Source organism: Rutidosis leptorrhynchoides, chromosome 11 (genome assembly GCF_046630445.1).
Source record: "Rutidosis leptorrhynchoides isolate AG116_Rl617_1_P2 chromosome 11, CSIRO_AGI_Rlap_v1, whole genome shotgun sequence".
Lineage (NCBI taxonomy): Eukaryota > Viridiplantae > Streptophyta > Magnoliopsida > Asterales > Asteraceae > Rutidosis > Rutidosis leptorrhynchoides.
The window spans coordinates 173,050,122-173,122,210 of NC_092343.1; the positions used below are offsets into that span (position 1 = coordinate 173,050,122).

Consider the following 72,089-nt stretch of genomic DNA (forward strand, 5'->3'; position numbering starts at 1 on the left):
TCATTCCGGGACACCCTTTGGATATAATATAAATTTCGAAGTACAAAACAGAAAAATTATAGGTTTATAGTCGGAAATTTAAGTTACATGTCAATTACTAAAGCGGTAGTCATTTCCGTCGAAAGAACGACATCTTGATGACTATTTTGAAAAACATACTTTCACTTTGAGTTTAACCAAGATTTTTGGATATAGTTTCATGTTCATATGAAAAATCATTTTCCCAGAAGAACAACTTTTAAATCAAAGTTTATCATAGTTTTTAATTATCCAAACCAAAACAGCCCCCGGTTTCACTACGACGGCGTATATCCGATTTTATGGTGTTCATCGTGTTTCCAGGTTTTAAATCATTAAGTTATCATATCATATAGATATAGAACATGTGTTTAGTTGATTTTAAAAGTCAAGTTAGAAGGATTAACTTTTGTTTGCGAACAAGTTTAGAATTAACTAAACTATGTTCTAGTGATTACAAGTTTAAACCTTCGAATAAGATAGCTTTATATGTATGAATCGAATGATGTTATGACCATCATTACTACCTCAAGTTTTCTGGATAAAACTACTGGAAATGAGAAAAATGGATCTAGCTTCAAAGGATCCTTGGATGGCTTGAAATTCTTGAAACATAATCATGACACGAAAACAGTTCAAGTAAGATTTTCACTAGAAATAGGATTGTTATAGTTGTAGAAATTGAATCAAAGTTTGAATATGAATATTAACTTGAATTAGTAAGATAAACTACTATAAATAACAAAGGTTCCTTGATCTTAGATGATTACTTGGAATGGATTAGAAAGCTTTGAAGTAGACTTGCAAACTTGGAAGTATTCTTGATTTTTATGAAACTATACTTATGGAATTTATGAAGAACACTTAGAACTTGAAGATGGAACTTGAGAGAGATCAATTAGATGAAGAAAATTGAAGAATGAAAGTGATTGAAGGTGGTTTTGGTCGTTGGTATATGGATTAGATATAAAGGATATGTAATTTTGTTTTCATGTAAATAAGTCATGAATGATTACTAATATTTTTGTAATTTTATGAGATATTTCATGCTAGTTGCCAAATGATGGTTCCTACATATGTCAGGTGACTCACATGGGATGCTAAGAGCTGATCATTGGAGTGTATATACCAATAGTACATACATCTAAAGCTGTGTATTGTACGAGTACGAATACGGGTGCATACGAGTAGAATTGTTGATGAAACTGAACGAGGATGTAATTGTAAGCATTTTTATTAAGTAGAAGTACTTTGATATGTGTCTTGAAGTCTATCAAAAGTGTAAGAATACATATCAAAACAAAACATGTATATACATTCTAATGGAGTCGTTAAGTCTTCGTTAGTCGTTACATGTAAGTGTTGTTTTGAAACCTTTAAGTTAACGATCTCAATTAATGTTGTTAACCCAATGTTTATTATATCAAATGAGATGTTAAATTATTATATTATCATGATATTATTATGTATGAATATCTTTTAATATGATATATACATTAAAATATCGTTACAACGATAATCGTTACATATAAGTCTCGTTTCGTAATTCTTGAGTTAGTAGTCTTGTTTTTACATATGTAGTTCATTGTTAACACACTTAATGATATATTTAAATATCATTTTATCATGTTAAATATAGTGTATCAATATCTTAATATGATACATATGTATTTAGTAGACGTTATCATAACGATAATCGTTATATATATCATTTCGAGTTTCTTAACTTAGTAATCTCATTTCTTATGTATATCACACATTGTTAATATACTTAGTGAGATACTTACTCATCATAATCTCATGTCAACCATATATATATGTCTATATATACCACAACATGTAGTTTTTACAATTTTGTAACGTTCGTGAATCGCCGGTCAACTTGGGTGATCAATTGTCTATATGAAACTCATTTCAATTAAACAAGTCTTAACAAGTTTGATTGCTTAACATGTTGGAAACATTTAATCATGTAAATACATTTTTCATTTAATATATAATCATTGAAAAGTTCGGGTCACTACAGTACCTACCCGTTAAATAAATTTCGTCCCGAAATTTTAAGCGGTTGAAGGTGTTGACGCATCTTCTGGAAATAAGTGCGGGTATTTCTTCTTTATCTGGTCTTCACATTCCCAGGTGAACTCGGGTCCTCTACGAGCATTCCATCGAACCTTAACAATTAGTATCTTGTTTTGCTTAAGCCTTTTAACCTCACGATCCATTATTTCGATGGGTTCTTCGATGAATTGAAGTTTTTCAATGATTTGGATTTCGTCTAGCAGAATAGTGAGATCTTCTTTAGCAAAACATTTCTTCAAATTCGAGACGTGGAAAGTGTTATGTACAGCCACGAGTTGTTGAGGTAACTCAAGTCGGTAAGCTACTGGTCCGACATAATATATAATCTTGAATGGCCCGATGTATCTTGGATTTAGTTTCCCCCATTTACCAAATCGAACAACACCTTTCCAAGGTGAAACCTTAAGCATGACCATCTCTCCAATTTTAAATTATATATCTTTTCTTTTAATGTCCGCGTAGCTCTTTTGTCGACTTTGGGCGGTTTTTAACCGTTGTTGAATTTGAATGATCTTCTCGGTAGTTTCTTGAATTATATCCAGACTCGTAATTTTTCTATCCCCAACTTCACTTCAACAAATTGGAGAACTGCACTTTCTACCATAAAGTGCCTCAAACGGTGCCATCTCAATACTCGTGTGGTAACTGTTGTTATAGGAAAACTCTGCTAACGGTAGGTGTCGATCCAACTGTTTCCAAAATCAATAACACATGCTCGTAGCATGTCTTCAAGTGTTTGTATCGTCCTTTCGCTCTGCCCATTAGTCTGTGGATGATAGGTAGTACTCATGTCTAGACGAGTTCCTAATGCTTGCTGTAATGTCTGCCAAAACCTTAAAACAAATCTGCCATCCCTATCAGAGATAATAGAGATTGGTATTCCATGTCTGGAGACATATCGACACATTAGCCTCTACCGATGAAATCATCGATCAATCAATGAATGAAGAAGTAAGGGTGACAAATTGGTACCTTTATTACCCAATTGGGTGAAATTCGAGGTGTCAATATCTATTACATATTTAATATTATATTACAAATACTAATTTTGTTGTATGTAAGTATGTATATATAAGAAATGTTAATATGTCATATATATAGTTATATAGATTATTAATATAATTTTAGTATAAATTTTAATCATTCTAAATATACAAAATAAATATATATAATATATGATTTAAGATATAATATAAGTACATATTTTTGAATGGAATTTAATATAAATTATAAATATACTACAAACACATAAATAATATATAACTAATAAAGGAAACTATGTGATTTTTATGATATATTTTAACATATATACAAATGATATAGGTTCGTGAATCCGAGGCCAACCCTGCATTGTTCAGTTGTTTAATGTCGTCATATGTATTTTTACTACAAAATACATTAGGTGAGTTTCATTTGCTCCCTTTTACTCTTTACATTTTTGGGCTGAGAATACATGCAAATGCTTTATTAACTGTTTTACAATATTTATATACGTGAGTTTCATTTGATTCCCTTTTACTCATTACATTTTTGGGCTGAGAATACATGCACTATTTTAATAACTGTTTTACAATATTTATATGCGTGAGTTTCATTTGCTCCCTTTTTAAATGCTTTTGCAATATATATATTTTTGGGACTGAGAATACATGCGCTGCTTTTATAACTGTTTTACGATATAGACACAAGTAATCGAAACTACATTCTATGGTTGAATTATTGAAATCGAATATGCCCCTTTTTATTAAGACTGGTAATCTAAGAATTAGGGAACAGACACCCTAATTGATGTGAATCCTAAAGATAGATCTATCGGGCCCAACAAGCCCCATCCAAAGTACTGGATGCTTTAGTACTTCGAAATTTATATCATGTCCGAAGGAGGATCCCGGAATGATGGGGATATTCTTATATGCAAATTGTGAATGTCGGTTACCAGGTGTTCAATCCATATGAATGATATTTTCGTCTCTATGCACGGGACGTATGTTTATGAGAAATGCAAATCTTGTGGTCTATTAAAATGATGGAAATGATTATTTATGTTAAACTAATGAACTCACCAACCTTTTGGTTGACACTTTAAAGCATGTTTATTCTCAGGTACGAAAGAAATCTTCCGCTGTGCAATTACTCATTTTAAAGATATTATTTGGAGTCATTCATGACATATTTCAAAAGACGTTGCATTCGAGTCGTTGAATTCATTAAGATTATTGTTAAGTCGATTATAGTTAGATATATTATGAAATGGTATGCATGCCATCAACTTTCGATGTAATGAAAGATTGACTTTTTAAAAACGAATGCAATGTTTGTAAAAATGTATCATATAGAGGTCAAGTGCCTCGCGATGTAATCAACTGTTGTGAATCGTTTATAATCAATATGGACTTTGTCTGAATAGATTAGGACGGGTCCTTTCAGTCGCAAAACGCAAAGTACAAGATATTAAATCATACGAAAGGACGTTCGAAAATCTGAAACCGAGACATGAACCAGCTTTCAATGTACGACGCAACGGACCGAAAGACAACTAGCCGATAGATCAATAAAATATCCTAGAGGGATAACGCCAACTTCTCCATTTTGTCATCTTCTCTCATTGGCAGAAAATGTGCTGATTTGGTGAGACGATCGACTATTACCCAAATAGTATCATAACCACTTGCAGTCCTTGGCAATTTAGTAATGAAATCCATGGTAATGTTTTCCCATTTCCATTCTGGGATTTCAGGTTGCTGATGTAGACCTAATGGTTTCTGATGTTCAGCTTTGACCTTAGAACACGTCAAACATTCTCCTACGTATTTAGCAATATCGGCTTTCATACCCAGCCACCAAAAGTGTTTCTTGAGATCTTCGTACATCTTCCCCGCTCCGGTATGTATTGAATATCTGGTTTTATATGCTTCCTTAAGTACCATTTCTCTCACATCCCCAAACTTTGGCACCCAAATTCTTTCAGCTCTATATTAGGTTCCGTCTTCCAGAATATTAAGGTGTTTCTCCGATCCTTTGGGTATTTCATTCTTCAAATTCCCTTCTCTTACAACTCCCTGCTGCGCCTCCTTTATTTGAGTAGTAAGGTTAGTACAAATAATAATATTCATAGCTTTTACCCGCATAGGTTCTCTGTCCTTTCTACTCAAAGCGTTGGCTACCACATTCGCCTTCCCCGGATGGTAACAAATCCCGAAATTGTAATCATTCAATAACTCAATCCACCTACGCTGCCTCATGTTTAGTTGTTTCTTATTAAATATGTGTTGGAGACTTTTGTGATCGATATATATAATACTTTTGACCCCATATAAGTAGTGCCTCCAAGTCTTTAATGCAAAAACAATCGCGCCTAATTCCAAATCATACGTCGTATAATTCTGCTCGTGAATCTTCAATTGTGTAGATGTATAAGCAATTACCTTTGTTCGTTGCATTAATACACAACCGAGGCCTTTCTTTGAGGTGTCACAATATATCACAAAATCATCATTCCCTTCAGGCAATAACAATATATGTGTCGTAGTTAACTTTTTCTTCAATAATTGAAACGCTTTCTCCTGCTCATCCTTCCATTCAAATTTCTTCCCTTTATGCGTTAATGCGGTCAAGGGTTTTGTTATTTTGGAAAAATCTTGGATGAATCTTCTGTAGTAACCAGCCAATCCTAAAAATTGACGTATATGCTTAGGAGTTTTCGGGGTTTCCCACTTTTCAACGGTTTCTATCTTTTCCAGATCCACCTGAATACCTTCTTTGTTCACTATGTGGCTGAGGAATTGAACTTCTTCCAACTAAAATGCATATTTTGAAAATTTAGCGTACAGTTTTTCTTTCCTCAACAACTCTAGCACTTTTCTCAAATGTTCTTCGTGCTCTTGATCATTCCTTGAGTAAATAAGTATGTCATCGATGAAAACAATGACAAACTTGTCAAGGTGTGGTCCACACACTCGGTTCATGAGGTCCATGAACAGAGCTGGTGCGTTAGTCAGCCCAAACGGCATAACCATAAACTCGTAATGACTGTAACGCGTTCTGAAAGCAGTCTTCGGAATATCGTCCTCCTTCACCCGCATTTGATGATACCCAGAATGTAAATCAATCTTCGAATAAACTGAAAAGCCTTGTAGTTGATCAAATAAGTCGTCGATTCTCGGTAGTGGATAACGGTTCTTGATGGTAAGTTTGTTCAACTCTCAGTAGTCGATACACAACCTGAATGTACCATCCTTCTTTTTGACAAACAAAACAGGAGCTCCCCATGGTGATGTACTTGGTCGTATAAAACCACGCTCTAAAAGTTCTTGTAGTTGGCTTTGGAGTTCCTTCATTTCGCTGGGTGCGAGTCTGTATGGAGCACGAGCTATTGGTGCAGCTCCTGGTACAAGATCTATTTGAAATTCAACGGATCGGTGTGGAGGTAGTCCCGGTAATTCTTTCATAAATACATCGGGAAATTCTTTTGAGATGGGAACATCATTGATGTTCTTTTCTTCAGTTTGTACTTTCTCGACATGTGCTAAAACAGCATAGCAACATTTTCTTATTAGCTTTTGCGCCTTCGAATTACTAATAAGATTTAGCTTCGCGTTGCTCTTTTCACCGTACACCATTAAGGGTTTTCCTTCTTCTCGTACAATGCGAATTTCATTTTTGTAACATACGATCTCTGCTCTCTCCTTTTTCAACCAGCCCATGCCAATTATCACATCAAAACTCCCTAACTCTACTGGTATCAAATCAATCTTAAACGTTTCGCTAACCAGTTTAATTTCTCGATTCCGACATATTTTATCTGCCGAAATTAATTTACCGTTTACTAATTCGTGTAAAAATTTATTATTCATAGGCATCAATGGACCACTTAATTTAGTACAAAAATATCTACTCATATAGCTTCTATCCGAACCCGAATCAAATAAAACATAAGCAGGTTTTTCATCAATACCCGTAACAAGCTCCGGGTCTTCTTGCGCTTTTTCCGTATTAATATTGAAAACTCTTTCGCGGCCCTGTCCATTAGTATTCCCCTGATTTGGGCATTCGTTTCTGATATGACCCGGCTTCCCACATCCATGACAAATAATGACAGTATTATTTGTTCCAACAGTATTTGTTCCTTTATTCTTGTTAGCCATTGGTCCGTAAACTTCACACTTCGTCGTACCATGACCCTTTCTATTACACTTAGTACACGATGTCGTACAAAGCCCAGTCGGATGGTATCCTTCACACCTCTGGCATGGTTTCTGCCTCTGGTTGTTATTGTTGGGATTGTTGTTGTTGCGGTTGTTATTATTGTTGGAACGGTTATTGTAGTTGTTGTAGTTGTTATTGGAATTGTTATTATTATTGCGATTAAAGTTGCGGTTGTGGTGGTAGTTATTGCGTTTGTAATTGCAATTATTGTTGTTGTTGTTGTTGTTGTTGTTGTTGTATTGGTGACTCTTGTCACTGTTTTCTTCCCACTTCCTCTTGACTTGTTTTGTGTTGGCTTCTTCGGTCGCTTGCTCTTTAATTCTTCCCTCAATCTGATTTATGAGTTTGTGAGCCATTCGACTTGCCTTTTGTATGGAGGCAGGCTCGTGTGAACTCACATCTTCTTGAATCCTTTCTGGTAACCCTTTTACAAATGCGTCGATTTTCTCTTCTTCATCTTCGAACGCTCCCGGACACAATAGTCACAACTCTGTGAATCGTCGTTCGTATGTGGTAATATCAAACCCTTGTGTTCGTAACCCTCTAAGCTCTACCTTGAGCTTATTGACCTCGTTTCTGGGACGATACTGCTCATTCATTAAGTGTTTGAATGCTGACCATGGTAGTGCGTAAGCAGCATCTTGTCCTACCTGTTCTAGATAAGTGTTCCACCATGTTAACGCCGTACCCGTGAAGTTATGCGTAGCGTACTTTACTTTGTCTTCTTCAGTGCACTTACTTATGGCAAACACCGATTCAACCTTCTCAGTCCACCGTTTTAATCCGATTGGACCCTCGCTTCATCGAATTCCAAAGGTTTACAGGCAGTGAATTCTTTGTAGGAGCATCCTACACGAGTTCTCGTGGCGTTAGTTCCATTGCTGGATTCAGAGTTATTGTTATTTTGCATCGCAGCCTGTACTGCAGCTATATTTGCTGCAAGGAAAGTACGGAAGTCTTCCTCGCTCATGTTCAAATTCTGACGAGTCGTCGGTGCCATTTCCTTCAAAAATAGCCCAAAAGAATTAAGTTAATCATATAGAATATTAAGAGTAGTCAATAATATTTCGTAGCATAATATGAACTCATTTATAAAAGCTTTTTCTTCATATTAGCATTTTATAGTTTTAATTCGGGTAGTACCTACCCGTTAAGTTCATACTTAGTAGCTAATATACCATTCAACTACTACAATTCTATATGAAAAACTAATTATAATAATATTTCGCGTTCAAACTTTTATACAATATTTTACAAACTTACAATACCACTATAATACATATAGCATGAAATATAGCACACAATAACTTTGATACAAAACAGTTGTGACAACAATCCTAGTTAATACGTAAGTCGTTCAGCAAAGGCAATAAAAACACGTAATTCATAAGTCTAGAAACAAGTCATGCATTCTGGTTTTATTAAGACTACTTCCCATCCTTGGTCTTGTGAAACATAACCGTTGTGGCCGTTGACAAGATAGCATGTTGTAACGTCGTCAAAGGGATGAGGGTTTCGTAATGCCCAACAGCCCCGTAATAATCTAAAAACCTTGTTTCTCACCCCAACTACTGAATCCGTCACTTGTGGGAAGGTTTTATTTAAAAGTTGTAATCCGATATTCTTTTTCTCACTTTGGTGAGAAGCGAACATCACTAACCTGTAAGCATAACATGCTTCTTTATGTTACATGTTAGAAGCTCTTTCTAACTCACGAAGTCCTACGTTAGGATATGTTGAGTCAAAATAGGTTTTTAACCCGTAGCGTAAAATTGCATTTGGGTTCCCTATATTTAACGCATTAAAGAAAACACGGCGTAACTTACGGTGTCCCCAATGTGATATACCCCATCTTTCAAATGAAAGCCTTTTATAAACTAAGGCATGCCTGGAACGTTCTTCAAATGTTCTACAAAATAATTTTGCCATAAATAATTGTGCCGACGAATTCTGACCGACTTTAGAAAAGATTTCATCAATCATGTCTCCTGGTAGGTCTTCTAAAATTTTTGGTTGTCTATCCTTAACGTCCATTGTGTTTTTATACTGTAAAATAGACGAGAATTAGATTCGTAAAAGATAATTATCAAATAATACAAGCAATTTTCACATACAACAAGAAAAGTACAAGCAGACTTATTTTACATATTTTACACCTCATGATTACAACTCTTTATTCCGACACACTAGTTTCTTCCTCTTCAGACCTGTTTCGTTTTGCTAATTTTCTAGGAATATATGATGTTCCTCTAATACGAGCCGTTGTTTTCACAAATGGGTTAGAAAAACCTGGTGGCTTAGAGGTTCTCGGGTGATGTGTGCAGCAGCGTATACGAAATAGTTATATTTTTATTACGAAATACTATTAAATACGATACAGTTTTACACAAGTTATTTATTTATTTACAGAGTGGATATACCTAAACTTTGCTACAACACTTATAGGCAGTGTACCTAATCGTACAGTAGTGTAGTTTTTAGTAAGTCCGGTTCGTTCCACAGGGATACAGTAAACAAGTTTAATGCTATAATTATTTTAACCTATATATAAGTAGTATTAATATTATAAAAGGGGGTTTTTACCGTTTAATGACCGGTTTGTCGATTTTAAAACTTTAGTCACAATTAAAATCTAATGTAAAATATTAAATATACAAATAACTTAATTTAAAGTGTAAAGTAAATAACGATAATAAAAGTGCGATAATTTAAAGTGCGATAAATAAAATGACGATAAATAAAATTGCGATAATTAAAAAGTACGATAATTAAAAGTGCGATAAGATATAAAATAAAGGAATTATGCTTATTTAAACTTCCGTAATCATGATGTTTGACGTGTTGATTTTAATTTATTACCATGGGTTAATTGTTCTTTGTCCTGGATTATTCAATATGTCCATACGGTTTTTGTCCATAACAGTCCATCAGTCATAAATATAAAGTGCGAGTGTCCTCGTCAAATTATCCTTATATCCGAAGTCAAATATTCTAACTAATTGGGGACTTAAACTGTAACAAGGTCTTAATACTTTGTTTAATAATTACACCAGGATATCGACTGCGTGTAACCCAAGGTTTTAATACTTTGTTAACAATTACGCCAAGTGTCCTTGTACATAATCCACCCCTGTTTTAATGAGTCTATTGACTATTAATCCATTCCCGTGTCCGGTTAAATGAACGATTATTAGTACTTATAAATATTCAGCCCATCGTGTCCGATTGAGTGTATATGGTTATTTATAGATACGTCAAATTGTAAATCTCTATATTAAATTAACGAACTATCATTCAGTTAAACAAATATAAAGCCCATTAATAGTCCATAGTCCAATTTCCACAAGTGTCGGCCTTTTGTCCAAACCCCAATTATGGTACAAAGCCCAATAACCCCGTCTTTAATATTTAGTCCAACATCACGATTACTTCGATTTAAATAAGCATAATAATAACTTAGCTACGAGACATTAATTTAAAAAGGTTGAACATAACTTACAATGAGTATTAATAGCGTAGCGTTACACGGACAGAATTTCGACTTACAAACTTACAACATTCGCCACTATAACATTATTATTATTAACTTAAATTAAAATTATAATTAAAATATAAATATAAATATAAATTGAGAGTGAGAGAGATTGAATTATATTGTGTATCATTCGTCCGAAAAATGCTTCAATTTATAGATGAGGCCAGCTACCTCCTGCCATGCGATCGCATGGATTTAACACTGCCTGGCCATGCGATCGCATGGCCCCCTGGGAAAGCTCACATTCGCTTGTTTGCTAGTTTGCCGACGGTTTTTAATATATAATATAATATATATATATATATATATATATAATTTTAAGAATTATTTATATATTATTTTATATTCATGTGCATAGTTGACTTGTCATTTTAGCTCCGTTGCGTCGCGCGTTGAGAGTTGACTCTGGTCCCGGTTCCGTATTTTTGAACGTCCTTTCGTACTATTTAATATCTTGTACTTTGCGTTTTGCGGCTCGTACTCTTGTAACTTTTAGACGTTTCTCATTAATAATTTGAACCACTTTGATTGTACTTTGTACTTTTTAGCGTTTTAGTCGTTTGCATCTTCAAATCGTCGAATCTGTCTTTTGTCTTCACCTTTTATTATTTAAACGAATATCACTTGTAAATGGAACAATTGCAACCAAAAGCTTGTCTTTCTTGAAGGATAATGCTATGAAATATATGTTCGTTTTTAGCATTATCACCGGGTTATTGTTACAACTTAAAAAATACGGGTGTTGACGATACATATAAAGTTCATCGGGGTTGGAATCAGGTTTCTCTATTTTGTTGCCCTTTCCCTTATCATTTTCTTTTGCTTTTTCAAATTGGGTCGAGGTAATTTCTATAACATCATCGAAATCCTCATCGGGATCCGATTCATCAGAAAATTGGTAATCTTCCCAATATTTTGCTTCCTCGGTGGAAACATCATTGACCATTCTTAATTTTGGTCCATTCGTTGAGGGTTTTCTTTTACTTATATGTTTTTCTGTGGTTCCTAATATTTCCTCCTCCGGAACCTCTTCTTCTTCCGGTTCCTCTTCTTTCGGTTCCTCTTCGAGAATTTGTGAATCTTCCCAATATATATTCGACTCTTCATTATTATTAGGTTAGTCGATGAGATTTGTACTAGAGGTAGACATCTATCACACAATATCAAACATGTTAAGAGATTAATATATCACATAATATTTACATGTTACAATTTGTAGTTTCCAACAAAAAAATATTAAGCAATCATTTTTAAAGAAAACACGGTCGAAGTCCAGATTCACTAATGCATCCTAACTAACTCGATAAGACACACTAATGCAAATTTTCTGGTTCTCTAAGACCAGCGCTCGGATACCAACTGAAATGTCCCGTTCATATTGATTATAAACGTTCCATATTAATTGATTTCGTCGCGGGGTTTTGACCTCTATATGAGACATTTTTCAAAAATTGCATTCATTTTTAAAACAACCATAACCTTTATTTTATCGATAAAGGTTTTAAAAAAAACATTACGTAGATTATCAAATAATGATAATCTAAAATATACCATTTACACACGACCATTACATAATGGTTTACAATAAAAATATATTACATCGCAATAAGTTTCTTGAATCAGTTTTTACACAATATCATACAATCATGGACTCCAAATCCTGTCCTTTTTTTAGTATGCAACAGCGAAAGCTCTTAATAATCACCTGAGAATAAACATGCTTAAAACGTCAACAAAAAATGTTGGTGAGTTATAGGTTTAACCTATATATTATCAAATTAATATAATAGACCACAAGATTTCATTTATTCAATAATCTTACACTCGCAAGTGTATAAAAATCATTCTATGATGAACACCTGGTAACCGACATTAACATAATGCATATAGAATATTCCCCGCATACTCGCAAGTATGTCATAAATTGGCAATCGCAATCACCATATAAATCGAAGTATTAAAGCATTCCAAATTTCAGAATGGGGTTTGTTAGGCCCATAGATCTATCTTTAGGATTCGCGTCAATTAGGGGCCATTTCCCTAATTCTTAGGCTACCAGACTTGAAGGGGCAATATTCGGTTTAATAATCTAACCATAGAATGTAGTTTCGCGTACTTGTATCTATTTTGTAAAACATTTATAAAGCTGCATGTATTCTCATCCCAAAAATATTAGATTTTAAAAGTGGGACTATAACTCACTTTCACAGATTTTTCCTTCGTTGGAAATAAGACTTGGCCACTGGTCGATTCACGAACCTATAACAAATATGTACATATATATCAAAGTATGATTTAAATATATTCACAACATTTTTTATTACGTTTTTATGATTTAAGTTTGTTAAGTTAGCAGTCCTCGTTAGTAACCTACAACTAGTTGTCCACAGTTAGTAAATCAATATATATTATCTCAAATCAATCCACGACCCAGTGTATACAAGTCTCAGGCTAGATCACAACTCAAAGTATATATATTATTTTGGAATCAACCTCAACCATGTATAGCTAACTCAAACATTACTGCATATAGAGTGTCTATGGTTGTTTCGAAATATATATATAGATGGGTCGATATGATATGTCAAAACATTTTATACATGTCTATGGTATCCCAAGATTACATAATATGTATAATATAATATAAATTAGTTAGGATATGTTTAGTCTAGATTTGTTACAAAATTTTCGTAGCTAAAACTAGCAAATTTATTCAATTTTGTTTTACCCGTCATTTCTTCGTTTCAAATCCGTTTTGAGTGATTCAAGTTGCTATGGTTTCATAATGAACTAAAATTTATGAAACTAAACAGAAAAAGTATAAGTTTATAGTTGAAAATACCGGTTACAAGTCATTTTTTAAAGAGGTAGTCATTTTCGTCGAAAGAACGACATCTTGATGACCATTTTGAAAAACATACTTCCACTTTGAGTTTAACCATGATTTTTCATGTTCATAAGAAAAATCATTTTCCCAGAAGAACAACTTTTAAATCAAAGTTTATCGTAGTCTTTAATTATCAAACACAAAACAGCCCGCGGTGTTACTACAACGGCGTATGTCCAGTTTTAGTTTTTCGTGTTTTCAGGTTTTAAATCATTAAGTTAGCATATCATATAGTTATAGAACATGTGTTTAGTTGATTTTAAAATTCAAGTTAGTAGGATTAACTTTATTTGCGAACAAGTTTAGAATTAACTAAACTATGTTCTAGTGTTTACATGTTCAAATCTTCGAATAAGATAGTTTTATATATATGAATCGAATGATGTTATGAACATCATTACTACCTCAAGTTTAGTAGGTAAACCTACTGGAAGTGACAAAAATTGATCTAGCTTCAAAGGATTCTTGGATGGCTTGAAAGTTCTTGAAGTAGAATCATGACACGGAAACAAGTTCAAGTAAGATTATCACTCGAAATAAGATTGTTATAGTTATAGAAATTGAACTAAAGTTTGAATATGAGTATTACCTTGAATTAGAAAGATATCTTACTATAAATAAGAAAGATTTCTTGAGATTGGATGATCACTTGAAATGGATTAGAAAGCTTGAAAGTAGACTTGTAAACTTGAGAGTATTCTTGATTTTATGAAACTAGAACTTATAGAATTTATGAAGAGCACTTAGAACTTGAAGATAGAACTTGAGAGAGATCAATTAGATGAAGAAAATTGAAGAATGAAAGTATTTGTAGGTATTTTTGGTCATTGGTATATGGACTAAATATAAAGGATGTGTAAGTTTGTTTTCATGTAAATAATTCATGAATGATTTATAATATTTTTTGTAATTTTGTGAGATATTTCATGCTAGTTACCAAATGATGGTTCCCACATGTTTAATGACTCAAATGGGCTACTAAGGAGCTGATCATTGAAGTGTATATACCAATAGTATATATTGGTATATACATCTAGAATCTGTGTATTATACGAGTACGAATACGGGTGCATACGAGTAGAATTGTTGATGAAAATGAATGAGGATGTAATTGTAAACATTTTTGTAAGTAGAAGTACTTTGATATGTGTCTTGAAGTCTTTCAAAAGTGTACAAATACATCTTAATACACTACATGTATATACATTTTAACTGAGTCGTTAAGTCATCGTTAGTCGTTACATGTAAGTGTTGTTTTGAAACCTTTAAGTTAACGATCTCATTTAATGTTGTTAACCCATTGTTTATTATATCTAATGAGATGTTAAATTATTACATTATAATGATATTATGATGTATGAATATATCTTAATATGATATATACATTAAAATGTCGTTACAACGATAATCGTTACATATATGTCTCGTTTCGAAATCCTTAAGTTAGTAGTCTTGTTTTTACATATGTAGTTCATTGTTAATACACTTAATGATATACTTAATTATCATTTTATCATGTTAAACATAGTGTATCTATATCTTAATATGATTCATATGTATTTAGTAAGACGTTGTTATAACGATAATCGTTATATATATCGTTTCGAGTTTCTTAATTCAATAATCTCATTTTTATGTATATCACTCATTATTAATACACTTAGTAAGATACTTACTTATCATAATCTCATGTTAACCATATATATATATATATATATATATATATATATATATATATATATATATATATCATCATGTAGTTTTTACAAGTTTTTAACGTTCGTGAATCGCCGGTCAACTTGGGTGGTCAATTGTCTACATGAAACTTATTTCAATTAAACAAGTCTTAACAAGTTTGATTGCTTAACATGTTGAAAATATTTAATCATGAAAATATAGTTTTCATTTAATAGATAATCATGGAAAAGTTCGGGTCACTACATTTAGAACTTATCATTTGTTATTTACATATGAATTTCATTATGTAAAACATTATTACATTTCCGTTGTAAATCAAATTTTGTTAAAACGTCTCATGTAGAGTCGTTCTTGCTTATATATACTTGAGTTGTGATATTGTGAAGTCATATTTACCCTGGTCCTATTTGGGGGTATGACAGAGTAGATTATATATGTATATGTATATGTATAATTATTGCATTCACTAAGCGCTTTGCTTACCCTCTCGTTGTTTACTCTTTTTAGGCTCCGACGTGGATAAAGTCAAGGGTATACGGTTGGATTAGCGAATTTCCCATTTGATTGTGCTAGAGGAATTATTTTTGAAGTTCGGCCTAGGTTTGGGTAGTTTAACCCCAAACACCATGCTCGGGTTTTTGTTTGGTATTTAAACTTGTCGGGTCGAAACTTGTATTTTGAATTGTAAATGGGCGAATGTGGCTCGGTTGTTAAATTACTTTGATTATGGGCGAAAACACGTAACTCTAATTTTATTATGATGCGGGAAGCCTTTGGAGTCAAAATATGTTTGGACCTGATCCGAGATGTAGTCGCGCCACGGGTGGCTTAACTGTGTCGCGGGAAACAGCGTATTTCGGTAACAGCTAATCGACAGGGGATTGACCATCTGCAAATCTTGCTAGACGCGTCGCGGCCAAGAAGGGTGCGCCGCGCGTAGGAGCTGATGGCCATGCCTTTTTTAAAAAACAATTTGTGTTAATTAACGGGTCGGGTCATTACAAGTGGTATCAGAGCATGGTCTAAGAGATTTAGGCGACTTGAGATAGGTGCCTAGACTTAGACTTTATTGTGTATGTGTTATATGCGAGGCTTGTAGGATACGGGTCGGACCGGGATTGGTTAGTGCCTTAGTGTAGGATAACTAACTATGTGGTAACTATATTGTATTGTGTTTGAAATCGTCAAGCAAGATAGTCATTGTACTAGCAAGTTGGTGTGACGTGATCGCGTAACAATGACTAGCTACCATTGTTACAGGTTCAAATCATGTCAAACGAGTGATGTACGACGAGTGTTGAGCAAGATGGAGCGGTGTGGTATATATTAAATATGCGTCGTTTTCATGTGTTTTGTTATTTAACCTATTCCGTTTTATAGCATGAAGACGAGAAACGGTCACGATAATGGAAGTACTAGTGAAGGGAGTGACTTCACTGCCAAAGTTGAGGCCATCTTGAAAAGTCACAACGCGGAATTTCTCGCGAACGTTAGGAAAGTCTTCCAAGAATCGGTTAATGAACAAGTGACCGATATGATTAAGGAACAAATGGGTGGTATCATCCAAGAGGAATTTGAGAAGAGGTTTCCCAAACCGCAAGGGGGTATGTTGAATACGATGCGGGTGATGTGGGAAGACAGGACTTCCTCTACAAGAACTTTAAGATTTTGCAACCTCCCACCTTCGATGGCGAAAGAGACCTACTCAAAAGTACTCATTGGATCTCCGATATGGAGGGGGATTTCCACACTAGTGAATGCCCTCTCGATAAAAAGACGAGGTATGGAAGTAGCATGTTCAGGGGTGATGCAAAGATGTGGTGGGACGCGAAAATTCGAGTCTATGGTGAGGAGCAAAGTATGAGTTTGACGTAGGATGAATTCAAGGCGGAATTTTTCAAGGAGTATTGAACTCCGACTGATCTATCAAGGTTTAAGGATTAGTTACGGGCCTTGAAGCAAGGGTCAATGGATTTGAACACTCTCAAGTCCGTTTTCTTATCGAAGACCCAAATTTGCCCGGAGTATACTGGTAATGATCTTATATTGATGGAAGACTTCTATCGAACCTTAAATTACAATTACCAAGAGAAGATTAGTAGGGGTTCGGTGAAATCTTTTGATGAGTTGTTTAATGTGGCTAAAGGGTTTGAGTCGCTTCCTCCGAAAAAGAGTGACTTCACTTTTAGCAAAAGAAAGTTTGAAGCTACTAGCCATTCCAACAAGAAGAGTAAGGGCGCAACCGAGAGTGTCAGTAGTGTGAAGAAGGGTACCTTCGGTGGTCACGTAGTCACATGCTATAATTGTGGGCAAAAGGGCCATATCTCTCGTGATTTCCCAAACCCTTCTAACAAAATCACGTGTTTTAATTGTCAAAAAGGACACCGAAAGTCGGAGTGTCCCGATTTGCGAAGTGATCAAGTTAAGAAGCTAGAGAAAGCGGCGGATACGACAAGGGGACGAAATTATTTGATGACTAATGATGAAGCCGAACATTCCAATGAAGTTGTCTCAGGTACTTTCATGGTTAACTCTAATCTAGCAAGGATACTATTTGATAGCGGTGCTAATTTATCATTTGTGTCTCCAAAGTTTGTGCCTAATCTTAATAAACTGCTAGCTAAGTTAAGTCATTCGGTAGAAGTCAAAATAGTAGATGGCAAGACGGTGCTAGGAGTTGATGTGTGTAAAAGTTGTGACGTTGTGTTTAGTGCCGAAACCTTTAAATCGATCTCATCCCGATGACTTTGGGTGAGTTTGATGTTGTTGTTGGTATGGATTTTCTCAACCGTTATAGAGCCGATATTGTATGCCATGAAAAGTTTATTCGCGTAAAGACCCCAAGGGGGGAGAGTTAATTATTCACGGTGAGAAGCGGAGGAGACTCGTACCCTTATGCACTTATGCACGGACATGTCGTTTCCTTAGTGTTAGTGGCATGGCTTTCCTTGCACACGTAGTTGATACGCGTGAAGAGCCTCCATCCATTCCTCATATTCCAGTGGTTAACGAATTCGAAGACGTTTTTTCGGAGGAGTTACCGGGTGTTCCGGCAGAAAGACAAGTCGAATTTCGCATTGAGTTCGTTCCAGGGGCTACTCCCATTGCTAAAACTCCTTATCATTTAGTGCCAACGAAAATGCAAGAGTTTTTGAATCAAACCCAAGAGTTACTTGAAAAGAGTTTTATCCGACTGAGTGCTTCTCCATGGGGTGCGCCAGTTTTGTTCGTGAAGAAGAAAGATGGTAGTATGCGGATGTGTATCGATTATCGGGAGTTGAAGAAAGTGACGATCAAGAACCGTTATCCATTACCTCGGATTGATGATTTGTTTGATCAACTCCAGGGCGCGACTTACTTTTCTAAAATTGACTTACGGTCCGGTTATCATCAAATGCGGGTCCATGAGGAAGATATTGAGAAGACGGAATTTCAAACTCGTTACGGGCATTTTGAATTTGTAGTGATGCCTTTTAGTCTTACGAATGCGCCAGCAGCATTCATGGACCTTATGAATCGAGTGTGCCAATCTATGTTAGACAAGTCGGTAATTGTGTTCATTGACGACATACTCGTTTATTCTAAGAGTATGAAGGAACATGAGCAACATTTGCGCGAGGTATTGAAGATGTTGCGAAAGGAAAAGCTGTATGCTAAATTCTCCAAGTGTGAATTTTGGCTAAGGGAAGTGCAATTCCTTGGCCATATTGTGAATGAAGAAGGTATTCAGGTAGATCCGGGGAAGATAGAGGCGGTAAAGGGTTGGGAACAACCGACTACACCGACGGAAGTTCAAACTTTTCTTGGATTGGCCGGTTATTATCGTCGGTTTATCCAAGAGTTTCTAAAATCTCTTCTCCGTTGACAAAGTTGATGAGGAAGAACGTGAGATTTCATTGGGAGAATGAGCAAGAAATTGTTTTTCAACTGTTGAAAGAGAAACTGTGTCAAGCTCCAGTGTTGGTGTTACCGGAAGGAATTGAAGATATGACGATTTATTGCGATGCCTCAATAAATGGGCTTGGGTGTGTTCTAATGCAATGGGGTAAATTCATCGCTTATGCCTCTAGGCAATTAAAGGAACACGAATAGAGATATCCGAATCATGATCTCGAATTGGCGGCGGTGGTTCATGCGTTAAAAATTTGGCGCCACTACTTGTATGGTGTCAAGTGCACGATTTATTCGGATCATAAGAGTTTGAAGCATCTTTTTGATCAACGAGATTTGAACAATCGTCAACGTAGATGGATCGATTTGTTGAAAGACTACGATTGCGAGATACTCTACCTTCCGGGTAAGGCGAACGTTGTTGCGGATACGTTGAGTAGAAAGAGTTAATATCTGGCAATACGAGTGGGATCGTTGCGTATGAGTATTACAAATGATTTCCTCGAAAATCTTAGTGAGATTCAAATTGAAGCTTTTATTAATCACAAACGTGACAAACGAATTATGGGGCAAACGGAGTCTATTACTTTAGGCCCACATAGTTTGTTGTCCTTTCAAGGTAGAATGTTGGTGCCTAAAATGGGTGATTACCGAAAAGTGCTACTTGATGAAGCACATAAGCCAAAGTATTCCATTCATCCGGGTGCGACAAAAATGTACCTTGACTTGAAGAAGGAGTATTGGTGGCCCGGGATGAAACGTGACGTGGTTAAGTATGATGAACAATGCATTACGTGTCTATAAGTTAAGGCCGAGCACCAAAATCCGTATGATATGTTGTAACCGTTAGAAATTCTGAAGTGGAAGTGGGAGCACATTACTATGGATTTCATTACCAAGTTAACAAAAATGGCGAGGACCCAATTTGATACGATTTGGGTGATAGTTGATAGGTTGACGAAAAGTGCATTGTTTCTTCCTATCCGGGAGACGATATCGTCGGAGACCTTATCAAAGTTGTTTATCAAGGAAGTGATATCGAGACATGGGATTCCTATATCTATTGTTTCAGATCGGGATACTCGTTTCACATCTCAATTTTAAAATAAGTTTCATGAAGATATGGGTACACGATTGAAGATGAGCACGGTGTATCATTCTCAAACGGATGGTCAAACCGAATGTACGAATCAAACGTTGGAGGATATGCTAAGGGCGTATGTCATTGATTTCGGTGGTAGTTGGGATGAGCATTTGCCTCTGGTGTAATTCTCGTACAACAATAGTTATCATGCTAGTATCGGGATGCCACCTTATGAGATGCTTTATGGGCGAAGGTGTCGAACTCCGGTTTGTTGGGGTGAAGTGGGACAAAAGAAAATCGGGAGTACCGATTTGATTTTAGAGACGAATAGTATGATTGAGATGATTCGGGATCGACTTACGGCAGCGTAAGATAGACAAAAATCTTATGCCGATAAACGACGACGACCGATCGAGTTCCAAGAAGGTGACAAGGTGATGCTTAAGGTTTCGCCGTGGAAGGGTATTATTCGGTTTAAAAATTGGGGAAAGTTAGCTCCTCGGTTTATTGGACCTTTCAAAATCTTGGCTTGTGTGGGTGAGGTGGCCTATAGACTAGAGTTACCCAAAGAGCTTGTTGGAATCCATAACACATTCCATGTTTCCCATCTCCGAAAGTGCCTTGCGGATGACTCGACGTGGGTACCGTTGGATGAGATTTCCTTGAACAACAAGTTAGGATATGTTGAGGAATCGATTGCCATCCTTGATGAAAGGCTCAAGATGTTGTGTAACAAAGAGGTGAGGACTTTCAAAGTCCAATGGCAACATCAAAAGGGTTATGAGTTCACGTGAGAATTCGGAGAGTTTGTTTTGGTGTATCTTCCTGTTCATCATGCAGCATGGATTGCTAGGACGCAATCCGATTCAAGTGGGGGAGAGTTGTAAGACCCGAAACTAAAATTGTATATAGTGTAAATTCATTTCTAATTGTGAGTGCTGGCTGAAATCAGTTTGGGCGTGGAGTCGCGACGCGACCTTTGGAGGCGCGGCGCGGCATCGTACAGATGTTGATTTCTTCTTTAAATTTAAAAACTAGCAAGGGTAAAATGGACTTTTCACATGTGGCAGAATTTAAGGCCAACCAAAGGCTGGTTGGGCTCATTACTCTCCATTCACCAACCTCATCTTCATCCTCTTCAAGTAGAGAGAGAAAGCTAGAGAGAGTGAAGATTTGTGAGAGTTTCAAGTGGGTTTCGCTAGATCGGGTTAAATCCTTAATGTTTCTACCTTCTAGCACTTCTCTAAGTGTTGTGGTAAGTCTTTAATTCGAGTTTTGTGAATTAATTGTGTTTAGGGTTCAAAATTGATACTTGCAAGTATGTAAACCCTACTTTATGTGAAATTGGGGGTTTATGGGTTGGGTGTAAGGGTAAGAAACCCGAAAATGGTAATTTTGAGTTAGTTGATGAAATTACTTGTATTATGTACAAATCTTGGATAAGGTTACTAACAAACTTGGTTAACTAGTGATTTGAGAGTGTAAGACTTTCAAGTTTGGTGTTTGACCCATTGTTAGGTCAAAATGGGTTTTTGGGTCAAAAGAACACTAGCACGAATTTAATGACCCAGTGATGTGTAGTTGAGTGATTTAAAGCCATGGTCACAAGTTCTAGTGATTATTGGTGGTTTAGGCCTAAGATTGGCATTGAGAGTGCAAATGGTAAACATTTGCACTAGGTATCTATTTGGGCGGGTGGGAAGCTCTATTTAGATGCTTGTTGATTTTATGTTAATGAAATAGGTGGATTACATTGACGGTTGAGGAGCTTATTGTTATTCTCACTTTTCGGTTAAAAGGTAAGTGGAATAATTATGCATGTATGTATGTAATGTATTTACCTTTGTTGGCATGTGATATGGGTTTAAAGTTCGGGCGTTCGATACCATATCATCATGTGTGTGTCCGGGCTTGAAGTGTGGGTTTAAAGTTCGGGCGTTCGATACCAAATTTCACGTGACGGGTGTGTTTTAATTTCGGGCTTGCGATACCACCCCGGGGTTAGTGATTAAGGTTTGTTGTACACTAATGGTTGTTGTGAACATCGATGGTCTTTCGCGAGCACCATTCCCTTGTACAAATGGTTAACCATGGTTATGTGTTTATTATTATCTAGCATATCATATTGTGTGGGTTATATGCTATTGATTGTGCTAGCTTGCGGTATTGGAGACTTTAGCGTTATAGTTTGTGATGGTATGCTAATTAAATTGCTAGAGTATATGCGGTATTTTTGTAAGTGTTTGCAAGTAAATAGATTATATATGTATATGTATAATTATTGCATTCACTAAGCGTTTTGCTTACCCTATCGTTGTTTACTCTTTTTAGGCTCCAGCGTGGATAAAGGCAAGGGTATACGGTAAGATTAGCGAATTTCCCATTTGATTGTGCTCGAGGAATTACTTTTGAAGTTCGACCTAGGTTTGTGTAGTTAACCCCAAACACCACGCTCGGGTTTTTGTTTAGTATTTAAACTTGTCGGGTCGAAACTTGTATTTTGAATTGTAAATGGGCAAATGTGGCTCGGTTGTTAACTTACTTTGATTATGGGCGAAAACACGTAACTCTAATTTTATGATGATGCGGGAAGCCTTTGGAGTCAAAATATGTTTGGAGTGCGTAAATTGGGAGGCTTATGCCTTGTGCTGAATTCAGGACATGATCCCATATGTAGCCGCGCCGCGGGAAACAACATATTTCGGTAACAACTAATCGACAGGGGATTGAGCATCTGCAAATCTTGCTAGTCGCTCCGCGGCCAAGAAGGAGCGTCGCGCCTAGGAGCTGATGGCCATGCCTTGTTTAAAAAAAAAAAAAAAAAAAAAATTTTGTGTTAATTAACGGGTGGGTCGTTACATTTAGTTTAGAATAATCCAAAGAACCCAGATCCATGGATGACCCTAACCCCATTTTTTGTATTATTTTCTTCTCCACTTTGTCTATTGAACTCCGCTTATAGTAACCCTCCACCTCTTTTAATATTGTGTACTCGTAGATCATCGAACTCGTACCCCGGATTTGAGAGTGTTGTACTTTCTCCAGAGACTTACTAGTACTAGTACTAGTACTCCAGGGATTTAATTTATCTGGTAGTCCTTTTATCAATTTGATACTTGAAATATGTCTAGCTTAGAGATATAAAATTTTAGGTAAGGTTTGAATAACTTGTGGTAAGCGAGTTATTATATTGTTGCCATCTATTATTAACCTTTCTAGTGAGACTAGATTACTCCAGTCCATTGAGACGTATGAATTTACCAAGGTTTTGGGATCAAATGGAGTTGAATCTCAGCATTGTAAACTTTTAAAATCTGCAAGGTTTGGGGTACTAGACATTTCAAGGGAAACCAGGGATGGAGGTAAGAGTGGAAATTTTCTTAGCTTTATACAAATAGTTATATCTAGCAACACGAGTTTATTGAGGGATTCAAGCGATTTATCAACCTTTCTTAACCTTTTACATCCTTTTAGGATTAATTTCTCCAGACCCGATAGTCCACTAAAATTTGGTGTTTTCATCATGTCTTCACAGTAGCTCAGATTTAAGATTTTTAGGGATTCAATAGACTGTGACATGAAAACCCACAAATATGTAAATAACCTTAATTAGGCATTCAAGTTAAAAAGGACGCGAGACGGAGTGAGACGACCCGTCAAGTACCCTTAACGGCTCCGTCACTTGGTCCCATAGGACCCATAGTTTGATCATAACTCTAAATGAATTTATTAAACAACATTGCATTCTTTATTTAAAAATGATTTTCTATAAAGGAAATCTAATAAAATATGTAGTTTAGAAAAACTCAACATATATAAAATAACCAAAGTTGACCCAAAAAAAAAAGTCAACCAAACACCCACAATGTAACAAACCAAAATAGAATGCAAAGTTTAATGTTTACCAAAAATCTGCCAACATGCATGCAGACTCTCTATCACAGCGGAAGCCAATAAATCAAGTACCTGAGAAAACATGCGAGTAAACTGTCAACAAAAATATTGAGTGAATTATAGGTTTTAAAATAACGAATAAACTTTATACCATTAGATTTCAAATGTTAGAAAACATAAAACTATTATTCCATTAATCCATGAGTCACCTGGTAACCACTTAACCATTTTCATACCCTTACTAAACAACAATATACACTGAACAGGTGCATCTTCAAAAATAACGAAGTACTAATACATTTCGATTATAAATTGCTAGCGCGACTAGCTCAAAATGAGGCTGTCAAGCCCGATAGATCTATCCATAGGATTCACGTTCACCAGCCGAAACCAGTGATTACAGTTACCAGACTAGAGAATATTTTCATTCAACTCATAATGAATAACTTAAATTTATTTCCACTTGTGCCTAAACGTAAAACAAAAAAGTATGTAATCTCATCCCAAAAATACTTTAAATAGCATGAAAAACGGGACTATAACTCTCCTTAACGTAAATGAAGCAACAACACAGTAATGCGAACAGCAAATGGTAAAGTGATCAAGAATGATCACAACGCCGACCTATAAATAAAGCAAGCCGATATAAATAACTAACTTAGGTCGAGTCTTAGTATGATAGCTATAGTACTTGTTGCAAATAAGCATAGAACAACACTCAGTATGTTCCGGTATGATTAGGACAACGTATAACACTTACTTTCTATTTTTAAAAGTTTCTATTTTTACCAGGTTTCCATTTTTGGAAAGTTTCTATTTTTGAAAAGTTTCTATTTTAGGAAAGTTTCTATTTTAGAAAAGTTTCTATTTTTGGAAAGTTTCTATTTTTGAAAAGTTTCTATTTTTAAAAGTTTTCTATTTTAGGAAAATTTCCTTAATTAGAAAAGTCAACAAAAGTCAACTGAAAGTCAAAGTCAACCGAAAGTCAACTCAAAAGTCAACCTTGGTCAAACTTAGTCAACATTGAAATTTAAAGTGTAAATTATATTAATAATATAAGTTATAATGTTATTTAAAGCCATACTTGTATAATTATGTCATATCATAAGTTTAATTAAATTAAATTAAATTATAAAGTTAACATAAGTTTAACGATATAATTAATATAACATAAGTTTTTAATTAATTAATTAAATATTAATCATAACATAAGAATTATTATTTAATAATAAATTTTTAGTCATATCATAAGTATTATTAATTAATAATGAATTATTAATCATATCATAAGTATTTTAATATAATTATTAAACCATAAGTATTTAATAATGAAATTATAATTAAATAATAACTAAGTCTTATAATAACTAAAATAATAATTAATTTTTATTATAAGTCTTGATATAATAATCTCTTAACATAAGTTTAATACTTATCATAAGTATTTTTTATTAATAATAAAAGTATTATTAATCATAAGTCTAATTATAAGAATAATTAAATCATAATATAATCATAAAATGATATAATAAATATATATCATAAGTCTTAATTAAAAATAATTACTCTTATATCATAAGTAATTTAATTATATTGCAAATCATTATTTATAACCTAAGTTCAAATTTTATAACCATAAGTTTAATTAAAAGTTCGCCGGGTCATAACTTGAGCCTCGAGTGTCGGTTTTCGACGAATTTTATATATATCCTCGTCTAACCAACCAACCCGACACATTAGTGCACTCAAGAACACCCAAAGACCTGTTCATAAGTCATGACATACAGCCATGAACCAAACATTGTTTTTAATCCGTTTCAAAAACTTGTTTTAGCCATTCCGGGTGATCCGTGGCTCGGATTTCGATGACTCAAACATGAATGTTCATCCAATCATCAATCCTAACCCAATGGTATACCCTAAAGGCTCCAAAAATGATCACAAAGTCGGACCCTATCTGATCATACAAGCTTTTACATTTTAATTTTAACAAAACCTTAAAACAAGCATAATTTATGATCCAAAACTCGAAACAACATGAATCCAAAGTCTAAAATTATTGTCTTGATTAGAGGAAATCATCTAAACACTTTATTTAACCAAAAACATCTGCTAAGTATACTGATTTTAATAAAAAAAATCTGCTGTCCACAATTGATCAAACCGAAAACATACATAAACGAGCATTTCTACGCATCAAATCATCAATACAATAATACTCAAGTACTATACTATAAAAATATGATCAAAAACAGTAAAAATAAACAGAAATGAAAAATTCTAGGGTTTGAGATTATACCCTAATCAAAGATTGAGAAGAAGGAGATTAAAGATCGCGAGACGGTGAATCCGATTATGTAGATGATCTTGATTGATGATGAACAATTGTATGCTAAATGATGATGGCCGAATTTGATGATGATGATGCTAAGAAAATAGGCAAAAATGAGGGAGGAGAAGGAAGAGAGAAAAGAAAAATAAATGTTTAGGTTAAAATGAAGAGTAGTGTGAATTTTAGGTTAAAGGGTAATCAAGTTTGCAAAATTGTCACACTACACCCTCCCCATTGAAGTTTTTGGCCGAAAATTGTAGGGTGGGCCCCCTTAGTGGGCCATCTTGATACAAATTCTAAAAGATTTTAGCCCGAACGTCCGAAAGAAGCCCAGAATGCGAAAACGCCGTTACGTGATTAAATCTTCGGAGGAATTACGCACACGCGAAAAATAAAATATATAAATACTATATATACTCATATGATATAAAAATATCATAATAAAAATAATTTGGATTCAAAAATCTCAAAAGTCTGACCGTTGGTTTGAAAACCGAAATGATTCGCCGGATAGAAATCCACGACACGTAGAAACGTAAAATTTTAAATACGAATACAAATATTCATATAACACATAATAAATAATAAATAATATATTATTACTAAAATAATAATATAATTCATAGAAATGACGTGGCACAATTATCAATTAACGGACGTTAAATACAAATGGTAAAAGATAACGGAAAAAGTAGGGTCGTGACACGGAGTCTAGACGGAGGTCAAGATAGACGTTGACTATATATGTATGTGTGTGTATATATATATATATATATATATATATATATATATATATATATATATATATATATATATATATATATATATATATAGATTTAATCAAGAGGGAAGCACATTTTTGGGGGGAAGTAATTTTTTTCATTTTTATTCAATTTTTTTCAGGCATCAAGATCAAAAGAAAATAAGAAAATTTAAAAAAGACACTTTGTGATGAATGTTCTTATTTTGGCGGTAAAACGTTCGAAGAAAAAAATGAAAACATTCAATGCATTGAATGTTTTGATTCTGAGTTTTTTTTAAGGGGTTAAAAATTAGGGTTTAGAAATTAGGGGGTTAAAAATTAGAGTTTAGCTATTAGGGTTTAGAAATTAGGGTTTTGGGTTTAGAAATTAGGGTTTAGGTGAAACAACCCAACCCGTATTCAACCGGATAAATTTTTTATTTTTTATTTATAGTAACGAACATTAACGTGCCATTGGAATGATATAAACCATTCCATACAACCCATTAAAACGTACAACAAGTTTAATGTTTACAAAAAGGCACTAAGGCCATTAATCAAATGTAATACAAGTTCGACCCATTTGAAATGATAGTTTTAATAAAAACTACACCTGAGCATGGTTTGGGGCTAAACTAACCAAAAGCATTAGGTCATCTTCCAAAAGCTTTAACTAGCACGCATCATGGGAATCTAATGCCCAATAACCCCTTTTCCTTTCTCCGTGTTCGCACCTAAAAATGTAAACAATGAGAGGGTAAGCTAAAACTTAGTTAGTGCAATAGTTATACATATACATATATAACCTACTTACTTGCAACCACTTACACAATATCGTATACAAACTTGTAACTCAATAGCATGTCATCATACTCATAATACTAACAAGTTGTACAATATCACAAAACCGCATTAGCATATACTCAACACAATCTATATATATAATATGCTAAACAATCAACAAACCCCCATATGGTTAACCATAAATGCTATGGTGCTACCGGCTCGATGGTTCACACCATACGCATTTGAGTCATACTCTTTTTATAGTGCTACCGGCTCATGGTTCACACTTTGTTTTATAGTGCTACCGGCTCGATGGTTCACACTTGATGCTACCGGCTCGATGGTTCACATCATGATTTTATAGTGCTACCGGCTCTTTGGTTCACACTTCGGCACTACCGGCTCGATGGTTCATGCCTTATTTTATAGTGCTACCGGCTCGATGGTTCACACTTTGACACTTGTCACATACATGTTATGGCACTACCGGCTCGATGGTTCATACCATAACATTCACAAATAAATACGTCATATACACATACGTATAATTACTCTACTCACCTTATAGACTAGGCGATGAATTAACAACTCTGCAAGCTTCAAAGTGAAATACCTAATACAATAAGTACAATTTCAATACACCAAACTAGTTGGACTTGACACCAACATTTATCACTTAAGCATTTAATGACCCATTTGCATTAAATGACCCATTCACTCCAAAACCGCCCATTAATGGCCAAGACTCATCATCAATCACTAAAAACTAGTGATTATAGTCCAATAACAATAACTACCACCTTTTAGGGTATTTTCATACTCATCTTTGCCCAACTAGGTCAACATTACCCCTTTTGACCCATTTTAACACTTAGACTCGCAAATTGGTCAAACACGAACCCATTATCAATCTTTCATCAATTTACAAGTGTATTAGTGACTAACAACACAATTTAACACTTACAAATCTCGATTTACATGACCAAACCCTAGATTATAATTACTAGGGTTTCCTTACATCAATATAACCCAAATTCACCCATTAAATTCCCAAATGGGTCTTACAAGCCTCAAATGACCCAAACCCTAGCCATAAATTAACTAAAACTTAAAACACGGAGTTAATACTTACCAACACTATCAAGTCGTAGCTAAGAACAAGGAGAAAAAATTTCCTATTTGCTCCAAAGATCGAATCACAAGTCTTCACCTTCGAATCTCACTTTTAGTCTAAAAGGTTTTGTATTTTGGAAGAGAAATTGGAAAGAAAAGGGAAATGAAAATGAATTAAATGAGATAAGTGGCTGAGACTTAAAGTCTCAATCAGATATACACTCAAAAAGACAAAAATACCCTTGGTTCACCCTTTTTAAAAGCTAAAACCGGAACCAGTTCACCCAGTGGGTCGCGGCGACCCCATATGTCGCGGTGCGACAATGCACATGATTTTCGACCTGCATATCGTGCCTCCTGACTTTGTTTTGAGTTCAATATCGCGGCACGGCAAGAGCCTTCGCGGCGCCGCGATAGCCTATAACTGACCATTTCGACTATTTTAAATCAACATTGATTTATTCGACTTATACACCTCGTTCATGCTTCCTATATTCGTTTGAACTTCGTCTTTAAATCTTACATGACTTAACACTATCAAAACCAATGCATATACTTATACATGCATCCAATCTCAAACGTAATATATAAATATATCTCGTATACATCAAGTTAACACTTTAAATCGTTTAATCACATAAACAAGCGAATTATAAATGTTCTAGCTATTAAATAAGTACCTTAAGACACGTATGAAGAAAACGGGATGTTACATTAGGGTTTATAAATTAGGGTTTAGATTGAATATTTTAACACAAACGGTTTAGAGTTTGAGGTTTAGGGACTAAACCCAAAACACTAAACCCTAAACTCTAAATTGGGCTAAATTTCGAAAAAAACACTTCACACAAGATGAAAACAAAACGATGCAAATAAAATTTAATTAAAACATTACTTGCGATGAATGTTATCATTTATTTCTTCGAGCGATTTACCGCCAAAATAATAATATTCGTCACAAAGTGTCTTTTTTAAATGTTCATATTTTTACCTAATTTTGATGTCTGAAACGTTTTTTTCGAAAAAAACTAAAATTTAAAAAAAAAAAATTACTTCCCCCAAAAAAGTGCTTCATATATATATATATATATATATATATATATATATATATATATATATATATATATATATATATATATATATATATATATATATATATATATATATATATATATGGGTAGGATCAATGGGGAGGTAACCAATCGGGGGGAAGCAAATTTTTTTTTTTTCATTTTTTTTTGGATTTTTTTCAGACATCAAGATCACAAGAAAATATGAACATTTAAAAAAGACACTTCGTGATAAATGTTATTATTTAGGCGGGAAAACGATCAACAAAAATAACATTCAAGATAATATTGATCGTGAAGAATGTTAACGGTTTTTTTTCATATTTTGTGAAGTAAAATTTAGCCCGATTTAGAGTTTAGGGTTTAGGGTTTAATCTAAATCCTAAATCTAAACCCTAAACCCTAAATTTCTAAACCCTAATATCTAAACCCTAATATCTAAAACCTCAACATACGCTTGAAAAAACAAGATAATTGTTATATATTACTTCTTCGAGCGTTTTTCCGCCAAAATAAAAACATTTAACACAAAGTGTCTTTATTAAATGTTCATATTTTCATCCAATCTGTAATGTTCGTGAACAAAGTTTTTTCAGAAAACAAAAAAAAAAGATTTTGTTTCCCCCCGCTTCCCCCTGATTGGTTACTTCCCCTTGATCCTACCACTATATATATATATATATATATATATATATATATATATATATATATATATATATATATATATATATATATATTGAGAGGATCCAGTGAGAATTATTTTAGTGTGAGAACTCTAGGAACTCAAAATACACTGAAATTAGAGCAAAAAAAATGGCGGGGAGCAAAAAAAAAAAAAGAAAATTCGAGCAAAAATAAAAACTAGGATGAACAAAAAAATCATAGTCCAGCAAAAAAAAAATTCGAATTTAAAAAATGTAGAACACATTTTTGTTCGACTATCATGTGTTTTACATTTTTTTTGTTCGAATTTCAAAAATGTAGAACACATTTTTGTTCGCCCGCCTTTTTTTTTGTGCGACTATTAATTTTTTGTTTGCCCTCATTTTTTTTGCTCAAATTTTAAAAATGTATAACACATTTTTGTTCGACTATCATGTGTTCTACTTTTTTTTGTTCGAATTCAAAAATGTAAAACACATTTTTGTTCCCCCGCATTTTTTTGTTCGATTATCAATTTTTTTCGACCGCCTTTTTTATTTGCTCGAATTTCCCCATTTTTGCTCGAATTCGTTTTTTTCGACCGCCTTTTTTATTTGCTCGAATTTCCCCATTTTTGCTCGAATTCGTTGTTTTTTGCTTGCCCGCCACGTTCTTTGTTCGAATTTCAGTGTATTTTTAAGTTCTCAAAGTTCTCACACAAAAAAAGTTCTCATTTAATCCTTTACTATATATATATATATATATATATATATATATATATATATATATATATATATATATATATATATATATATATATTTTTTTTTTTTTTTTTTTTTTTTTGAAAAGCAAAAAAATAAATCACCACGAGAAGGAACAACCTTGGGAGGACCTTACAACGACATGGAACTCCCAAACACGAAAACACGAAAACATGACGAAACAGACTAACTAAAAAGGAAAGGGGGTGCAAAGAAAATAACCCTTTACAAAACAAACTGACTCGAAATGGGGAAGTAACAAATCGGGGGGAAGCAAATTTTTTTATTTTTTGGAATTTTTTTTTGGAATTTGTTTTCAAGCATCAAAATCACACGAAAATATAAACATTTAAAAAAGACTCTTCGTGATGAATGATATTATTTAGGCGGAAAAACGATCGATAAAAATAACATTCAAGATAAAATTGATCGTGAAGAATGTTAACGTTTTTCTTTTTCATGTTTTGTGAAGTATAATTTAGCCCGATTTAGAGTTTAGGGTTTAGAGTTTGGTGTTTTGGGTTTAGTCCCTAAACCCAAAACCCCAAACTCCAAACCCTAAACCCTAAACTCTAAACCGCTAGTGTTAAAAACTCAATTTAAATCCTAAATCTAAACCCTAAACCCTAAATTTTTAAACCCTAATATCTAAACCCTATAAACCCTAATATCTAAAACCTCAACATACGCTCGAGAAACACGATAATTGTCATATATTAATTCTTCGAGCATTTTTCCGTCAAAATAAAAACAATTATCACAAAGTGTCTTTATTAAATGTTCATATTTTCATTCAATCTATAATGTTCGTGAACAAAAATTTTTCAAAAAGTGAAAAAAAAGTTTTTGTTTTCCCCCAGATTGGTTACTTCCCCTTGATCCTACCACTATATATATATATATATATATATATATATATATATATATATATATATATATATATATATTCTATTCTCTAATAAAGATACAAAATAGAGAGTATAATATAAATAAGGAATTTTCTAATAACACTCCTTTAAGATTGTCATTAAAAATTAATACATAAATGAATAAGTTGTACAGTAGAAACTCTATAAAATAATACACTTGGGATCACCAAAATTTATTAATTAAAAGAGTTATTAATTAATCGATAAATTAATAATTATTAATTCATATATTAATTTAGATTTTATTAATTTATAGTAGAATACTTAGTTTACAAACACCTTTCAACCTTCCACTTAATTATTGTATACAGTGCATTTATATCAAATGAACGGCCTAATTTGAAAGAAACATTCAATCTCCCACCTTATTATGCTTCTTGTGTTCAATGTATCACTTTATGGACATTAAAAATATTTTCTATATAATTACAAGATCAAAATAGGTTAACACAAACAAATCATACACACAACATGACTTCCCATCTTAAAGGTGTGAAAAAACAACAATGACAGACGAGATTCGAAGAGCATTATGCAAGCACAACAAGGATAATCCAAGTTCACTCAAAAGCAATTGTAAGAATGGGTTCATAGTAATTATGGTTTGCAGGTGAGTCCAAAAATTATTGCAAGAATGGGTTCATAGTAACTATCTCTTGATTGTGGATACTTGCTCTACTCATCCAAAAATTATTGAAGGATTACGAAATGTTGAATTGTTTTTTTTGCCACCAAACACAACTTCAAAAATTCAACCTTGTGGCGCGGGGATCAATCGAGCTTTTAAGATGCATTATCGTCGTCGATTTTATAAAAGCCTTTTGGAGGGTTATGAATTAGGGGTTCCAAATCCAGCAAAAATAAATGTATTAGATGCAATGAATCTTGCAATTTCAGCATGGACTATGGATGTTCATGCAAATACAATTGTGAACTGCTTTCGTCGTTGTAAACTTCGATCAACAGATAACATGACTTTTGAGAACTCAGATGAAGGTGGTGAAAGCACTCAAGAACTCCAGAATTTGATCAAAGAGTTGGGTTATCGCAATGCAATGGATGTCGAAGATGTTCTGACTCACCTAGAAGAAAATGTAGTTGCACAGTTGTTGACTGATGAAGAAATTATTGAAAGCGTTATTGGAAATAATAAAGATGATATCGATGAAGAAGATGATAAAATTCTACAATGGAGCCCCCTTCGCGAAACCAAGCTATTAAAGCGGCAATCACATTGAATAATTTCTTGTTGAGCTATGAGAAAACAACACCAGAAGTTCTTACCATGCTAAGGAAAATTAGAGACGAGATTCAAGGGGAAATTGATTTCAACAAAAAACAAAAGACAATTTCAAGGGGAAGTTGTGATGTGGTCCAGCGGTTGGTGGTCTGCCTCCTTTAGGGGAGGTCAGGAGTTCGACCCCCGTTGGCTACATATTAAAAACACAATTTCATCCCTGCCATGAAGTATCCACCCATGGCACCTTTCCCATATCGTTTGGGGGGTAAAGGGCATGAGGGGTTTTACTTGGCCGTGCCCTTCGATCGTTTTCAAAGTTTCCTCCCGGGCAGCGATGGGGACGTGGTTATAATCGCTGCATCGGCATAGTCGAAACGGGAGATGATCGCAACGGGTGGTTAAGTCCCCCTCGGGTGATCCCAATCGCTGTTAAAAAAAACAAAAAACAAAAGACAATTGAGTCATTTTTCAAGAAACCTTCATAAATCATTCATGTAATATGCTATATATACTGTATAAGGAATTATTAATTTATATTATATATGGGGTCTAAAGAAATTATCAAAATTGTATTATTTTATAATTTTAGCGAATTATTAATTTAGCACTCTATTTTCGAGTCGAAACCGACAAAAAATATTATCTTAAAGAGTTTATTAAATAATCGAGGATTAATTTATCGAGTTTCTAGTGTATACTAGTAAAATGACCCTTGAAATCACGAGTTTGTTTAAACGAAACAATTTAATGACATGTTTTAAGTATTAAGTGAATGTAAATGCTGAAGTCATTTATTTTAATGACCCGTTTGACCATAAAACTTGTCCTTGTTTTTACAAATATATAGAGACATGTATTTTCGCATACATATGTAACGTAATTAATTTCATAAAATGAATCCATATTTGAATATAAATAATATAATAATTATAATTATTATATTAAATGTAAATAATAATAATAAAATTCGCTCAAAGTTGAGTATTTATATTTTTAATAATAATAATTATTATTAGTAATAATAAATGCATTTTAATTTTTTTTAGAAAATTAATATTATAATTTAGGAGAGATTAGTATTTCCTTTTATAAAAGATTTCTTATTATTTTTTAATTAAATTAATATATAATTATGACATTATCATTATGAAAATCTATAGAATAATTAGCTTAGTGATGATACCATCATTTTAGAACTTTACATGACTATATATATTATGGATCCGTGAATAATATATAGGAAGTGATGTGCTCTAATGAAATCACTATATTTTGGTACAAATAAATCATACCGTAAATTTAAGGTCGGCAGTTGCAAAATTGAATAGACTGTTTAATGGAATAAGTATTACGAATTGATATGACATGATTTATTTGTTTACATTTGGACTATGTTCACAAATTGGTGTGGTATAATAAATTATTTCAATTTAAATCGGAAAGTGTTGCTAATTTCAAATTCCGAAGATTTGGGTATATCAATTATTCAATCTTTGTAAAACTAACAAATCAAATATGCATATGTAATCATATAAACAAATAGTTATTTTGTAAGAAAAATTTTTAGAGAAGAAAATAATTAGGGATTCGAGATAGCTGGAGTATTTATATAACTATTGGTCTATAACTTAGGCGTAATTTAATTTGTTTAATTTAGGAAATCATAATTATTTTTATTGTTAATTTTTTTTAAAATTAAATTAATTAATGTTAATGACATTATCAAGATGGTTTAGATTTTTTTCTTTTTCTTTTTAATTTTTTTAGTAAAGAAAAAAATTTATTTATGATATCATCTTTTTAGGAATTTAATTTAATAGAAACTATACATAGGTGGTTATTTACTTAAAGTGATTAAAAATTTTGAATGTACGCGAAGTTTTTTACATGTCCAAATGGGTTCATGACATAAAAATCCAATAAACAAACACAAAATATAAAACAAAAGAAGTCCCTCAAAAAATATCAACAAAAAAGAGAGGAGGGATCTCTCCCCTTCATGTAAACACACCAACCCTAATTTTCTCCGTCCAATTTCCCCTTTTCGATCTTCAAATCAATCCAATTTTTTTATTCAAATTTCTCAAATCGACGCTTAAATTAACCTCAATTCCTTTAATTACCACTAAATTAATCTCCGTTTTCCATAATTCATCATCTCAAATTCAAAAACCAGGTGACCTATAGATATAGATATAAACATATAGATACATGTACAGAGACCGCGGCGGCTCTTCTTCGAGGTCGGAGATGGTAGGAGGCGGTGGAATTGATCGGAAACGGATCAATGATGCGTTAGATAAACATTTAGAGAAAACATCATCTCCTTCAACTTCTAGGGTTTTGAATATTAATAATAATAAGGAAAAAGAGAAATTAACGATTCCTTCAACTTCTGCTGGTGCTGGTAAATCCTTCCAGCAGATCTCCTCCACCAAAAAAAAGGCCTCTGATGGTTTGTTTTATGTTTTAGGTTTTTTAATTTGAGTTGTATGAATTTGTGTATATGTTTGTTTTGGAATGAACTAATTTGATATTAATTGGAATTAGCTGTGATATTTTTGTATATAATTTAGTATAATTGTGGAAAAAAAAAAATTGTGTGATTGATTACATTTTGAAATTTGGATACAAAAAGAAGCTTTTTGAATGACTTATTGCTTTCATGATAGTATACTTTATAAATGTTTTTTTTTTTTTTAAGCGAGGAAACCCTCCTATGAACGAGGACTCTCACATAGAAGGTAAAACCTCGGGTAATCAAGCCCCCGGGCGCGAGACCTGGTACCGGGTGAATTGTGCATTATGCGCACCGTCTAGTCACACTCCCTTTTTGAACAATTTGGCATAGCCAGGAATTGAACCCGAGTGATGTGCTTCATTGGGCAACTCGGTGGCCACTCAGGCAAGCCTGCGTGGTTTACTTTATGAATGTTAATAAGTATGGAGATTATATGTTTGCATTTGGTGTAGTTGATGACATTCAGGAGTAGTTTAAGAACATCAACGTTTGGTATAATGAAGCTTTATGATGTTACGTAATTACGAAAGTGAAATGAATTGAATCGGTTGTGTGTAATTGGTTAAAGTTTGTGACGTTTTTTACTTATGGTTATGGTTTTTGGAATACATGTGAAGATGTGTTTATATGTTGCAGAGGAATCTGAAACAGATAGTGAGGAGTCTGATGTTAGCGGTTCTGATGAGGATGATACTTCTTGGATTTCATGGTTTTGCAACTTGAGAGGAAATGAGTTTTTCTGTGAAGTTGATGATGAGTATATTCAAGATGATTTTAACTTGTGTGGATTAAGCAGTCAAGTTCCTTACTTTGATTACGCGCTTGATCTTATTCTTGATGTGGAATCATCCCATGGTAAGATATGCACTTGAGGTGATGATAATAGTTCTTAATTTTGCATAGTGTGGTGACTATATGTTAATGTGGCCTATGTGGTGATATTTGTTGATTGATGACTTGATATTCTTAGTTGTCAATTGTGACTAGACAAATATTTGCAGCATCAGGTTTCAAAAAATCATTTAATGCACTTTGTTATAAAAAAATGAGTTGTCTGAGGTATCAGAAATGCACTAATTAGCAGTTATAGGGTAATAGTTCATTAACGAACATGCCACATTACTTGTTCTAATATATACAACTTGCACAGCTTGTTGCTGTTTCAAACTTTTATATGTTGTATAATCAACTATACTATACTTTATAATCTCATCTTGAATATACTATCAACTTGCTACTGAGATAGTTAAGCTTGAAGTGGTATCAGTTATGATTATTGTACCAATTAGAATCCATGTTTACCCTTCCTCATGCCAATAATGGTTTTTGTTTGTCTATTTTAAAAAGAAGATATGTTCACCGAAGAGCAGAATGAGCTTGTTGAATCAGCAGCAGAAATGTTGTACGGCTTGATACATGTTCGGTATATATTGACTACCAAGGGAATGTCCGCAATGGTATAATTATCTTTGTTCTTCTCTGTCTTAATTTATACTTCACAAATTCAGATTTTATTTTATATATCTTAACTTCTGCAGTTGGAGAAGTATAAAAACTATGATTTTGGACGGTGTCCAAGAGTTTATTGCTGCGGACAGCCTTGTCTTCCTGTTGGCCAATCAGACATACCACGCTCAAGTACTGTGAAAATATACTGTCCCAAATGTGAAGACATCTATTATCCTAGATCCAAATACCAAGGCAGTATCCTTAAATTTCATATATATGTGATTACCATTGTCAGTTTATATGTGTTTAATAATATTTATACGGAGTAATATTCAATATATGTCTATACCATGGTTGCAAACGGAGCGGCTGATGCGGCGGTTTAGTGACTAGCCCGTCCCAATTCAAGAAAAACGTTTAATAAGTCGGCCAACGGTCCAAAGTCGGTCAACGTCAGTCTAAAGTCGACTTTTTTCCTGGCCTTGTTCTAGTGTAAACAAAAATCTTAAACCTATATAAAAATTAGATGGGAAAAACACTGGCTTAAATAGTAACCCTTTATATTAACAAAATACGGAGTACATTATAAAATGGTTCAATTGCATTGCTAATGTATTTGGGACTTATCATTCTTCGTATTACATGTTAATATGTATTTGTTCTATTATTAATATGAGTAAAATGATAGTTTAATGCGAGTGTGACTATTATTTTCCTTCACTTTTCATAGATATCGATGGTGCTTATTTCGGCACAACGTTTCCTCACTTGTTCTTGATGAGTTATGGTCACCTGAAGCCACAAAAGGCAACACAAAGCTACGTTCCGAGAGTCTTTGGCTTCAAGCTTCATAAACCATGAATGATCTCAGCCGTCCGATTGGATGATAATTTGATCTACACGTGGTATTATTAAGCAAGGTTAGTTAAAAGGAAGATATGTTCAGAAAATGTGGAAATCTACTTTGTATGGCAAACGGGGGTCGTTTTCGGCCCCTTTTGAATTCTTAGAAAAAACTGTCATTGAAATTAATTGAGATGATGTTAATGTAGTAATTGCATGTCAACTTTCTTAAAATCAGTTGTGAAATTTATATGAAATTTCACTTGGCTTTGTAGTAGCTTTCATTTTGTTCCCAGCATGTTGATTTTGATCTTTGACGAACATGTTTAAAAGTAAACCTTGAGGTTATGGTTATAAACTCGGGAACTAATCCTGTAATTATATGATGGAATTGTTTTACGATTTGTTTGCTTGATAATGTTTCATCCATTTATAATTGCATATTACTTCGCTTTCTAGAATCATAACTGTGTGAATTATTTCTTTTTTTTTCTCGCATGCAAACTTTCAAACTCGGCAGTTTTTTCATTAAACGTTTCAAGTCTATAAAAGTCGTTTAAATACTAGAAATTTTTGCATGGTCTGCAAACTTTTGTAATTCATGATCTATGATTTCGATGGTGTAATTTGCATGGTTGCATGTTGTTGATTCTGGTAACGTAGAAATTGTTGTCCTTTTGGCCACTTGTTCGATAATATTCGGATATGGGCTAGTTTCTAGTCATGACAGCGTAATAGACCTTGGACGTTTCGGTTTAACCTAATGGTGATAAAAAATTTAATTTATGATTGGCAAATGACTAATTATTAGTTGTGGTTAGGTTATTGATATGTTCCTTGTATGATATTGTACATATATGGTTTTAGTTTGAATCCTAACAATGTCATATGGAATGCACTTATGTTATCTTGAAGATCTCAAATGGTGCATTTCAGTGTCCTCTTGATCCGTTAATGTCCCATAAGCGTGATATGCACGTGATATGAAAATTGTTGTTTTATTATTTGACATGTTCAATACCAGTTTTGAACTCAAACCCGTACCTTTAGGTTGGAAATCTGTATCATGTCTGCAAGATGGGATAAGTCCATTATCTTACGTACTAATTAGTTGATGTTTTGGTTTTACTGAATCTTTTCTCAAGTGTGTGGAATAAAAATAAACGAACCGGTGGAATACATTATAGTCCAACGTTGTAAGGCCGGCTAGTAAGATTTGGGGACTAGTCCCACCCGACTGGGCTCAAGTCGGTCAGAGACATCAGTTAACGGGTCAAAAATTGGCCATAAGTCAGTCTTAGTCGTTCAAAGTCAGGTTACTCTAACCCGCCTTCGTGATCGAGTGGTTCAACCCTAATAGGCTTACCTATTAGAAGGGTAGAGGTCGGGTGTTAGATCCTTGTCTCCTAAAAAGTCCTTAGGGAGGTTTTACCGACCCATATTCAGGATCTAGATCCGAACCACCTGTCCCTCGGAATGGTTTGAGGTTCGGATCCTTGTAATACGATTCGGGTTTCCGCACGAAAGCGCGTGGGTGAGTGGTGAATGATGGCAAAGATGGTTGATACCCGTCTGGTGATGCCGACAATTTGCCTTTCAAAAATAAAAATAAATAATAAGTAAGATTACTCTGTCAAAATTTGTCGAGACTGATCAAAATGGTCAAAGTCAAAGTTGAGCAACCGATTACTGTCTAGGTTGACTAGTCCTTGCAAAGTTACAAGGATAGATTATTCCCCGAATAACGACTTTTACCATTTTGAGATGACCTTCAAAATTTTCAAGAAGATTACTCCGTATTATTGAACGTTAATTTACCATATGATTCAAATATTTGGATTTGGGTCTTCTACTCTTATTAGAAATTAGTTATAATAACACTCGTGATTATGTACCCTTTTATATAGATATGATAGTCGTTTTTAAAGTTTTATTCTTCTTGATTTTAGTTTCTGGTGATATGATTCTAGATTTGCTTTTGTATCTCTCTTACGTAAATGATTTGGGTTAACATTTAATTTTTGACAATTAAAGGTAATAACAATAATTAACAAATTGAAAAAATGTTGACGTGACTATCATATAGTGGAGTTGTTAGTTGGCCATATATTGAATTTAAGTATGAGAATCTTGTTAAAATCTATAAAGTTGCAAGTGGTGGAAGTGCAAATTTCCATTTTCGGGAATATTTACATTTTTGGGGTCTTGAGTTTTTCTAAAGTTTATTACAAAAGTCACTTTTATACAACTTGTATAGATCTCAAATGGGATTAAGATGGTGACATTAAGTGCCTTTTAAGTAGTTTATGTTTCCTATGTAGTTTAACAAAGATTTAACTTTGGTACTAATGCTTTAAAAGTTTTTGCTTTATGTTTCATGTGTTACATCTTATGCAAATTTAGTTTCTATCACAACTTACTTTTATGATGTTTTAAATTATTGAAACTTCCATAAGATAGTACTATATGCCATAAAGTCAGAATCTTTCTATATGTCAAATGTAAAAACATGCTTTATTGGATGCCCACATCATTCAGTGTTTCTTTCTTTCTTGTTTTCGGAAACACTCTATAAACTAACTCTATAATCAAACGGTATCTATGTTTATCAAAAAAGGTTCAACGTATGTTATTTATTGATTGAATGGTTAGTGAAGGTCATGATGTGATAAAGTACAATGTAATATCTCAATGTGCTATCTAATCAAGTTCATCCAAATAACCTGAATAAGAATAACATCATTCATTTCGAGTCCGGAACATTAAAAGCCTAGAAAGTTGCAAGATACGAGGTAAAAGAATGATGTTATTGTTTATTTATTTGAAGATGACGGATAATTTTACTCAAATATAATTTTACTTAAAAGTAATTTTACTCAAATGTAGGCGTTGCGTTTTAATCGGAGTATTGTGTGACTATTTTTGATAGTTCTCTAACCACTAACCAATTTGATATGCATTGTTAGTGAGATTTGACCAAAAGAACTCTTATAATGGCATTAGAGGGGGTTTGACATTGCCTTTTGAATATTTACTAGTTTACGAACCCTCGCTTCGCGCCGGAGGTTCGTTTTTGAATGTATTTTATTGCGTTTAGTTTGTAAAATTATTTCGTGGTTAACGATGATGTCGTTGAAGCACAACTCGAGTCGAACTAAAAGGTATAATCCGTGAAAGAGTTAAAAATTTTAAATTAACAATATATGTGCATCTCCGTGTTTCGCTATGGAATTGTCGACTTTTAAAATTTAACGCAAAATCAACGTGTATGAAAAGTACATCAAATATTTAGCGTTTCTTTAAAAGCGTCCGTTTTGCGTATAGTTAGTGACATTGTGCTCCTAAAATTATTTCGAGTTTAACGATGGTGCCAAAAAAAATTAACTCGTTGCGAGCGAGAATATATGATCCGTTGAATATTTAGGTGGAGTTTATTTAAGATTTTTAATTAACATAGGTATTTTTTGTCAAACATGTTAATTTTAAAACTGTTCATATACACAACTGATAATTTTTAACAATATAAATCTTAAAAAAAAACTACCTTCTAACATTAAGTAACATAAAAGTTGTTAGTATTACTCTAGTACCACTTGAAAACATAGTCAAATACTACGTATATGTGTGTTAAAGCTAATAAGATAGAAGTGTGCATTTATATATTTAACGATTTTTGAGTTTTACTTATTTACAAAAAGAGTTTCAGCTTGTGGATGGGCTTTTAAAAATCAACCGGGTTTTGAAAACTAAAATTCGATAGTTTTAATTTGATGATAAGGTTTTTTAACCACACCTAACTCCAAGTCAAATCCATTTTAGATTTTCCTTCTTTCTTTATTGTGCTTTCTTTAAAATCTTTTATCTACTATTTCCTTTGCTCATAACTACAGCCGCCACCACCACTACCATTCTTACAAATCCACCAACACCATCATCGACCCACCATCGTCCCCATGTTGACCTCCATCATCCCTTTTTCTCAAAGCAAAGCCATCACAACCCTAAGTTAAAAACATTTTATTCTTTTCCCTCATTTTCAGCCGCCGTCGGCCATCCCGACGACTCCGACAGACGGGGGTGTTTAGCGGTGGTTGAGCCGTTGTTCGATGACGGTTTGCTAGTGGTTAAAAGCGTTTTTTTGATTGCGTTTGGCAACAGATTTGATATTTCAAATCCGTCAGTGACCGTCGGGTAGTGGAGACATGGTGATGATTGGTAGTGGTGTAAACATATTGTGGATACTGTAACAGCAAGGGGAAAGAGAAGTGAAATGACAATAATGCCCTCGTAAAAAAGAAAAAAGATGAAATGACTAAAATACCCCTGACACTATTGATGAATAGTGCTACAGGGTTTTATCTATTAGTTATATTGATAAATTATGTGTTTAAGATAATTAGAAAGATAATCAGTTGTACCAAAATGTGTTATAATTATTAGTGTTTGGATTTGATTATATTGTTTGGCAACACAAATAATCAAATAATTAGTCACTTAAGTGTTTGGTAAATATAATTTATTAAAATATCAAGTAAAACGTGTAACGACCCGTCAAAATCGCTATTGACGCGGCACGTTAATCATTGATTTCACAGTGAGGTTTTGACCACTATATGATACGTTTTGATAAAATATTGCATTCATTAAAATAAGCGACTTTCTAAACATAGAAAGTTATAAGCATGTGGGCGAGTGCTTAGGTATAAGCAAATTCTCAAAATACATAAGTCTTTATTTTACAGGTTGACATCACAGTCAATTTATTTATTACACGTGGTTTTGTTTCGAATGCAATAAACTTTATACAAAGCATGAGAGACTCCATGCAGACGACAAGCACATCACAGCGGAAGCAGTCTAAGGACCTGAGAATAAAACATGCTAAAAAAAGTCAACACGAATGTTGGTGAGTTATAAGTTTCATTGCTCGAGTCATAAGTATATAAAGATAGACCACAAGATTTCATCAAAAGTTTATTAATAGATTCTACGTAACAGAGCACCATGGTAACTAAACATAACCTTATAATGATAATTACCCTATTCGTTTTAATACACGCAAACCAACGTGTCATAAACTCAAATAACATACATCCGTTAAAAGGTTAGCGCTCTAGCTCGGACGGGGATGTCAAGCCCTATGGATCCATATACAATTATTCGCGCCCACTAGTCCATATCCTATGTACTGTCAGCTACTAGTTACCAAAGCTAAGGGATTTTCGGTTTAACTCAGTGTAGAATTTAGTATATACTTGTGTCCATTGCGTTTAAAATAAATTACATGTATTCTCAGTCCAAAAATATTTAAAGTATTTAAAAAGGGATCTATAACTCACTGTTCAATATTGAGGTTCAATATTGTAGGCAAATTACGTAGACGTAAAGATAGTGGATGACTGTATGGTTGGTCTTGGATTCACGAACAATACCCCGAACAATACCCAATATTTCCTTAGCTTAAAATGGTTTGAAACCCGAACTAAAACACCCTCGTATATACTTTATTATTATTAAACTTAAATTAAAATTATAATTATAATTATAAATATAAATTTAAATTACAGAATAAAGAAAAGAAAGAGTGTGAAGAATTCGTCGAGCAAACTGGCGTATTTATAGTACTTTTCCATTTCCTGTAGCCCATGCGATCGCATGGGTTTGTAGTGTATTTGCCATGCGATCGCATGACCGCCTGATCCAGCTCATTTTGCTTTTGTTTGCTAGTTCGTCGACATAATATTTACTGTATAAATAGTGTTTTTGGTCCCCATGCGATCGCATGGGCTTTTGGTGTATCTGCCATGCGATCGCATGGCCAGCTCACTTTGTTTTATTTTCTTGTTTGTCGACATATTATTCACTGTAGCAAATAGTGTTTTACTGTAGCAAATAGTGTTTTACTGTAGCAAATTCGTTTTTTACTGTAGCAAATAATGTTTTACTTGTACATCTTATAATATATATATATATATATACATACATATAATTGTTCGTGAATCATCGAGAGTAGTCAAAGGTAATTGAATATATGAAACAGTTCTAAAATTTTGAGACTCAATCTAACAGACTTTGTTTAACGTGTCAAAATAATAAATCGTATAGAGAATTGGTTTAAATAAGTCAAAAATTTTCGGGTCATCACAGTACCTCCCCGTTAAAGAAAATTTCGTCCCGAAATTGTGAGTAGTACCTGTTTTATGAGCGATATCAGTGAAAAAATGTGGATACTTTTGCTTCATTTGATCTTCACATTCCCAAGTAAACTCGGGTCCTCGTCTTGCGTTCCAACGAACTCTAACTATCGGTATCTTGCTTTGTTTTAATTGTTTGACCTCACGGTCCATGATTTCAACAGGTTCTTCGATGAGATGGAGTTTATAATTGATTCGTATTTCGTCAAGAGGAATTACGACATCCTCTTCAGCTAAACATTTCTTCAAATTTGACACGTGAAATGTGTCGTGAACACTACTAAGTTCTTGCGGTAGCTTTAATCGATAAGCAACTGCTCCAATTCTTTCGATGATTTCAAAGGGTCCTACGTACCTAGGACTTAGCTTTCCTCGTTTACCGAATCGTACAACGCCTTTCCAGGGTGACACTTTCAACATGACTTTGTCGCCCACTTGAAATTCTAGCGGTTTTCTTCTTACATCAGCATAACTCTTTTGGCGACTCATGGCCATTTTCAATCGCTGTTGTATTTGAATGATCTTTTCGGTGGTTTCATGAATAATTTCTGGTCCAGTAAGTTGTCTTTCTCCTACTTCACTCCAACGATAGGAGATATGCACTTTCTACCGTAAAGTGCTTCAAATGGCGCTGCGTTGAAGCTCATATGATAGCTGTTATTGTATGAAAATTCTGCCAACGGTAAGTGTCGATCCCAACTGGTTCCAAAGTCAATCACACATGCCCGTAACATGTCTTCTAGTGTTTGTATAGTTCTTTCACTTTAACCATCTGTCTGTGGGTGATAAGCGGTGCTCATATCTAATCGAGTTCTCAATGCTTTTTGTATTGACTGCCAAAAACGTGATATGAATCGGGTGTCGCGATCAGATATGATGGAGATAGGTACACCATGCCCGAAAACTACTTCCTTCAAATATAGGCGTGCTAATCTTTCCATACTGTGTGTCTCCTTTATTGGTAGAAAGTGAGCTGATTTAGTGAGGCAATCAATTATCACCCAAATAGTATCGTGACTACTTGCAGTCCTTGGCAGTTTCGTAATGAAATCTATGGTTATTCTTTCCCATTTCCATTGAGAAATTTCTGGTTGTTGCAGTAACCCTGACGGCTTTTGATGTTCAGCTTTGACCTTCGCACATGTCAAACATTTGCTTACATAAGTAGAATTTCTGTCTTCATATTAGGCCACCAATAGAACTTCTTGAGATCGTGGTACATTTTCCCGTTTCCTGGGTGAATTGAGTACCTCGTTTTGTGTGCTTCATCTAGTACTAGTTGCCTTAGGTTACCATGTCTTGGTACCCATATCCTGCCAGCAAAATACAGGGTTCCATCGGCTTTTACTTCAAGCTATTTTTCTAACCCTTTGCTCATTTCGCCTTTTTCATTTTCTGCTTTTAAAGCCTCTAACTGTGCTGCTTGAATTTGCTTTGTGAGATCAGTACGAATTGTAATGTTCAAAGCTCAGACCCTAAGAGGTTTTACTCTTTCTTTCCGACTTAGGGCATTAGCTACAACATTAGCCTTTCCGGGGTGGTAACGGATTTCACAATCGTAATTGTTTAATAACTCTACCCAGCGACGTTGCCTCATATTGAGTTGTTTTTGATCAAAAATATGCTGAAGACTCTTATGGTCGGTGTACACTGTACACTTGGTGCCATATAGATAGTGTCTCTATATTTTGAGTGCAAAAACTACTGTTCCAAGTTTCAAATCGTGCGACATATAGTTCCTTTCGTGAATTTTTAGTTGGCGTGAAGCGTATGCGATAACTTTTGTGCATTGCATCAATACACATCCTAAACCTTGGCGTGAAGCGTTACAATAGATCACGAAATCATCATTTTCTTCCGGTAATGAAAAAATGGGTGCAGATGTTAACTTCTTCTTTAATAACTGGAATGAAGATTCCTGTTCCGTGGACCAATCATACTTCTTTCCCTTTTGAGTCAATGCAGTTAAGGGTTTGGCGGTTTTAGAGAAATCTTGAATGAATCTTTGGTAGTAACCAGCAAGACCTAAGAATTGGCGGATTTGTGTTGGAGTCTTCGGGGTTTCCCATTTACTAATGGCTTCGATCTTGGCGGGGTCAACTTTAATTCCATGTTTACTGACAACATGGCCCAAAAACTGTACTTCTTTTAACCAGAAATCATACTTCGAAAATTTTGCGTATAGTTCTTCTTTCTTGAGTACCTCCAGTACCAGTCTTAAGTGTTGCTCATGTTCTTCCTTGTTCTTCGAGTAAATCAATATGTCGTCGATAAAAACAATGACAAATTTGTCTAAATACGGTCTGCAGATGCGATTCATTAGATCCATGAATACTGCTGGAGCATTAGTCAATCCAAAAGGCATGACTAAAAACTCATAGTGACCTTAACGGGTTCTGAACGCGGTTTTAGGAACATCTTCTTCCTTCACTCTCAGCTGATGATATTCGGAGCGTAGATCAATCTTAGAATAAACACTTGATCCTTGCAATTGATCAAACAAATCATCAATCCTCGGTAATGGGTACCGATTCTTGATCGTTAATTTGTTTAATTCCCGGTAATCTATGCACATCCTCATAGATCCATCCTTCTTCTTGACGAACAGAATAGGAGCACCCCAAGGTGAAAAACTAGGACGAATAAATCCACGGTCCGATAATTCTTGCAAATGGTTTTGTAATTCTTGCATTTCTAAAGGTGCAAGTCTATATGGGGATCGGGCTACAGGTGCGACTCCTGGTACGAGATCAATCTGGAATTCTACACATCTGTGTGGAGGTAGCCCTGGTAATTCTTCTGGAAATACTTCGGGATATTCTCTTACAACCGGCACGTCTTCAATACTTCTTCCTTTCGGTATTGATCTTCTTCACGTGTGCCAGAATAGCATAACAACCTTTTCTTATAAGTTTCTGAGCCTTCATACAGCTGATAAGGTTCAGCTTCGAGTTGCTCTTCTCCCCATAAATCATTAATGACGTTTCATCCTTTCGAGGGATGCGGATTGCTTTCTCAGCGCAAATAACTTCCACTCTTGTTTTGGACATCCAGTCCATGCCAACGATTACGTCAAAACTTCCTAATTCTACGAGTATCAAATCGATTTTGAAGGTTTCACCAGCGAGATTTATTTCGCAACCATGGCAGATTTTATCGGCTTTTATCAGTTTACCAATAGCTAATTCAATAGTATATTTATCGTCTAGAGGCAATGATGCACATTTTAGTTTAGAACTAAAGTCTTTACACATATAACTTCTGTCAGCACTCGTATCAAACATAATAGAAGCTAGTTGATTATTAATGGTAAACGTACCAGTAACAAGATCAGGATCCTCACGTGCTTCACTGGCACTAACATTAAATGCTCTCCCACGTGCGGGTTCTTTGTTCTTTTCCTTATCAGGGCATTGATTTATAAAGTAACCAGGCTTCCCGCATCCAAAACATTTCTTGACATCAGTCGGTTTTGTCTTTACTTCATAAACGGTGGCATAACAATCTTTCGCCACATGTCCTTTCTTGTTGTACTTATCACATACCACTTGGCAATAACCTGCATGATGTGTGTAACATCTTTTGCAGAACGGATGGGGTCCCTTATAGTTTGGACTAGTAGTTGCCCCATCTTGTTTACTTTAAAAGTTTCTCGCTTCTTCAGGTGAGTACTTTTACCCTTATAGTCTTCCCATTTCCTCTTTCCTTCAGTTGTCTTGACTTCGGTAATTGGTGCCTTAATCGAACTCTCCGTGATCTGGTCCATGAGTTGGTGTGCCATTGCCATGGCTTCCTGCATCGTATTTGGTTTGAACGATGTAACATTTCCTTTGATATTGATCGATAAACCATCAATATACATCTCTATCTTTCGTTTCTCGTTTGGCACCAATTCGGGACACAACAAGGCTAGTTCCATGAAACGATTTTCATAGTTCTTGAGATTCGCACCGAAAACCTTTAGATTACGTAACTCAGATTCTATTTTTCTGATCTCGTTTCGAGGACAGTACTCCTCGATTAGCATCTTTTTCAGTTCTTCCCAAGAGACATCATATGCCGTATCTACTCCTTCTGCTTTAGCATAATTGTTCCACCAAGTAAGTGCACCTTCTTGCAACGTGCACGAAGCATACTTTGACTTGTCTCCATCCGCACAATTACTGATTTTGAAAAAGGACTCCATCTTTTTAAACCATCGGGTTAGACCGACTGGTCCCTCGGTTCCACTAAACGTCTGTGGTTTGCATCCTTGAAAAGTTTTGTATGAGCATCCGTTTCGTGAGTTTGTGTTCACGGCTATTGCTTCGGCTGCTGCTTTAGCTGCTGCTTCAGTTGCTGCTTTTGCTGCCTCGGCTGCAGCAATTCTTTCATTCGCACGTTTCTCGACTAGTTCCTCAAACTCAACATCCGACATTTGAGACATGTTTCTTCAATAAACACAACAGAGATAAATTAATCATATAGAATATTATAGGTAAAATGAGTTGTTAATAGTTAATCGTAGCATATTAATAACATGAACCAATTAGTATAAAAGTCTTTTCTTCTTATTAGCGTTTTATAATTATTTCTAGGGTATTACCTACCCGTTAAAGTTCATACTTAATAGCTTAGTACAACAATTAACTACTACCATTCAAATGATATTCTATTATGAAAAACTAATGCATTTTCATTTCACGCTTTATTCTTCAATGCATTTTGGTACAACGATACAATACCACTTATTCACATAAGTTTATTTTACATAAAACATACGTAGAATAAAGTAAAGCACACTAATTAATATTATACAATGCGTGAAGTGATGTCGTAGCGGAAATGTTTTTTAAAAACGGCGAGGCTTCTTGTTATCAGGTACTGGAATATCGCTTATTCGAGCGGTAGGTTTATATTTTTATCGGGGTTTTGAGGTACTTGATAGCTCAATAGAGTTGGCAAGACAAGGGTGACTAGGGGTAGCAACATTAGGAGCAACAATTGCTTTATTAATTTTTGGATTCGACAATTATGGGTTGGTGACTACAGGTTCCTTTCCTTTGTTAATTTATTTTTCAGTAATCTCCTTTACTTCCTCCTCCTCCTCACTGATCTCACCTAATGAACTATCTGAGTCATGTGTAGGAGAATATGTTCGACCGGTGGTCATGATCCGATATCTGCCAGGCGTAATCGGCACAACCCGTCCGTCGGCGGTGTACCTGGCCCAGTGTCCATGTTCGTTTAGAAATGGACGGCCTACGTTCATTCCAGGGATCACGGTAGCATCGAAATGATACTGTGGCTCCATAAAACCAGGGCTGGGTGGAGCTGGGACCTCCTCTGGGTTTACCAGGAGTTGAGATTCCCCGGTTACCACAATTTCTTCTTTAATAGGTATTAGAACGCCATTTTTAGTTGTGGAGAGAATATATTCAATGTCCGATTTCGAGTCGTATAAAATGATAGGATTAGAAGAAGTCATCTATCACATAATTGAAACAACAATTACGTTAGCATATAAATATATCACATATAATGTTTTTGACAAAATGATAAGTAAAATTGATAAAAACAGATATGGTCATAGTCCAGACTCACTAATGCACCCTAACAATTACCAGTTAAATACACTAATGCAAATTCTGGTTCCCTATGACCTCAAGCTCTGATACCAACTGTAACGACCCGTCAAAATCACTATTGACGCGACACGTTAATCATTGATTCCACAGAGAGGTTTTGACCTCTATATGATACATTTTGATAAAATATTGCATTCATTAAAATAAGTGACTTTCTAAACATAGAAAGTTATAAGCATGTAGGCGAGTGCTTAGGTATAAGCAAATCCCCAAAATACATAAGTGTTTATTTTACAGGTTGACATCACAGTCAATTTATTTATTACACAACGTGGTTTTGTTTCGAATGCAATAAACTTTATACAAAGTTTATCAATAGATTCTACGTAACAGAGCACCCTGGTAACTAAACATAACCTTATAATGATAATTACCCTATTCGTTTTAATACACGCAAACCAACGTGTCATAAACTCAAATAACATACATCCGTTAAAAGGCTAGCGCTCTAGCTCGGACGGGGATGTCAAGCCCTATGGATCCATATACAATTATTCGCGCCCACCAGTCCATATCCTATGTACTGGCAGCTACTAGTTACCAAAGCTAAATGATTTTTGATTTAACTCAGTGTAGAATTTAGTATGTACTTGTGTCCATTACGTTTAAAATAAATTACATGCATTCTCAGCCCAAAAATATTTAAAGTATTTAAAAGGGGATCTATAACTCACTGTTCAATATTGAGGTTCAATATTGTAGGAAAATTACGTAGACGTAAAGATGGTGGATGAATGTATGGTTGGTCTTGGATTCACGAACAATACCTCGAACAATAGCTAATATATCCTTAGCTTAAAAAGGTTTGAAACCCGAATTAAAACACCCACGTATATACTTTATTATTATTAAACTTAAATTAAAATTAAAATTAAAATTATAATTATAAATTTAAATTTAAATTACAGAATAAAGAAAAGAAAGAGTGTGAAGAATTCGTCGAGCAAACTGGCGTATTTATAGTACTTTTCCATTTCCTGTAGCCCATGCGATCGCATGGGTTTGTAGTGTATTTGCCATGCGATCGCATGGCCGCCTGATCCAGCTCATTTTGCTTTTGTTTGCTCGTTCGTCGACATAATATTTACTGTACAAATAGTGTTTTTGGTCCCCATGCGATCGCATGGGCTTTTGGTGTATCTGCCATGCGATCGCATGGCCAGCTCACTTTGTTTTGTTTTCTTGTTTGTCGAAATATTATTCACTGTAGCAAATAGTGTTTTACTGTAGCAAATAGTGTTCACTATAGCAAATAGTGTCTTACTGTAGCAAATAGTATTTACTTGTTTTACTTGTACATCTTATAATATATATATATGTATATATATACATATAATTGTTCGTGAATCTTTGAGAGCAGTCAAAGGTAATTGAATATATGAAACAGTTCTAAAATTTTGAGACTCAATCTAACAGACTTTGTTTAATGTGTCAAAATAATAAATTGTATAGAGAATTGGTTTAAATAAGTTGAAATTTTTCGGGTCATCACAAAACGCAATAATCTAACATTCACGTTTTATTGCAGTAAGAGGTGACTTGTTTTTATATTTTCACATTTTGGATATCTCAAATCGCAATTAGTTGACTCTTTTGTTTAACTTGTCAAACAATAGAAACTGATTATATTTACGATAAGAAAACATGATAAAGCAAATATGAACATCCCTAAGACGGCAATCAGTATCTTATCTTGGAGATTTTTTTCAAGGAAGTTGCAAATTAGAGGTAACCGATTGATTTAATCATTAGGGTAAATTGCCTAAAAAGGTAACATAAAAGTCACAATTTCTTAATAAATGGTACATGGTTTTTTTTGTGCCCAAAAGGGTGTCTGATTTGAATTTAGTACGTAAAAGGGATTCTAATTTGAAAAAAAAAATATCAATAAAGGTAATATCCGTCCACATGTGCTTCCAATTTTCGGCCAAAAAATTTTTCGACTACTTTTTCTGACCAAAAATCCGATTTTCCGGCGACCACCTCATCATAGAATATGATGGCGCCACATCATCAGATTCGATGAGGTTGCGTATATGTGGAAGGACATGTGGACGAATATTAGTTTTATTGGTATTTTTTTTCCATATCAGTATCTTTTTTACGCACTAAATTCAAATCAGACATCTTTTTGGGCAAAGAAAAAAACGATATACCCTTTACTGAGAAATATTAACTTTTATGATACCTTTTTGAACAATTTTCCCAGTCATTATACAATCAATATTTCAAGAAAGGTGCAATATGGATTTAATATGAGATTTTTTAAGAAGTTTTGGGCAGTAATTAAAGGGGATCTTATTGGTGCTATTAATTGGTTTTGGGAAAGAGTAGAGATCTCGAGAGGGTGTAACGCTTCGTTTGATACTCTCGTACCTAAGAAGACGTATCCATTAGGACTTGGCGATTATAGACCTATTAGCCTAATTGGTAGCTACTATAAGATTGTTGCAAAGCTCCTTTCCAATCGACTTCGTAAGGTCCTCCCCTCACTTGTAGGTATTGAGCAAAGTGCTTTCCTAAAAGGTAGATATATCCTAGACGGTGCCTTGATTGCGAATGAGACGGTCGAATTTCTTAGGACGAATAACAAAAATGGTTTCTTCTTCAAAGTCGACTTTGAAAAAGCCTTTGATAGTCTTAATTGGAATTTCCTTTTAGAGGTTATGAAGTCTATGGGTTTCGGGCACAAATGGAGGAAGTGGATTGTGTCTTGTCTTAGTTCGGCTTCAATTTCAATCCTTGTTAATGGGGCACCAACAAATGAGTTCTCTTTAGGTAGAGGTGTAAGACAAGGCGACCCTCTCTCACCGTTTCTTTTTATTCTCGCGGTGGAGGGTCTTAATATTCTTACTAAAGCAGCAACGGAGAAAGGCCTCTTTAAAGGAGTTGAAGTAGGCGACAACAAGGTGCTCGTTTCGCATTTACAATATGCGGATGACACTATTTTCTTCGGTGATTGGAGTCATTTGAATGCTCATAACCTAATGAACCTTCTCAAGTATTTTGAGATTGCTTCGGGTCTAAAAGTCAACTTCCAAAAAAGTTGTGTTTACGGTATTGGGATTGAGCATGTTGAACTTGAAAACCTTTCTCTTCACATGGGTTGTCAAGTTGGGGACTTTTCGTTTATTTACCTCGGGTTACCTATTGGTTCGAAGATGAATAAACTTGGTGATTGGGACAAAGTAATTGATAAGTTCAACAAAAGACTTTCAAGTTGGAGAATGAGATCGTTGTCTTTTGGGAGTCGTTTAGTGCTTATTAAATCGGTTCTCACGAGTCTACCTTTGTATTATTTCTTGCTCTTTCGTGCTCCTCCTAGTGTGATTAAACATCTTGAGATTGTGAGACGTGAATTCTTTTGGGGGGTTTGGGTTCGGGCTCGGGTTCCAAAATCTCTTGGGTTAAATGGGATTGTGTTATCAATTCCTATGGGAAGGGGGGGGGGGGGGGGGGGGGTTAAACATTAGTTCCTTAAAATCTAAAAATCTTGCTTTATTGGGTAAATGGTGGTGGAGGTTCAAAACCGAAACCGAGTCACTTTAGGTTAAAATTATCCGAAGTATTTATGGTCCGTGTGGTGGCCTTGAGTTGGAAAGTGGCTTTAACCATCTTCCAACAAAAGGTGTTTGGCGTAATATTATTCTTGCAGGTAAGTCAATTGAAGATCTCAATGTGCACTTCTTGAACTCGTTTTCTAAAACAATTGGCGATGGCGTGTCCACTTCCTTTTGGCATGAGCACTGGATTGGCGAAAACAAACTTTGTCTTCTTTTTCCTAGATTATATCGGTTGGAGCAGAATCCTGAGATCTCCATAAAGGATCGTTTGATTAGTGATGCAGGTGTCTGGCATTGGAGGAGACCTCCCTCAGGTCGTGCCCTAGGCGAATTAGAAAGTCTTAATGGTTTACTTGCTGCTGTTAGCCGTGTGATGTGCGTAGAGGTGTATACAAAATAGTTATATTTTTACTACAAAATACTATTAAATACGATACAATTTTATACAAGTTATTTATTTATTTATAGAGTGGATATACCTAAACCTTGCTGCAACACTTATAGGCAGTGTACCTAATCGTACAGTAGTGTAGTTTTTAGTTAGTTCGGTTCGTCCACAGGGAACTTGCCAAGTTTAACGCTATATTTTTAACTTATAATTGTAAAAATACAAAAATATATATAAGTAATATTATTATTATAAAAGGGGATTTTTACCGTTTAATGACCAGTTTGTCGATTTTAAAACTTTAGTCGCAGTTAAAACCTAATGTAAAATATTAAAAATAAATACAACTTAATTTAAAGCGTAAAGTAAATAACGATAATGAAATTGCGATAAATAAAAGTGCGATAAAGAAAATGACAATAAATAAAGTTGCAATAATTAAAAGTGCAATTAAATATGAAATAAAGGAATTATGCTTATTTAAACTTCCTTAATCATGATGTTTGACGTGTTGATTTTTAGTTTATTACCATGGGTTAATTGTCCTTTGTCTTGGATTATTCAATATGTCCGTCTGATTTTTATCCATAACAGTCCATCAGTCATAAATATAAAATTCGAGTGTCCTCGTCAAATTATCCTTATATCCGAAGTCAAATATTCCAACTAATTGGGGACTTAAACTGTAACAAGGTCTTAATATTTTGTTTAATAATTACACCAGGATATCGACTGCGTGTAACCCAAGATTTTAATACTTTGTTAACAATTACGCCAAGTGTCCTTGTACATAATTCACCCTTGTTTTAATAAGTCCATTAACTATTAATCCATTCCCGTGTCCGGTTAAATGAACGATTATTAGTACTTATAAATATCCCGCCCATCGTGTCCGATCGAGTGTATATGGTTATTTATAGGTACGTCCAATTGTAAATATTTATATTAAATTAACAAACTATCATTTAATTAAACAAATATAAAGCTCATTAATAGCCCATAGTCTAATTTCCACAAGTGTCGTTCTTTTGTCCAAACCCCAATTATGGTACAAAGCCCAATTACCCCATCTAAATATTTTAGCCCAACATCACGATTACTTCGGCTTAAATAAGCATAATAATAACTTAGCTACGAGACATTAATTTAAAAAGGTTGAACATAACTTACAATGATTAATAATAGCGTAGCGTTACACGGACAGAATTTCGACTTACACCCTTACAACATTCGCTAACATACCCTTATTATTAAAATTAAAATTAAAATTAAAATTAATATATATATATATATATATATATATATATATATATATATATACATATATATATTACAGAGAGATAGAGAGGATATATAAAAGGTGTGTTTTGCTCGTTCACCAAACTGCTTTTTATATGGATGTGGCCTGACTTCTGCTGCCATACGATCGCATGGATATTACTCTTCCAGGCTATGCGATCGCATGGCCTGCTTTTCCAGCTCACACGAGCTTGTTTTCTTTCTTGCCGACGGTATTTAATAATAATATAATATATAAATAATTTATAGAATTATTTAAATATTATATTATATTCGTGTGCATAGTTGACTTGTAATTTTTAGTCCGTTGCGTCGAGCATTGAGAGTTGACTCTAGTCCTGGTTCCGGATTTTCGAACGTCCTTGCGTACAATTTAATATCTTGTACTTTGCGTTTTGCGTCTTGTACTTTTGTAATTTTGAGACGTTTCTCACCAATAATTTGAACCACTTTGATTGTATTTTGTACTTTTTAGCTTTTTGGTCGTTTGCGTTTTCAATTCGTCGAATCTGTCTCTTGTCTTCACCTTTTATTATTTAAACAAATATCACTTGTAAATAGAACAATTGCAACTAAAAGCTTGTCTTTCTTGAGGGATAATGCTATGAAATATATGTTCATTTTTAGCATTATCAAATATTCCCACACTTGAGCGTTGCTTGTCCTCAAGCAATATAGTCTTGAAATAAAAATACTAGAATCACTTCTTTATTCTTCACACTTTGTACATCAGTGATTTCTATACGGCAGTATAAACAATGGTAGTAACGATGTGGTTTACAGTCCCACATGACTATGAAAATTTAGATCCTTTAGGAAATTGGATCTTTATGAAAACATTTGATCTTGAAAATTAAATCTAGCTTTTACCCTAGATAAGTTTTCCGGAATAACCCTTCACCGGTGTTTGCAAAATATTTTTGTGGGTTTGGTGGGTTTCAGATTTGAAAATTTTAGCTCAAACTTATGGTTTTGAGTCACCCACTTGCTAACCTTGTATTGGAAAAGCAACACATCCAGTATACTTTCTCCATATATTACCTTTCGGTAAACTACCGTCCGGTTGTAAAGGAAAGCGTTGAACAAGCAACTGTTAAGGCAATATCCCCTGACATGCTTTTAATTATGGTCTATATCGTGTCGAATGCAATTACTATCCTTTGTAGGAGCAATAGTAAAGCTCACCCTATAGTTTTTCGGTCTGACACAAGGTCCTGTCTTTGACCATGCTATGCAACCACCGTTCTTACGGTTGACACCCGATTTGGTTCAGGTGACCTAATGAATTCCAGGTAAATTCCTAGGATTTTACGTTCAATGGTAATGAACGCATTAAAAATGGGTTTTCAGAAAACAAATCGTTTTGTAGTTTTGATCAAAATATTTTCTCGTTCAAGCTCGAGTTTAGATATCATCAAATTCCATGAGTTTGTAATTCTCAATCTTTAAAGTCAATCTCAAGGATTGAGTAATATCAGTCTTAAAAGCTATTTTTTGATCTTTAAGGAGATTATCCTTTCTGGGGATCTGATTCATTAGTCTTATCAAGCTAATTTGCACGGTGCCCTCCCCATTTTACGAGATAGATCCTCTCATGGTTAGGATAAGTCTGACCACTTGGCGACCCTGTTTGATGCTGAGGTCCGTAGATTTACAGCTGATTTTTGAGAAAACTTTTCAAGGTTTTTCGTAGACTCTACAACTGGTCTGGACGACAACTTCCTGACCTAAATCAAGAAGCGCGTGTCTTTTTCGGAAGACTTTACTTCCTTTTAATGATGGAATTAATTCATCGTGTAGATCCATCTTTTCTTTCAAATATATTACAATTTTTCGGGTAAAATGGTTAATTTTGTCCAAAACAAAAGTATCTTTGTACAAAAATATGTGACATATGTTTTAAATAACTTGGTAAATTTTTCCCACACTTGGCTTTTATTTTCCTTTCTTTGCCTTTTTATTGTCCTCTATTCCATTTTAAATGAATTCTAACATTTAAATTTGTTTCTCAATTTATGTCCTTTCCGAGGTAACAATAATTTCGGTGTTAACACCTAGTTTTATCGTTCATAAATATGTATAAACATGATTTTGAGTTCATTTAATTGAAAATTTTAAATTTTTTTACTAGAATTGGGTAGTCAGTATATAAGACTAGGGCTGTTCTTTATTATCAGAGAGCACTAGATTCTAATACAACTACTGCGTTACTAGTATTTTTAATGGTAACCAAGTGTATAAGTCAAAAATTTTAAAAGTCCGATTTAATCCCTTCCCACACTTAAGATCTTGCAATGCCCTCATTTGCAAGAAATCAGTAACAATTTAAATTATTGAGGGTGATTAGCGTAGAAAAATGATTAAATTTTACCAAAGTTTCCAAACATATTGGCGTTTGTTTGCTGAATGATAAATGGTACACATCATTTGTTCATTCCGTCTTGTTGTTACATCACATTTGTTTTTCGTTTTGTCGTCAAAATTAGTAGCTTTTGCTGAACTTAATGCCAGTCTTTGAAAATGCGCTGTTTTACCCTGTTGTGTACAATGGACAATATACATACAATATAAATAATAACATGCATGGTAATTTGAAATGGGACTTAACATCCTACTTTCAAATCAAATATGAAATATTAGTACAAAATAATAAAAATGTTAAAACTTACATAAAAGTATTACAATATAATATGTTTAAACATAAATAAATAAAAAATAATAAAAAGATAAAAATCATAAAAATCACCAACGGAACTATATCAATCTGGATAGGGGTTCCAGTTCATGTCATCGGTTGGGTTCCATGGTTGGTGATAGGTGTACTGGTAGGCCTGGTTAGGGTCGTAGAGAGTATATGGTGGTCTCATCTCGGGCTAATGTAGAGGATAGTAAGCGGGTCAGGTCAGTACGTAGTGATCCTGAGGTGATAGCCGGCTCATGATCTGACGCTGATGATAGTCCCATCTATCATGCTGTCGTTGCCTGAAATGCTCGTAATCATTCCAGGCTTGCCACTCCTCGTACCGTCTATGTCTCTCCTCGTTTGTCATTTCTACCTCATCTACACGCTGGTAGACATCAGTCATAGCCTCCCTAATGACATCCCTAATGTCACCTGCTTCCTCCATTTCCTCATCTGAACCTCTCTCTACCTGAGGATGATTACCAACATATGGTATTGTCTGATTGCGTCTGCTCTTTAATACCTTAGCACCCTGATAGACCCTCAATCCTAAAGGCTCAACCTGTTCCCTACATACCAAAAGTAGACCCCCTTGATCCCTATCTACACCCAAATACTCTCCAATGAGAGTAACAAAAATACCTCCTCCTATTATTCTCCCTTCCTGTATTCCTTCCACCATTTTAGACAAATAAAAACCAAAATAGTAGGGGATATTAACAAAGCCTCTTGGGTCTCGAATACACTTAAGGTAGAATAAATCATGTAAGGTCATTTTCTCCTTGTTGTGACCTCTCTGTGTAATCGAGTTAGCCAGAAATCTATGAATTATACGAAGCTCGGCTCTGTGAATATGTAAGTTGGTGTGTGTTCCTGCCCGCCCAAAAACATTAAAATCTGACATACGCCTCCAGACGGCGTTAGCATCAAAATTCCTATCTACCCTTTCACCATGATAAATCAAATTCATACAATTGGGTAGTAGTAATTCAGTGGGCGTATATATCTGTAAAGCCCTGGCCATGTCCAGCATGCACATCCTGTACATCCTACGGCCAAGTATAAATCTAAGAAAACTTCTATCATCTAACCTATCTACATCCACATTTAACGCTATAGTACTCATAAGCTCAACACACCATTCCTTATATACAGGTCTACGAATGGTGAATAAACGTTCCCAATCGGGAAAAGAAGAGCTGCCATACCTTTGGATCAAATGCTGTCTAACTGAGTTAACAAGTTGGACCCTTTTCAAAGGCTCCCAATCGATTACCCTTGGCACTTCTACATTTTTCGGTACCAGTTTGAATTTGTTACTTTGATATGTTGGGTAATCTTTCCAGCTTCGATCAAATCTTAGATTGGGATGCAACTGTTCTTCATGAATCATTGGGTGAGCTACTATCGGATGCATCAGAAATACTACGTAGGCATCAATATATTCTTGATGCGGATCATAATAAGGTACGTGTTGATCAGGTTGTTGTTGTTCCTGTTGTTGCTCCGATTCATATTGCATTTCCGGTTCAGGTTCTGGAGCAGGTTGTCTAGATGATGATGATGCACCATCAGTATTGGTAAATCTCTGCAAAACACATTAAACACAAAATTTGTGCATCCAAATATGCATTGGTGTTAGAAAAATAACAACTTGAAACAATTACAATAACATGTTTAATCAAAATTAAACTTATACACATTTTCACAATTTTAACAATTCTACAATTTTTCAAATAAGCATATATGAAAATGTTTACAAAGTTCATAAGCATTTAACTCAAATAACATGTTAAAATAACCATTACTAGCAATTAAATAAGTTTCAAATGGCATTTATATCAATTTAATCAAGTTCATGAATTTTAGGCCTAAAAAGTCCACTTTAATTCTCAAAAATCATGTTTAGGATCAAAGTTTGGATCATTGAGCTATCTAAACATGTTACACTACTTAATTTAGCAATAATTCATGACAAAAATCGGCCATAACCTGTTTATATCAAAAACCCCCAAATTGCTCAAGAACACAAACCCTAGATTTCTAAAAAATTTGAAGTTTTTGGCTTCAAATCATGTTAAATAGCATCAAACTAGGGTATACATGCATAAAATACTAACAATTTAACTCTAATTACACTAGAAATTAACAAAATCAAATTAGGAAAATTATAGCTCAAGAACACTAAAAATCAAATTTAAAGAGGTTTAGGGGTGAAATTGTTACCCTTCTTGATAAACTTCTTATCAAATTCATGTTTAGAGCGGATTATAGCGAGAAATTTGGTTGATTTTGGTGAAAAATTGATGAAAATTGAGAGGATTTTGGAGAGTGCTCGTGTTTTGTGTGTGTGTGTTTTGTGGACAGAAGCAGACTCGCTGGGACTTTTGTTCCTGAGCTGAAATTAGGCCTCATGCAATCGCATGAGGTTGACGGCCAAACCCCATGCGATCGCATAGGGGTCTGGATTTTTTTTTTTTTTTTTTTATAAAACCTTTTACTTTTAACACAAAATAATTAAATTAAATTTTAAAATTTTGCTTTCCTTTTTTATTTAGGACGAGGTCGTTTCGGATCGTTGTCCTAGTCCGTCCCTCGACAAAATTTTAAAATTTGTCACTTTTAAGCGTTGTTTTAAAAGCAAAGATTTTTGGGTTTTTTTTTAATTGTTTTTGGCATACTTTAATTCAATAAGATTAAAAATAATGATAATAAAAGTTCTCGTCCCTCCCTTGGGTAGAGCAATTTCGGTTCAACGACCTAGTTTTTCAACTCACGATGAATTTTAAAAATCAAATTTTTAACTTAGTGAAATAAAGTAAATTTTTGTTTTTAAATTCATACCAAACTTAAATTTAAAATGCATAAAATTAAAAATTCATATTATTAAAATTAAAAATTCACACCAAACTTATATTATATTTTTGTTTTTATACATACAAACTTATATTAAAAATATTAATTCTTTAAATATTTACAAACTTAATTATATTAATTTTAAAAAGTTTTACAATATTAATTTAATATTTATATATTAATTTTAAAAACATGGTAAAAAATTAAAATTAAAAATCTTTTTGGTCTTTTATCCCACTTTAATCAATCAAATATTATCAAAAATATACGCCCATCTTTTCGGTAAAGTAATTTCGGTTCAACGACCTAGTTTTACTCCTGACGAATTTCTGAAATATTTTGGGTTGATTGATTAAAGATATTTATACCTTAAGAATAAACGGTAAATTTCGCAGTGATGTAATAAATTTTTGTATGATATCAATAATTTCGGTTACGCATACCTAATTTTATTGAATACCAATTTAATACTTTATAGCGAACGATTTAGCGTTTATTATCAAAAGGTTAAAAGCAATAAAAATAAAAATAAAAACTGTACATACTTACCTGTGAGAAAGAATTCTCAGAGACCTGCTTTAGCCGATTCATAGGAGAGTTGTGTGATTTGGTTTTCCATAGCTACATACGCATAACCTCGAATCTTCAATATTTTTTCTTCTAAACATATAAATGGTCCTTCTCTGCATAGAGTAACAAATTCGGTATTTGAATATGTTTGATTATTTGAACATTTACCTTCGTGTGACCATTTTCCGCATTTATAACATCTTTCAAGGTGTCGTGCTCTTCTTTTCATTGCGGATTTTTATTTTCCTTTACCAAAATGTATCTTATGATGATCTTTTCCGAGTTCTTTTCTTACTCCGTCCATTTTGGCTCTTATGAATGATACCAGTTCACTCGGAAGTGTGTCATTATTACGTTTAGTAATCATAGCGTGTAGCATTAGACCATGGTTCAGATCAAAGGAATTCTTCATCTCGTAAAACCTAAAAAAAATAAAAATTCAGAATGGGGGGAGAAGACTAGTTCTTTAGGGTCTGCTAGGGAAAGACCATACGGATTCCATTCTCGAAAACTACACGAAAACAGAATATCTAACTCTAACAGAAATACATATTACCCTAAAAAGATTCGAACCTTCCCACACTTAGTTAGATGTGGTGTCTAAATTGTGATTAACTTCATCTTCAACTTCCATTAGATTATCTATGTAATGTTTAACTCTGTGACCATTAACTTTAAATTCAATCCCATTTGAATTTATTAATTCTACTGCTCCGTATGGGAAAACTCTTTTGACTATGAATGGTCCAGACCATCTTGATTTCAATTTTCCAGGAAATAGCTTGAATCGTGAATTGAAAAAAAGAACTCTGTCTCCTTCTTTAAATTCTTTTGAACTTCTGATTCTTTTATCATGCCATTTCTTCGTTCTTTCTTTATAGATTAATGAATTTTCTTATGCTTCATGTCTTAATTCTTCTAATTCATTTAATTAACTTAACCGTAGACGTCCAGCTTCATGTAAATCAAGATTACATGTCTTCAAAGCCCAAAATGCTTTGTTTTCAATTTCTACTGGAAGGTGACATGCTTTTTCATAAATGACTCTAAAAGGTGTGGTTCCAATTGGAGTTTTGTAGGCTGTTTTAAAAGCCCAGAGTGCATCCTCCAATTTCATGGACCATTCCTTCGGATTTGATCCTACGGTTTTCTCTAGAATACGTTTTAAAGCTCGGTTGGTATTTTCAACTTGTCCACTTGTTTGTGGATGATAAGCGGTTGAGATTTTATGAGTTACTCCATATCTTTTGAGAACTTTCTCAAGTTGATTATTACAGAAATGAGTACCTCGATCACTTATTAAAGCTCTCGGTGTTCCGAACCTTGCAAAAAGACGTTTTAAAAAATTAACTACGACTCGTGCATCGTTAGTCGGGAGAGCTTGTGCTTCCGCCCATTTAGATACATAATCAATGGCAACGAGAATGTGGAGATTATTATGAGATTTTGAAAATGGACCCATAAAGTCAATACCCAAATGTCAAATACTTCACATACTTGAATGATATTTTGTGGCATTTCATCACGTTGACTTATTTTTCCGGCCCTTTGACAAGCATCACAGGATTTGCAAAGAAGGTGTGCGTCTTTGAAAATTGTAGGCCAATAGAATCCAGCATCGTAAACTTTTCTTGCTGTGAGTTGAGGCCCATAATGCCCTCCTGTTGGTTCTGTGTGACAATGGTTTAAGATTTGACTGGCTTCATCTCCTGTTAGGACCCCGAAGTTGTATAGTGTTAATGTGAATTAAGCTTAAATGAAGATTCCTTAGAAGAGGGCTATATAAGGAACCTAAGTAGTCCTAATTAGATAGCCATTGCATTGTAACTGAGTTCTAGAAGATATGGAATGTAATTTTACCGATTCTCTCTCATACCGAGTCTTCTTCCTACATACCGAATCTCACTCTATCTTATCATTTCTCTCAATCTCAACATGATCTGACCTATCATTTGGTAGCAGAGCTTCCAGGAAGTGATTCTACATCACTATATCGATCCAGAGATTGTAGATTACAGAATCTGAATACTCTCAGTAAAATGAATCAGATTCGGTATTATCGAATTTGATTTTCTGACGTTCAGATTCTTGTGATAAGTTCAGCGAAGGTGTATTAGGTCTATTAGAAGGAGTTTCGATCATCATTACAGCTTATTAACTTCAATTATGGAGAATCAAGTTGATTTTTAGAGTTTGTGGCTAAAACTCTCGGTATTGCTTAATTCAAGCTTGATTCTGGATTTTTGTGAAGATTTAAAGATTCAGTTGTGTTCGTGAGGTGTTAAATCACATTTCTGTCGGTTCAATTTCTTTCATTCTTCAAGTTTTCAAGATTTGATCAACACTCGGTATCGTAACTGTCATACCGAATCTGCTTCATTACTGAAAATTCATCTTAAGTGTTGCAGATTGTGGTGTGTTTGTGATTCTATCACATTCAGTTTGATTATACGCAGCTAATTGGTGTGGTTTGAGAAAGGATTCTGTTATATTTCTAAGTTTTAGACTTAGACTCGGTATTGTCAACTGCTACATTTGACATTCGGTATCCCGAATCTTCGGTATCATTGATATTCTGTTTGTTACTAACTTATTTTCTTGTGCAGCAAGGTTACCGAATCTAATTCAAGGGAATTGGATTGAGTTTACACATAATATTTTACAGAATTTGACTACCGAGTCATTTATCGAATCAGAATCTCGGTTTCACTTAATTCTTTGGTTTTAAGTATTCTGAAGCTTCAAGTTGTGTGGTTACCGAATCCATACCGAATTTGGGTGTGTTACTTGTGATTCTTATCAGTTTTTGATACAGAATCTGGTTTACCGAATTGTTACCGAATCTGCTACAGTACCGAACCACTTACCGAATCTGCTACTGTACTGAATCTGACATTCTTGGTAGATTTTATACTGAACCCTGATCATAGATTGTGTTTAATACCGAATCTATACCGAATCTACCTCAATTTAAGATGTCTACTCAGGACACTCTTATCATTGGATCAGATTCCCGACCTCCAGTGTTGTTTGATGTTAAGTACACTCAGTGGCTTCATCGTATCACTCAGTACATAGACTATAAGGGTGAGAAAGCTAAACATATATGGGCTTCTCTGAGAGATGGTCCAGTTGTTGATTTTCATCTGGATACTGGTATGCCAATTCCAGTCTATGAACTTTCTGGTGATAAACGTGAAAGAGCTCAGGGTGACATAGAGGCTAAGAATATTGTCATGCAAGCTATCCCATATGAGCTATTTGAAAATGTTGATAGCAACACTACTGCAAAAGATATATGGGATGAGATCAAACGACAACAAGAAGGTTATGACATGTCAGACGTTACTAAATTGAATAAGGCTCTGGGATTGTATGAAGATTTCAAGCAGGAACCAGAAGAACTACTCAAGGACACCTACCGTCGTTTCAATGGTGTTCTCAATAAGTTGAAAAGGTGTAAGATTGTAAAAGTACATGCTGAAGTCAACATGAAATTCCTCAAAAAGCTCAATGCTGATTGGCTTCCTTATAGAACCATTGTTCGATCTACCAAAGAGATTGACAAGTTGACTATTCATGAGCTTGTTGGAGTTCTTATGCATTACCAACCTGAGGTGTCTAAACTTCAAGAAGGAAGGAAAGAGTCTTCTCCGGGTGATCCTCTTGCCCTAATTGCCAAAAAGAAGAGCAAATCATTTTCCAAAAGCTTATCCAAGAAAGTGCTTGTTGAAGAATCAACTGATTCTGAAGAGTTGAATCTTTCTGATGTTGATGATTCTCACCTTGAATTAGTCAAGATGGCAGCCATGTTCACAAACACCTTGAACAAACACAAGTTTAAAGACAAATCAAGCAATCAACGCAAACACTCATCATCTTCCTCGTACTACAAGAAAGCTAATCAATCCAAACAACAACGTGCTGATGATTCCAAGAAGGAAGATTCAATCTGTTTCAATTGTGGCAAAGCTGGTCATTACTCTCGTGAGTGCAAGATGCCTAAGAAGAAGGACGCAACTTACTACAAGAAGAAAATGTTGATGGCTAAGATTGTGGAAACTGGGGGAGAGCTGAAACCGGTTGATGATACTTGGTTTAACTTGACTGATGATTCAGACTCAGAGGTGGAACATGAAAATGTTTGCAAGGTGACTAAGCTCATCAAAGCTAAGGAAGCATTGGAGAATTCTGACTCAACATCTGACGATGATGAGGTACAATCAACTGAAATTTCACCTGATTTTATAAAAATGCAAAATGACTTGATGAAGAATCTGGTCTCAATGTCAAAAGAAATCAAAGGCTTAAAATCTGAAAACAAAATTTTAAAAGATAAAATCAAACTAAATGAGACCAGACCTTCCTCATCCAAATTGCAAACGGATGTTCAACGATTGACTCTCCAACTCAGCTCTACGAAAACTGAGTTGGAAGATCTTAAGAAGACAATTCATCCGATTAAAGTCGAACAAACTGATTATCGTTTAAAATCTGAACGACTTGCAGAAAAAGTTCAATTCTTAGAAAAAGATCTTTCTGATTTAAAAAACCAACATGAACCCACACTTTCAAAGCTAAACAAGAAAATTATTCATTTGAAAAATGCCATAATTGAAAAAGACACTGAAATTTCTTCGTTGTCAAAAGAGTCTGTTCTAATGAAAGCTCAACTTGCTCGATATGAAGAAAAACTGTATCGTACAGAGCAATCTAAAGCTATCATTGATTTAGAACTTTCAAAACAAACAATTTTCATGAACAGACCAAAAACGATTCATGGTGAAAAGCAGGGGTTGGGTTTTGAAGATCCTAAGATCTTAGATGGAGCTTCCAAAAAGATTCCAGGATTATATCATTCTGATTACTTTCAAGCTGGTTTACCACCGCATTTTGTGCATTCTTCTAATGCTGATTTTGATGATATTATTATTAATCGCAAATCTAAAAAATACCATCAAATTAGCTTAATGTATGAGAAAATTAATGCAAAAATGGGTAAATCAAATCCTGATTTCTTGAAGGAACTTGTTGAAACTGAAAAGAATGTGCAATGTGCTAATTATGTGCCGACATGTAGATTGGTTTACATTCCTACACTCATGCTAGAGAAATACATTTTAATGCTTGAGAATGAAGTGTTTAACTAACCTAGTTCTAGCATTGTTAACATAGATGAGGTGTTTGATGAATCAACTTTTGATGTGAAACCAATTCTACCTGCTTTACCTGCATATTCTGATAATGTTTTCCGTGAAGACCTAGCACATGAACTAACTGTTTTCTTTGAGACAGAATCTCTAGGTCAAAAGTCTTTAGATGAAAAAGTAGAACCTCATAATGAACCAATCATTGAACCTTTGATAGATTTTGAAAGTCAACTTGATCCTTTGCACGATTATTATTTGCATTTACCTGCTGTACGTAATTTGAATCGTATAGTAGCTCAACTAGAATAGGAGAATATTGACTTGCAACTTAAGTGCCAATCATTAGAACAAATGCTTGCTTTGTGCGATAAATTGCCTTCACTGCCTAAGAAAGAATGTACCTATGCTTTTAAGGAGGGTGAAGTGATAGTTTCTGCTAAAGAATTATGTCTTGAGATTAAAAGCTTAAAACAAAAGATAATTCAACTGAAACAGGCTAACACACTTAAGCAATCGTTTAATGTTGCAACCAATGTACTTGAATGTATTGGTGGGATTACTAAGAAGGGGAAGGGAACAACAACATCTAAGGATCTAAAACCCATTACTATTCTTAAAAATTCTCTACATTCTCAATTTGGCAATCGTGGTTCAAAAGTTATTTCTACAACTCAATTTGTTGTCAAAAAGGTTCATTGTCCCGATGGTACTGTGTCAACTGAAAAGATTCCTATGATTCCAATGACAAAAACTTCAAAAGTGAGTCTTTTAACGACATCAGTTAAGTCTACACAACACACAAGTCCTAAACCTGATTTAAGTGAGTATGATGCAAAAGAACGTAAAATCAAATTGGAAATTTTGCAAAATCAATCATCTCATGTGTCAACTGAAAAGTTTGGACGTCTAACTAACAAATGTGTTTTTAGTGTCACAGGTCATAATTCAAACTTGAATTACAAATCTGTATGGGTTCCTAAGCCCACGACTAAGAAAGTAGCAACCAAACCAACGCAATCTGCTAGTCGGCCTAGGAAATCATCTCATGTTTTTCAATTTTCGTCTGTGAACAAAACATCTACTTGGGATAAATTGTGTGTTAAGACTTCTGATAACAATGTAAAACTTGATATTGCATATGATGCTTCATGTAATGTGGTTTTAAATGATGCTTTATTGTCTAAACTGCATGATGCTTTACGTGATTATCTTGTTTTTGATCCAAAGTTTATTGCTGGTACTAACCGTAGAGGACCCAAGAAACTTTGGGTACCTAAACTCTAGGAAATTCACATTTACAGGGTTTCGACGTCTGTGTTTGGTATATCGATTCCGGTTATTCTCGACACATGACGGGCGATAAATCCTTGCTTGTCAACTTCATTGACAAATTCCTAGGAACGGTTACTTTTGGAAATGATGAAATTGTAGCGATAACGGATTACGGAGATTATGTACAAAATGGCATAACAATCAAAGGGGTTTCATATGTTGAAGGTTTGGGGTGCAGTTTATTTAGTGTGAGTCAATTCTGTGATGGAGATCTTAAAGTTCTGTTTGAACGTCGACAATGCTCGGTGCAATCCACCGAAGGAAATGATCTTCTTATTGGTAAACGTTGTGCTTCACTATACACTATTGACCTCAATGATGCACCTTCTCATGCAACCATGTATTTGGCTACTCGTTCTACCAAAGAAATTTCATGGTTATGGCATCATCGGATGTCACACCTGAATTACAAGGGTATCAATCGACTAGTCTCTAAAGACTTAGTTGATGGTATTCCAACCTTTCACTATGATAAGCATCATGTGTGTCCATCATGTGCGATGGGTAAGCTGAAACGTTCTAATCATCCGCTTAAGCAAAACCCCAGTACTTCATCGTCTTTGCAATTATTGCATATGGACTTATGTGGACCCATGCGTATTTCTAGCCTTGGTGGCAAGAAACATGTGCTTGTCATTGTCGATGACTATACCCAGTTTACATGGATTTTTCTTTTGCGAACTAAGTCAGAAACCCCTGATAATGCTAAAAACGAACATATATTTCATAGCATTATTCCTCAAGAAAGACAAGCTTTTAGTTGCAATTGTTCTATTTAAAAGTGATATTCGTTTAAATAATAAAAGGTGAAGACAAAAGACAGATTCGACGAATTGAAGACGCAAACGACCAAAAAACTCAAAAGTACAAAAGACAATCAAAGAGGTTCCAATTATTGATAAGAAACGTCTCGAAATTACAAGAGTACAAGATTCAAAACGCAAAGTACAAAATATAAAATTGTACGCAAGGACGTTCGAAAATCCGGAACCGGGACCAGAGTCAACTCTCAACGCTCGACGCAACGGACTAAAAATTACAAGTCAACTATGCACATAAATATAATATAATATTTAAATAATTCTTATAATTATTTAATATATTATATTTATTAAAAACCGTCGGTAAACAAAGAGCCAAACTCCTCTGAGCTGTAAAAGCAAACTCCACGACTCGCGGAGTTTGAAGGCCAAAAAGGCCGCGAGTCGCGGAGCCCCAATTTCAGAAACTCCCTATAAAGCTCGCGCATTCTGATCGTAAAAAAATCATCTTTTTCTTCTTCTCTCATAATACTACGTAAAATATATATATTTATAATTTATATTTTAATTTTAATTATAATTCTAATAATAAGGGTATGTTAGCGAATGTTGTAAGGGTGTAAGTCGAAATTCTGTCCGTGTAACGCTACGCTATTTTTAATCATTGTAAGTTATGTTCAACCTTTTTACATTAATGTCTCATAGCTAAGTTATTATTATGCTTATTTAAAACGAAGTAATCATGATGTTGGGCTAATTACTAAAATTGGGTAATTGGGCTTTGTACCATAATTGGGGTTTGGACAAAAGAACGACACTTGTGGAAATTAGACTATGGGCTATTAATGGGCTTTATATTTGTTTAACTAAATGATAGTTTGTTAATGTTAATATAAAGATTTACAATTGGGCGTCCCTATAAATTACCATATATACTCGATCGGACACGATGGGCGGGGTATTTATATGTACGAATAATCGTTCATTTAACCGGACACGGGAATGGATTAATAGCCACTAGAATAATTAAAACAGGGGTGAAATTATGTACAAGGACACTTGGTATAATTGATAACAAAATATTAAAACCTTGGGTTACACTCAGTCGACATCCTGGTGTAATTATTAAACAAAGTATTAAAATCTTGTTACAGTTTAAGTCCCCAATTAGTTGGAATATTTAACTTCGGGTATAAGAATAATTTGACGAGGACACTCGCACTTTATATTTATGACTGATGGACTGTTATGGACAAAAACCAGACGGACATATTAAATAATCCAGGACAAAGGACAATTAACCCATGGGCATAAAACTAAAATCAACACGTCAAACATCATGATTACGGAAGTTTAAATAAGCATAATTCTTTTATTTCATATTTAATTTCCTTTATTTTATATTTAATTGCACTTCTAATTATAGCATTTTATTTATTGTTATTGTATTTAATTGCACTTTTAATTATCGTACTTTTTAATTATCGCAAGTTTATTTAATCGCATTTTTATTATTCGCAATTTCATTATCGTTATTTACTTGCCGCTTTAATTTAAGTCTTGTATTTATTTTTAATATTTTACATTTGGTTTTAACTGCGACTAATGTTTTAAAATCGACAAACCGGTCATTAAACGGTAAAAACCCCCTTTATAATAATAATATTACTTATATATATATTTGTATTTTTATAAAAGTAAACTAATATAGCGTTAAGCTTTGTTTAAAAAGATTCCCTGTGGAACGAACCGGACTTACTAAAAACTACACTACTGTACGATTAGGTACACTGCCTATAAGTGTTGTAGCAAGGCTTAAGTATATCCGTTCTCTAAATAAATAAATATCTTGTGTAAAATTGTATCGTATTTAATAGTATTTTCTGCTAAAATTTAATAGTATTTTATACCACTCCGCTACCACATCAAGTATTTTTGGCGCCGCTGCCGGGGACTCTCTTAAAAGCCGGAAGCGCAACGCTAATATAAAAAAAAAAAAAAAAATTTAAGATTTTGTTAAATATTTAAGTTTTAGAAAGTTTCTTTATTTTTATTTTATAAAAATATAAGTTTTATTTAAGTATTTTTTTTTATTTAAAACATAAAATCAAAAACCGGAAAAAAATATATATATATATATAATTCTAGTTTTAAGATTTTTATTTATAAAATTATAAAATATTTCTATTTAGATATAAGTTTTTATTATATAAATACTTTTATTAAAACAAAAAATTAAAAACAGAAAAAAAAAAAAAACGCGTCGATTCAAACTGTGCCAGAGTTGAATTTTGGAACCCCGCGACTCGCGGGGTTTGATGTTTTAAATACCGCAACTCGCGGAGTGACTCTGACACGCGACAGATCCCTAATTCAGCATTAATTACGGGGTATTTAATAATTAATATTATTATTAACCCTAATTATTATTATTATTATAATTAATTTTATTTTTAGTTTTACTTTTTATTTAATTTATTTTATTTAGTTAAATTAGTTTAATTAAATTGTAAAATTAGTAGTTTTAATAAATAAATAATATAAAAATAATATTTTTATAAAAATTGTACTTTTTACAACTTTTTGTATATTTTTATATTTTGTCCCTTTTTAATTGTTTTAGCGTAATATTTGTATATTTAGCTCATATTTAATTTTAAACTTAGTTTTTGCCATAGTTATTTTTACTTCTAGATTTTTAGGCTTTGCCGTAGAATTCCTTAAGTGCTTTTTCTTTAGACTAAGATTTAGTTGCTTTAGAATTTTGCGACGCCTTTTTAAGTTTTAGTTTCTTTTTAAGTTATTTTCATTTGAGATTTAGTTTTCCTGTAAGCTTTAATATTTTTAGACACCTTTTACCTATGTACCAATTATCATTCCAATTAGTTATCTCAATTTGCGATTATAATTTTAAGTTAGTTGTAGTAGTAAGGTTAGGTTAGTC

General features: G+C 34.2%; 2 protein-coding genes across 3 annotated transcripts; both read left to right on the forward strand.

Annotated features, from left to right (window-relative positions):
• The first annotated feature begins 16,806 nt into the window (after positions 1–16,806).
• On the forward strand, positions 16,807–33,907 carry LOC139875252 (CENP-B homolog protein 2-like). The gene is made up of 4 exons (XM_071862594.1): positions 16,807–17,029; positions 21,697–21,844; positions 22,144–22,199; positions 33,369–33,907. The coding sequence occupies exons 1-4, from the start codon at positions 16,807–16,809 to the stop codon at positions 33,905–33,907; spliced, it is 966 nt and encodes a 321-aa protein (XP_071718695.1).
• Positions 33,908–35,855: 1,948 nt separating this feature from the next.
• On the forward strand, positions 35,856–39,107 carry LOC139876310 (putative casein kinase II subunit beta-4). 2 transcript variants are annotated; one of them, XM_071863612.1, is made up of 5 exons: positions 35,856–36,364; positions 37,067–37,285; positions 37,778–37,887; positions 37,969–38,134; positions 38,610–39,107. In XM_071863612.1, the coding sequence occupies exons 1-5, from the start codon at positions 36,121–36,123 to the stop codon at positions 38,738–38,740; spliced, it is 870 nt and encodes a 289-aa protein (XP_071719713.1). In that variant the 5' UTR covers positions 35,856–36,120; the 3' UTR covers positions 38,741–39,107. The 2 variants fall into 2 exon arrangements, with proteins under 2 accessions (XP_071719713.1, XP_071719714.1); XM_071863613.1 differs by having other exon boundaries at positions 37,781–37,887.
• The last annotated feature ends 32,982 nt before the right edge of the window (positions 39,108–72,089 follow it).

What these genes read in the sequence shown, in the direction of transcription:
- LOC139875252 (XM_071862594.1), top strand. Translation starts at nt 16,807, where the DNA reads ATGAAGACGAGAAACGGTCACGATAATGGAAGTACTAGTGAAGGGAGT. An exon ending in ATGTACAAATCTTGGATAAG is followed by an intron (nt 21,845 to 22,143) that starts GTTACTAACAAA and finishes TTAATGAAATAG; the next exon opens with GTGGATTACATTGACGGTTG. An exon ending in TCTCACTTTTCGGTTAAAAG is followed by an intron (nt 22,200 to 33,368) that starts GTAAGTGGAATA and finishes AAATTATTGAAG; the next exon opens with GATTACGAAATGTTGAATTG.
- LOC139876310 (XM_071863612.1), top strand. Translation starts at nt 36,121, where the DNA reads ATGTACAGAGACCGCGGCGGCTCTTCTTCGAGGTCGGAGATGGTAGGA. An exon ending in CAAAAAAAAGGCCTCTGATG is followed by an intron (nt 36,365 to 37,066) that starts GTTTGTTTTATG and finishes TATATGTTGCAG; the next exon opens with AGGAATCTGAAACAGATAGT. An exon ending in TAGATCCAAATACCAAGGCA is followed by an intron (nt 38,135 to 38,609) that starts GTATCCTTAAAT and finishes CACTTTTCATAG; the next exon opens with ATATCGATGGTGCTTATTTC.